The sequence below is a fragment of the Pristis pectinata genome, chromosome 18, assembly GCF_009764475.1.
Source record: "Pristis pectinata isolate sPriPec2 chromosome 18, sPriPec2.1.pri, whole genome shotgun sequence".
NCBI classification, from domain to species: domain Eukaryota; kingdom Metazoa; phylum Chordata; class Chondrichthyes; order Rhinopristiformes; family Pristidae; genus Pristis; species Pristis pectinata.
The window spans coordinates 43,334,103-43,405,849 of NC_067422.1; the positions used below are offsets into that span (position 1 = coordinate 43,334,103).

The 71,747-nt window shown below is 47.0% G+C and overlaps 7 non-coding genes across 7 annotated transcripts; 1 reads left to right on the top strand and 6 right to left on the bottom strand.

Moving 5' to 3' along the window:
* Nucleotides 1-1,866: 1,866 nt before the first annotated feature.
* On the bottom strand, nt 1,867-1,939 carry trnav-aac (transfer RNA valine (anticodon AAC)). The gene has a single exon. It is a non-coding gene; the product is annotated as a tRNA-Val (tRNA).
* A 31,330-nt stretch (nt 1,940-33,269) lies between these two features.
* Nucleotides 33,270-33,384, bottom strand: trnal-caa (transfer RNA leucine (anticodon CAA)). Its single transcript has 2 exons — nt 33,347-33,384; nt 33,270-33,315 (listed from the first exon to the last, which is right to left on the bottom strand). It is a non-coding gene; the product is annotated as a tRNA-Leu (tRNA).
* Nucleotides 33,385-34,888: 1,504 nt separating this feature from the next.
* trnas-uga (transfer RNA serine (anticodon UGA)) lies at nt 34,889-34,970 on the bottom strand. The gene has a single exon. It is a non-coding gene; the product is annotated as a tRNA-Ser (tRNA).
* Nucleotides 34,971-36,763: 1,793 nt separating this feature from the next.
* Nucleotides 36,764-36,846, bottom strand: trnal-cag (transfer RNA leucine (anticodon CAG)). The gene has a single exon. It is a non-coding gene; the product is annotated as a tRNA-Leu (tRNA).
* A 2,212-nt stretch (nt 36,847-39,058) lies between these two features.
* On the top strand, nt 39,059-39,132 carry trnat-ugu (transfer RNA threonine (anticodon UGU)). The gene has a single exon. It is a non-coding gene; the product is annotated as a tRNA-Thr (tRNA).
* An 8,730-nt stretch (nt 39,133-47,862) lies between these two features.
* On the bottom strand, nt 47,863-47,935 carry trnav-cac (transfer RNA valine (anticodon CAC)). Its single transcript has one exon. It is a non-coding gene; the product is annotated as a tRNA-Val (tRNA).
* A 4,481-nt stretch (nt 47,936-52,416) lies between these two features.
* Nucleotides 52,417-52,507, bottom strand: trnar-ccg (transfer RNA arginine (anticodon CCG)). The gene is given in 2 exon segments: nt 52,417-52,452; nt 52,471-52,507. It is a non-coding gene; the product is annotated as a tRNA-Arg (tRNA).
* Nucleotides 52,508-71,747: the final 19,240 nt, after the last annotated feature.

The following is a 71,747-nucleotide window of genomic DNA, read 5'->3' on the forward strand; positions in this document are numbered from 1 at the left end:
ACGTCACGTTTCTCATTATATCTATGGACAGAAGATTGGCTGTCACGCAGAACTGAGAGAGTGGAGGAAAAGGGTCATATTCAGGATGGATGTTGGTGACAATTCAAGTTGCGCAGGGGCCAATGTTGCGACAAATAAAATTCACTTTAAAGAATATAATCTGGATGAAGCAACTGCTGGCATTTTGGCCAAGCTTGCCGGCGATACCAAGATAGGTAGAGATACCGGTATGTCGCAGAGGCACCAAGTCTGCAGAAGGACGTGTACAGATTAGCATAGTAGGCAAATAAGTGCAGATGGAATACAGCGCAGGGAGGTGTGGGGTTATGCACTTTGGTAGGAGGAATAAAGGTGGAGAATACTTTCCAAATGGCGAAAGAATTCAGACATCAGAGGTGCAAAGGGACTTCCGTTTCGAATCCCCTCAAAGTTAACTTGCAGGTTGAGTCGGAAGTAAGGAAGGCAAATGCAATGTTTTCATTCATTTCGATAGGACGAGAATAAAAAGCAAGGATGTGCTGCTGAGGTTATCAAAGGTGGTATTCCGATGGCATTTGGAATATTGTGACCAATTTTGGGCCCGGTATGGAAGGAAGATTGTGCTGGCCCTGGAGGGTTCCCGGAGGAGGTTCACAAGAATGATCCCAGCAATCCAGGGCTTAACACATGAGGAGTGTTTGATGTCTCTAGGCCTTACTCAATGGAGTTCAGCAGGATGAGGAACATCGCCCCCTGAAATCTACCGGATACTGAAAGGCGTTGATAGAGTTGATGAGAAGAGGACGTTTTCATCAGTGGGACAGTGCAGGATCCGAGGGCACGGGATCAGAATGAAGGTACGTCCCTTTCGAACTGAAGTCGGAATATCTTCAGCAGAGGGTGGCGCATCCATGGAATTCGTTGCCACATAAGGTGCTGGAGGCCAAGTCACTGTGTTCAATTCAGTCAGAAATCTTCTGCATCTCATTGAACTATAACATCTGCTGCCCGGGCAGTGAAAACTGGCCGATCATCCGGCCCTCTTTCAGCAGAGTAATCCACACAGTGCTGGGCAAATAAAAAAGGAAAATACAATGATCCACGTCATTCTGTGTCCCACTTATCTCTTCAGGATGACTCTCCACAACTCTTGGAAAGTCCGGCGCTGACTCCGAGATCAATGCCGACAGATCACCCTGTCGACTGTCTCCCACACAATTCTCACGACTATTCATTCCGGCCGCGGCGTCAGTGGAAGGGCTCATCAAGAACAAATGAAGATCGAGTTCAGAAACCACCTGATTCCAGTGGATGAAGGAACGGCCGCAGCACAAGAAGCATTTTACTCTTCGAAGATCCGTCTTTATGAAATCAGAGCGAGTGAGAGGGTGAGCGGGAAGAAGGAAGTTGTGCTCTCGTGGCTGCCCTGAGGCCGTTACATTCAGGAAACCGCTGTGGAGAAAGGGGAACGTTCTGATCCGGAACATGTTGCAATCTCAGCACAACAGCTGCATCTCCGGAGAGACCCTTCCTCTGAAAAATATCGCACTAAAAGCGAGTCAGAAAGGCGAAGGACACGGAGCACATGAAAACTAATATACCCTGACCTATTTGGGCGTGAAACAGTTCCCGGTACAGGGCCCAACGTCCAATGTGAACTGTTGCCTTTCAACTGCGTACACCGGGAAAATAGAATCGAAGGCAACGGCTTTCCCATGTCCAATGTAATGTGGATACGGTAATGGCTCAGGATGCGTGCAGTGAAACGGCGGCTAAGAGCTGAGAGACTGCTCTGGGTTGTGGAAGGAGCAACAGCTGCATTTACTTGAATAAACGTCCGGTTGTGCCCCTTTCCCGTTACTTGCTTTCAACAAATATATTTCAGAATGTTTCTGCCTGGTTTCTAACCAGGGACCTTACGCGTGTTAGGCGAACGTGATAACCACTACACTACAGAAACCGTCTTGCTGTTTCTCACGGCCCGCAGCAACAGATCCGAACAGCCCAGTGTTCAACGCACTCTACCAGATCTGCTTGGTTTTGTTGCTGGAGACTGATGGCTGAAATACAGAAAAGAAAATCACTCCTGCTGTCAATAAAATATTGAATCCGTTCAGCAGACGCCAACTTTTATGGAAATCCCGCCGCCGCAATTCAAAGTGCCTCCGATGAACCAAGGCCAGAGGTTTGAACTGCTACACACATTTGACAGTCTGCATGTTGTCTCCAGAGTTCCTTCCTGTGTTAGAGAGACGTTTTAAATCCCAAAGACAAAGAAGAAACAGAAGTGCAGATGAATGAACAATAACGGTGTCCACTCAAAATAGAGAGAGAGAAAGAAACGGAGAGGGAGACAGACCGACGAGGAACAGAACAGCTAGAAGGAGAAGTGGCGAAAGATTCAGACACAGCGAGAACACGATGGAGGCCATTGTGTTTCATGTCAGATTCTCGGTACAAACCTGGTCTTGTCCTTCATCCGGCCACCGGTGGGCACATAAGTCTGAGCTGGTCTCTGCAAACTGCAAGAGTATTCCATGCTTTTACAGCAAGATCTTAAGACAGCAATTGTCAAGGTGAATGGGAAAGGACGGACAACGCACTCCCCTGAAATAAAAACTGGAGTAGGAGCCAAGATAATATTCCTGCCCAGGGTCGAACTGGACACCTTTAGCGTGTGAAGTGAACGTGATAACCGCTGCACTACTCAAACTGATGAACAGAGGAACACCAGTTAACGTGGAACATAGAATCCAACACGACGTTGACCAAGAAACGACTGGACGTAAATGGAGGAAATTGATCTGTTGGGTGAGGAATCAGAATGTGGGGCAAGGTGTCAACGTCGTTTCCACGGGTTTCAGAAGTCAATCTCTGGTGAACTTATTCACCACCGCACCACCGACTCCGGCGCTGGTTCTAACGGTGACATGAAAGAGCGGATCAGAGCAGCGCCACAATCAAGGTACTTTCTCAGCACGAGAGGGGAGTCAGCTTAAACATAGGAGGCCGGCGGCTGAAGTTCTTGGGCCGGGCCCGGGTAATAAAAACATCCGCTACCCTGTAAACCAAAGCCCCGTGTATCAGGGTAAATAAAGCGCTGAGGGCGGAGCGGAGGCGAAGGAGGGTGGAATTAAATTCCGCTCAAAGAACCTAACGAAGACGAAAATGAGAAGGGCTGTCGGGAGACTGTATCCGCCGTAAGGGGTTAGACGGGATCAATGAAGAGGAGGAGTCTCCCAGGCACGTCTCACGCAGAGATTGGCAGCGTTCCGCCAGCAGCGCCCGGGTGACAGAGCAGGAATGTTGCACAATTATCAGTTCTCTCTGGCGGGTGCATCACTTCCACTGCGGCGAATCATCGACGTTTCTTCCATGACATAAGAACTTCCGTCGGAACTCGTGGCGCAACAGTAGCGCGTCTGACTCCAGATCAGAAGGATGCATGTTCGAATCACGTCGGGGTCACAAAGGCCCGTGTCGGATTTTGTTATCACAGTGTTTGCCGCGAAACTGCTGAATGGAATTCAGAGTACCTTCATCTTTGCTGCAAACGCCTTCGGCGGACAACTGTGGGATGCGCAGTAATTCCTCATCTTTGGCCAAGTTCAGCAACAAAATGTTGATGTGTGTTAGATATAAAACACATATCAACATATATCTTCTTATTGAAAACCCTGCGGATGCTGGAAGTATGAAATAAAAGCAAAAAAAAAAATCTGGAAACACTCAGGAGGTGCGGCAGCGTCGGTGGAAGGAAGGAGCTAAAGTTCCAGTACATTCTATGTTCGCTCCATTTTTACATTTTTGTTTATCTGCCTTCGGAAAGCAGATGAAAGCCGCCGCCTGGCCCGCGGAACAAGTGGCAGCATTTTTTCTGTTCACATTTTCACCGGAAGGGTGGAGTGTTTATAAAGCGACAGGGAGAAAACGTTCGGCAAAGGAGAGAGTTCCGGGTAAATTGAAAGTTACCAGTAAATGAATGAAATGGGAAATGTGCCAGCTCATTGGTTCAAATTTAGCAAATCACGGAAGTTTGTGAAGCGTTTCTCTTCCGTATTTTCAGTAGATTTAGTTGGAGGTGTTGGGTACAAGATACACAGACAGAGATTTGGCTGTTTCTTTGTATTTTCCTGACTGCCCCTGAGGGTCCCAGCCTCTGTAAGTGGCAGTGTTTTTATCTGTGGGTTAGAGCTCATACCGGTTGGATGAGAGACGGACAGAGAGACGGACAGAGAGACGGACAGAGATAAAAAGATGCGGGAGAGTCCTGAGAATTGTGGGAAACCCGAAACACCGAGAGAGAGGGAAGCACGCAGTGAAGTAAAGAGGAAACAAATAAATATACATTCTGAAAATCTGTATAAGCAGAAAATGGTGGAAATGCTGAGAGTCGATGCCGTAGAGAGAAATACATTGTCGCAGACAGAGGCTGCAGCACACATAGGAAAAGGAAGAGGCAGAGATAGAAAGCCACAGAAAAGTGAATGTATGGACATGCAGCTAGGACAACAAAAGGTTGTGGACATGCTCAGAGACAGTAACGAAATAGAAGAACACAGACACACACAGATACACAAACAAACAGAGGCAGAAGAATATGTGGACAGATGAGTGCACGTTCGAAAATGGACTCAGGTACTTGTACAGAAAGACAACACCGCTCTTGTACATCGGCTATAACACACATTCATGCAAACAGCTGCAGACAACACGGTCACAGGAAATGGGAGGTTCAGTTTCTGGGGGAGGCAAGCACTTGCGCAAACAGACAGTAAACACAAATGTACAGACTGGTACAGATGGGCAGAAAAAAAAAAGGGGGAAAGCGTGCAGAATGTGTCAGTGTCCAAACAGGTGAACACTGATTCAGAGGCGGGAACAGTGACAGATGTGGAAAACTCACAAATAGAGGCAGGGGCACTGACGGAAAGAGGTCGGAAACTCACTGCAGAAGCAGTGACACCCAGAGACAGGGCAGGGACACAAAAAGAGGTGTAGGGATATTCACAGACAGAAACAGGGACACTCAGACAGAGGCAGCTACATTCACAGAATGAGGCAGCACATACACAGCAAAAGGTTGGCAAATATTAAATCCAGCGGCTGATGCAGTCAGATGCAGAAAATGCACACTAATTGCTCAACAAAGCAATACAAACAAAGGAAGGTGCTCCCCATGTGGAGGCAGGAGAGGCAAATACAGAGGAAGACACAGAGAGAGGAAGTTAGAGTCACATACAGAGGCAGCTGCGCTCAAACAGGTGTGGACAAACAAGGTGAAAGACGTTGATACTGAGAATTGGAGGCCATCTCACACATACAAAGACTGAGGCATCAAATATTGATTTAGGCAGACACATTCATGTACTGATTCAAACAAAAAGAAAAGACTCTCAGAAACCGCAGGAATCTGAGCTTGAAATGTGGAGAGAAACAAGAAAACAAACAAGCAGAAAGATCAAGTTACACTTCTGGAGAGAGCAAGACTGATGTGCTGAGCTTGATCACCGAAAGATATTTCACAGATTGAGGAATGCAGTCACATAAAAAAGGGCTGAAATCAGATGCACAGGCAGGGTCACAGAGAGAGACAGGCAAAGACACTCACAGGCAGAGGCCGCTGCATTCAAGAAACGGGCCGGGACATTCAATAACAGAGGCCAGGACACTATCAGAAGCGGGTAGGAATATTCACAGATAGAGGCCGGGACACTGTCAGCAGCGGGTTGGAATATTCACAGATAGAGGAAAGGACACTGTCAGAGGGATGGAATATTCACAGATAGAGGCTGGAACACTGTCCGACGGTTGGGATATTCACAGATAGAGGCCGGGACACAGCCAGATAGAGGCCGGGACACTGTCAGAAGCGGGTTGGAATATTCACATGTAGAGTGCGGGGCACTGTCAGATAGAGGCCGGGCGACGCTGTCAGAAGCAGGTTGGAATATTGTCAGATAGAGGACGAGACACTGTCAGAAGCGGGTTGGAATATTCACAGGTAGAGTGCGGGGCACTGTCAGATAGAGGCCGGCAGACGCTGTCAGAAGCAGGTTGGAATATTGTCAGATAGAGGACGAGACACTGTCAGAAGCGGGTTGGAATATTCAAAGATAGAGGCCGGGACACTGTCAGATAGAGACCGGGACACTCTCTCAGAAGCGGGTTGGAATATTCACAGATAGATGCCGGGACACTCTGTCAGAAGCGGGTTGGAATATTCACAGAAAGAGGCTGGGACACTGTCAGATAGAGGCTGGGACACTCTGTCAGAACAGGATTAGAATATTCACAGGTAGAGGCCGGGACACTCAGTCAGAAGCGGTTTGGAATATTCACAGATAGAGGCAGGGACACTGTCAGATAGAGGCCGGGACACTCTGTGAGAAGCGGGTTGTAATATTCACAGATAGAGGCCGGGGCACTGTCAGAGACAGGTCGGGACACTCTGTCAGAAGCGGGTTGGAATATTCACAGATAGAGACCGGGACACTCTGTCAGAAGCGGGTTGGAACATTCACAGATAGATGCCGGGACGTTCTGTTAGAAGCGGGCTGGAATATTCAATGATAGAGGCCGGGACACTGTCAGATAGAGGCCGGGACACTCTGTAAGAAGCTTTATGGAATATTAACAGATAGAGGCCGGGACGCTCTGTCAGAAGCGGATTGGAATATTCACAGATAGAGTCCGGGACACAGTCAGATAGTGGCCGGGACAATCTGTCAGAAGCGGGTTGGAATATTCACAGATAGAGGCCGGGACACTGTCAGATAGAGGTCGGGACACGCTGTCAGAAGCGGGTTGCAATATTGTCAGAAAGAGGCCGCGACACTGTGTCAGAAGCGGGTTGGAATATTGACAGATAGAGGCCGGGACGCTCTGTCAGAAGCGGGTTGGAATACTGTCAGATAGAGGCCGCGACTCTTTATCAGAAGCGCGTTGGAATATTCACAGATAGAGGCCGGGACACTGTCAGATTGAGGCCGCTACTCTCTGTCAGAAGCAGGTTGGAATATTCACAGATAGAGGCCGGAACACTCTGTCAGAAGCTGGTTGGAATATTGTCAGATAGTGGCCGCGACTCTGTGTCAGAAGCGCGTTGGAATATTCACCGATCGAGGCCGGGACACTGTCAGATTGAGGCCGCTACTCTCTGTCAGAAGCGGGTTGGAATATTGTCAGATGGAGGCATGGACACTCTGTCAGAAGCGGGTTGGAATATTGTCAGACAGAGGCCGGGAAACTGTCAGATAGAGGCCGGAGCACTGTGTCAGTAGCGGGTTGGAATATTCACAGATAAAGCCCGCGACACTCTGTCAGAAGGGTGTTGGAATATTCACAGTCAGAGGCCGCGACAATCAGTCAGAAGCGGGTTGGAATATTCACAGATACACGCCGGGACACTCTGTCAGATAGAGGCCGGGACACTGTCAGAAGCGGGTTGGAATATGTACAGGTAGTGTGCGGGGCACTGTCAGATAGAGGCCGGGACACGCTGTCATAAGCGGGTTGGAATATTCACAAATAGAGGCCGGGGCACTCTGTCAGAAGCAGGTTGGAATATTGTCAGATTTAGGACGAGACACTGTCAGAAGCGGGTTGGAATATTCACAGATAAAGGCGGCGACACTCTGTCAGAAGCGGGTTGGAATATTCACAGATAGAGGCCGGGACACTGTCAGACGGTTGGAATATTGACAGATAGAGGCCGGGACACTGTCAGACGGTTGGAATATTGACAGATAGAGGCCGGGACACTGTCAGAAGCGGGTTGGAATATTCACAGGTAGAGTGCGGGGCACTGTCAGATAGAGGCCGGGAGAAGCTGTCAGAAGCAGGTTGGAATATTGACAGATAGAGGACGAGACACAGTCAGAAGCGGGTTGGAATATTCAAAGATAGAGGCCGGGACACTGTCAGATAGAGACCGGGACACTCTCTCAGAAGCGGGTTGGGATATTCAGAGATAGATGCCGGGACACTCTGTCAGAAGCGGGTTGGAATATTCACTGTAGAGGCCGGGAAACTGTCCGATAGAGGCCGGGACACTCTGTCAGAAGCGGGTTGGAATATGCACAGATAGAGGCCGGGACACTCTGTCAGAAGCGGGTTGGAATATTCACAGATAGATGCCGGGACACTCTGTCAGAAGCGGGTTGGAATATTCATTGATTTCGGCCGGGACACAATGTCCGATAGAGGCCGGGAGACTCTGTCAGAAGCGGGTTGGAATATTCACAGATCGAGGCCGGGACACTCTGTCAGATAGAGGCCGGGACATTCCGTCAGACGCGGGTTGGAATATCCACAGATAGAGGCCGAAACACTCTGTCAGAAGCGGGTTGGAATAATCACAGATAGAGCACGGGACACTCTGTGAGATAGAGGCCGGGACACTCTGTCAGATAGAGGACGGGACTCTCTGTCAGAAGCGGGTTAGAATATTCACAGATAGAGGCCGGGGCACTCTGTCAGATAGTGGCCGGGACACTCTGTCAGATAGAGGCCGTGACACTCTCTGAGACGCGGGTTGGAATTTTCACAGATAGAGATAGGGACAATCTGTCAGATCGAGTCCGTGAAACTCTGTCAGATAGAAGTCGTTACACTCTGTCAGATAGATGCCGGCACACTCTGTCAGAGGCGGGTTGACATATTCACAGATAGAAGCCGCGACACTCTGTCAGATAGAGGCCGGGACACTCTGTCAGAAGCGGGTTGGAATATTCACAGCTAGAGGACGGGACACCCTGTCAGAAGCGGGTTGGAATATTCACAGATAGAGGAGGGACACTCTGTCAGAAGCGCGTTGTAATATTTACAGATAGATGCCGGGACACTCTGTCAGAAGCGGGTTGGAATATTCACAGATAGACGCCGGGACAGTATTTAATATAGGGGCCGGGACACTCTGTCAGATAGAGGCCGGGACACTCTCTCAGTGGCGGGTTGGAATATCCGCAGATAGAGGCCGGGACACTCTGTAAGATAGAGGCCGTGACAGTCTGTCGGAAGAGGGTTAGAATATTAACAGATAGAGGCCGGGACACTCGGTCAGATAGAGGCAGGGACACTCTGTCAGATCAGGGACGGTACACTCCGTCAGAATCGGATTGAAACATTCACAGATATTTCCGCGACACTCTGTCAGAAGCGGGTTCAAATATTCATAGATTTCGGCCGGGACAATCTTTCAAACAGGGGCCGGAACACACTGTCAGATAGAGGACGGGACACTCGGTCAGTGGCTGGATGGAAAATTCTCAGATAGAGGCCGGGACATTCCGTCAGCAGCGGGTTGGAATATTCACAGATGGAGGCCGGGACACTCTGTCAGATAGAGGCCCGGACAGTCTGTCAGATAGAGGCGGGGTGACTCAGTCAGAAGCGGGTTGGAATACTGACAGATAGAGGCCGCGATACTCTATCAGATAAATGCAGGGACACCTTGTCGGATAGAGGCGGGAACACTCTCTCGGAAGCGGGTTGGAATATTGGCAGATAGAGGCTGACACACTCTGTCAGATAGAGGCCGGGACACTCAGTCAGAAGCGGGTTGCAATGTTCACAAATAGAGGCCGCGACACGTTGTCAGATAGATGCCGGGACACTCTGTCAGATATAGGCCGGGACACTCTGTCAGAAGCGGGTTGCAATGTTCACAAATAGAGGCCGCGACACTTTGTCAGATAGATGCCGGGACACTCTGTCAGATATAGGCCGGGACACTCTGTCAGAAGCGGGTTTGAATATTCACACACAGCGGCCGGTACACTCTGTCAGATAGCGGCCGTGACAATCTGTCAGAAGCGGTTTGGAATATTCACAGATAGAGGCCGGCACACTCTGTCAGATAGAGGCTGGGACACTCTGTCAGATGCGGGTTTGAATATTCACACACAGCGGCCGGGACACTCTGTCAGCTAGAGGCCGGGACACTCTGTCAGAAGCGGCTTTGAATATTCACAGATAGAGGCCGGCACACTCTGTCAGATAGAGGCCGGGACATTCAGTCAGAAGCGGGTTGGAATATTCACAGATAGAGGCCGTCACACTCTGTCAGAAGCGGGTTGGGATAATCACAGATCGAGCACGTTTACACTCTGTCAGATAAAGTCCGGGACTCTCTGTCAGAAGCGGGTTAGAATATTCACAGATAGAGGCCGGGGCACTCTGTCAGATAGAGGCCGGGACAGGTTGTCAGATGAGGGTTGAAATATTCACAGATAGAGGCCGTGACACTCTGTCAGATAGAGGCTGGGACATTCCGTCAGAAGCGGGTTGGAATATGCACAGATAGAGGCCGAAACACTCTGTCAGAAGCGGGTTGGAATAATCACAGATAGAGAACGGGACACTCTGTGAGATAGAGGCCGGGACACTCTGTCAGATAGAGGACGGGACTCTCTGTCAGAAGCGGGTTAGAATATTCGCAGATAGAGGCCGGGGCACTCTGTCAGATAGTGGCCGGGACACTCTGTCAGATACAGGCCGTGACACTCTCTGAGACGCGGGTTGGAATTTTCACAGATAGAGATAGGGACAATCTTTCAGATAGAGTCCGGGACACTCTGTCAGATAGAAGTCGTTACACTCTGTCAGATAGATGCCGGCACACTCTGTCAGAAGCGGGTTGACATATTCACAGATAGAGGCCGCGAAACTCTGTCAGATAGAGGCCGGGACACACTGTCAGAAGCGTGTTGGTATATACACAGACGGAGGACGGGACACTATCAGAATCGGGTTGGAATATTCACAGATAGAGGCCGGGACAGTCAGTCAGAAGCTGGTTGGAATATTCACAGCTAGAGGACGGGACACTCTGTCAGAAGCGGGTTGGAATTTTCACAGATAGAGGAGGGACACTCTGTCAGAAGCGCGTTGTAATATTTACAGATAGATGCCGGGACACTCTGTCAGAAGCGGGTTGGAATATTCACAGATAGACGCCGGGACAGCCTTTAATATAAGGGCCGGGACACTCTCTCAGATAGAGGCCGGGTAACACACTCTCAGTGGCGGGTTGGAATATCCGCAGATAGAGGCCGGGACACTCTGTAAGATAGAGGCCGTGACAGTCTGTCGGAAGAGGGTTAGAATATTAACAGATAGAGGCCGGGACACTCGTCAGATAGAGGCAGGGACACTCTGTCAGATAGAGGACGGTACACTCTGTCAGAAGCGGGTTCAAATATTCATAGATTTCGGCCGGGACACAATGTCCGATAGAGGCCGGGAGACTCTGTCAGAAGCGGGTTGGAATATTCACAGATCGAGGCCGGTACACTCTTTCAGGTAGAGGCCGGGACACTCTGTCAGATAGAGGACGGTACACTCTGTCAGAAGCGAGTTGGAACATTCACAGATAGAGGACGGGACACTCTGTCAGAAGCGGGTTGGAATATTCACAGATATGGGCCGGGACAATCTTTCAAAAGGGGCCGGAACACTCTGTCAGATAGAGGACCGGACAGTCTGTCAGATAGAGGCCGGGTGACTCAGTCAGAAGCGGGTTGGAATACTGACAGATAGAGGCCGCGATACTCTGTCAGATAAAGGCCGGGACACTCTGTCAGTTAGAGGACGGGACACTCGTTCAGAAGCGTGTTGTATTATTCACAGATAGTGGCCCGGACAATCTGTCAGATAGAGGCCGGGACACTCTGTCGGATAGAGGCGGGAACACTCTCTCGGAAGCGGGTTGGAATATTCGCAGATAGAGGCTGACACACTCTGTCAGATACAGGCCGGGAGACTCAGTCAGAAGCGGGTTGGAATAATCACAGATATAGGCCGGGACGCTCTGTCAGAAGCGGGTTGCAATGTTCACAAATAGAGGCCGCGACACTTTGTCAGATAGATGCCGGGACACTCTGTCAGATATAGGAAGGGACACTCTGTCAGAAGCGGGTTGCAATGTTCACAAATAGAGGCCGCGACACTTTGTCAGATAGATGCCGGGACACTCTGTCAGATATAGGCCGGGACACTCTGTCAGAAGCGGGTTGGAATATTCACACACAGCCGCCGGGACACTCTGTCAGATAGCGGCCGTGACAATCTGTCAGAAGCGGGTTGGAATATTCACAGATAGAGCCCGCGACACTCTGTCAGAAGCGGGTTCAAATATTCATAGATTTCGGCCGGGACACAATGTCCGATAGAGGCCCGGAGACTCTGTCAGATGAGGGTTGGAATATTCACAGATCGAGGCCGGGACACTCTGTCAGGTAGAGGCCGGGACACTCTGTCAGATAAAGGACGGTACACTCTGTAAGAAGCGGGTTGGAATATTCACAGATATGGGCCGGGAAAATCTTTCAAACAGGGGCCGGAACACTCAGTCAGATAGAGGCCGGGACACTCCGTCAGCAGCGGGTTGGACTATTCACAGATGGAGGCCGGGACACTCTGTCAGATAGAGGACCGGACAGTCTGTCAGATAGAGGCCGGGTGACTCAGTCAGAAGCGGGTTGGAATACTGACAGATGGAGGCCGCGATACTCTGTCAGATAAAGGCTTGGACACACTGTCGGATAGAGGCGGGAACACTCTCTCGGAAGCGGGTTGGAATATTCACAGATAGAGGCCGGCACACTCTGTCAGATAGAAGCTGGGACACTCTGTCAGATGCGGGTTTGAATATTCAGACACAGCGGCCGGGACACTCTGTCAGCTAGAGGTCGGGACACTCTGTCAGAAGCGGCTTTGAATATTCACAGATAGAGGCCGGCACACTCTGTCAGATAGAGGACGGGACATTCAGTCAGAAGCGGGTTGGAATATTCACAGATAGAGGCCGTCACACTCTGTCAGAATCGGGTTGGGATAATCACAGATAAAGCACGTGACACTCTGTCTGATAAAGTCCGGGACTCTCTGTCAGAAGCGGGTTAGAATATTCACAGATAGAGGCCGTGGCACTCTGTCAGATAGAGGCCGGGACAGTTTGTCAGATGAGGGTTGGAATATTCACAGATAGAGGCCGGGAACACTCTGTCAGATAGAGGCCGGGACATTCCGAAGAAGGGGGTTGGAATATTCACAGATAGAGGCCGACACACTCTGTCAGAAGTGGGTTGGAATAATGACAGATAGAGCACGGGACACTCTGTGAGATAAAGGCCGGGACACTCTGTCAGATAGAGGACGGGACTCTCTGTCAGAAGCGGGTTAGAATATTCACAGATAGAGGCCGGGGCACTCTGTCAGATAGTGGCTGTGACACTCTGTCAGATAGAGGCCGTGACACTCTCTGAGACGCGGGTTGGAATTTTCACAGATAGAGATAGGGACAATCTGTCGGATAGAGTCCGGAACACTCTGTCAGATAGATGCCGGCACACTCTGTCAGAAGCGGGTTGACATATTCACAGATAGAGGCCGCGACTCTCTGTCAGATAGAGACCGGGATACTCTGTCAGAAGCGGGTTGGAATATTCACAGATAGAGACCGGACATTTTGTCAGATAGAGGCCGTGACACTCTGTCAGAAGCGGGTTGGAATATTCACAGATAGAGGCTGACACACTCTGTCAGATAGAGGCCGGGACACTCAGTCAGAAGAGGGTTGGAATATTCACAGATAGATGCCGCGACACTCTTTCAGATAGAGGCCGGAACACTCTGTCAGTTAGAGGCCGGGTCACACTGTCAGAAGCGTGTTGGTATATACACAGACGGAGGACGGGACACTATCAACATCGTGTTGGAATATTCACAGATAGAGGCCGGGACAGTCAGTCAGAAGCTGGTTGGAATATTCACAGCTAGAGGACGGGATACTCTGTCAGAAGCGGGTTGGAATATTCACAGATAGAGGAGGGACACTCTGTCAGAAGCGCGTTGTAATATTTACAGATAGATGCCGGGACACTCTGTCAGAAGCGGGTTGGAATATTCACAGATAGACGCCGGGACAGTATTTAATATAGGGGCCGGGACACTCTGTCAGATAGAGGCCGGGACACCCTCTCAGTGGCGGGTTGGAATATCCGCAGACAGAGGCCGGGACACTCTGTAAGATAGAGGCCGTGACAGTCTGTCGGAAGAGGGTTAGAATATTAACAGATAGAGGCCGGGACACTCGGTCAGATAGAGGCAGGGACACTCTGTCAGATAGAGGACGGTACACTCTGTCAGAAGCGGGTTGAAACATTCACAGATAGAGCCCGCGACACTCTGTCAGAAGCGGGTTCAAATATTCATAGATTTCGGCCGGGACACAATGTGCGATAGAGGCCGGGAGACTCTGTCAGAAGCGGGTTGGAATATTCACAGATCGAGGCCGGTACACTCTTTCAGGTAGAGGCCGGGACACTCTGTCAGATAGAGGACGGTACACTCTGTCAGAAGCAAGTTGGAACATTCACAGATAGAGGCCGGGACACTCTGTCAGAAGCGGGTTGAAATATTCACAGATATGGGTCGGGACAATCTTTCAAAAGGGGCCGGAACACTCTGTCAGATAGAGGCCCGGACAGTCTGTCAGATAGAGGCCGGGTGACTCAGTCAGAAGCGGGTTGGAATACTGACAGATAGAGGCCGCGATACTCTGTCAGATAAAGGCCGGGACACTCTGTCAGTTAGAGGACGGGACACTCGTTCAGAAGCGTGTTGTATTATTCACAGATAGTGGCCCGGACAATCTGTCAGATAGAGGCCGGGACACTCTGTCGGATAGAGGCGGGAACACTCTCTCGGAAGCGGGTTGGAATATTCGCAGATAGAGGCTGACACACTCTGTCAGATACAGGCCGGGAGACTCAGTCAGAAGCGGGTTGGAATAATCACAGATATAGGCCGGGACGCTCTGTCAGAAGCGGGTTGCAATGTTCACAAATAGAGGCCGCGACACTTTGTCAGATAGATGCCGGGACACTCTGTCAGATATAGGAAGGGATGCTCTGTCAGAAGCGGGTTGCAATGTTCACAAATAGAGGCCGCGACACTTTGTCAGATAGATGCCGGGACACTCTGTCAGAAATAGGCCGGGACACTCTGTCAGAAGCGGGTTGGAATATTCACACACAGCCGCCGGGACACTCCGTCAGATAGCGGCCGTGACAATCTGTCAGAAGCGGGTTGGAATATTCACAGATAGAGCCCGCGACACTCTGTCAGAAGCGGGTTCAAATATTCATAGATTTCGGCCGGGACACAATGTCCGATAGAGGCCCGGAGACTCTGTCAGATGAGGGTTGGAATATTAACAGATCGAGGCCGGGACACTCTGTCAGGTATACGCCGGGACACTCTGTCAGATAGAGGACGGTACACTCTGTAAGAAACGAGTTGGGACATTCACAGATAGAGGCCGGGACACTCTGTCAGAAGCGGGTTGGAATATTCACAGATATGGGCCGGGAAAATCTTTCAAACAGGGGCCGGAACACTCTGTCAGATAGAGGCCGGGACACTCCGTCAGCAGCGGGTTGGACTATTCACAGATGGAGGCCGGGACACTCTGTCAGATAGAGGACCGGACAGTCTGTCAGAAAGAGGCCGGGTGACTCAGTCAGAAGCGGGTTGGAATACTGACAGATGGAGGCCGCGATACTCTGTCAGATAAAGGCTTGGACACACTGTCGGATAGAGGCGGGAACACTCTCTCGGAAGCGGGTTGGAATATTCACAGATAGAGGCCGGCACACTCTGTCAGATAGAAGCTGGGACACTCTGTCAGATGCGGGTTTGAATATTCACACACAGCGGCCGGGACACTCTGTCAGCTAGAGGCCGGGACACTCTGTCAGAAGCGGCTTTGAATATTCACAGATCGAGGCCGGCACACTCTGTCAGATAGAGGACGGGACATTCAGTCAGAAGCGGGTTGGAATATTCAAAGATAGAGGCCGTCACACTCTGTCAGAATCGGGTTGGGATAATCACAGATAAAGCACGTGACACTCTGTCTGATAAAGTCCGGGACTCTCTGTCAGAAGCGGGTTAGAATATTCGCAGATAGAGGCCGGGGCACTCTGTCAGATAGAGGCCGGGACAGTTTGTCAGATGAGGGTTGGAATATTCACAGATAGAGGCCGGGAACACTCTGTCAGATAGAGGCCGGGACATTCCGAAGAAGGGGGTTGGAATATTCACAGATAGAGGCCGACACACTCTGTCAGAAGTGGGTTGGAATAATGACAGATAGAGCACGGGACACTCTGTGAGATAGAGGCCGGGACACTCTGTCAGATAGAGGACGGGACTCTCTGTCAGAAGCGGGTTAGAATATTCACAGATAGAGGCCGGGGCACTCTGTCAGATAGTGGCCGGGACACTCTTTCAGATAGAGGCCGTGACACTCTCTGAGACGCCGGTTGGAATTTTCACAGATAGAGATAGGGACAATCTGTCGGATAGAGTCCGGGACACTCTGTCAGATAGATGCCGGCACACTCTGTCAGAAGCGGGTTGACATATTCACAGATAGAGGCCGCGACTCTCTGTCAGATAGAGACCGGGATACTCTGTCAGAAGCGGGTTGGAATATTCACAGATAGAGACCGGACATTTTGTCAGATAGAGGCCGTGACACTCTGTCAGAAGCGGGTTGGAATATTCACAGATAGAGGCTGACACACTCTGTCAGATAGAGGCCGGGACACTCAGTCAGAAGCGGGTTGGAATATTCACAGATAGATGCCGCGACACTCTTTCAGATAGAGGCCGGAACACTCTGTCAGATAGAGGCCGGGTCACACTGTCAGAAGCGTGTTGGTATATACACAGACGGAGGACGGGACACTATCAAAATCGGGTTGGAATATTCACAGATAGAGGCCGGGACAGTCAGTCAGAAGCTGGTTGGAATATTCACAGATAGAGGAGGGACACTCTGTCAGAAGCGGGTTGGAATATTCGCAGATAGACGCCGGGACAGTATTTAATATAGGGGCCGGGACACTCTGTCAGATAGAGGCCGGGACACCCTCTCAGTGGCGGGTTGGAATATCCGCAGATAGAGGCCGGGACACTCTGTAAGATAGAGGCCGTGACAGTCTGTCGGAAGAGGGTTAGAATATTAACAGATAGAGGCCGGGACACTCGGTCAGATAGAGGCAGGGACACTCTGTCAGATAGAGGACGGTACACTCTGTCAGATAGATGCCGGCACACTCTGTCAGAAGCGGGTTGACATATTCAGAGATAGAGGCCGCGAAACTCTGTAAGATAGAGACCGGGACACTCTGTCAGAAGCGGGTTGGAATATTCACAGATAGAGACCGGACATTTTGTGAGATAGAGGCCGGGACACTCAGTCAGAAGCGGGTTGGAATATTCACAGATAGATGCCGCGACACTCTTTCAGATAGAGGCCGGAACAGTCTGTCAGATAGAGGCCGGGACACACTGTCAGAAGCGTGTTGGTATATACACAGACGGAGGACGGGACACTATCAGAATCGGGTTGGAATATTCACAGATAGAGGCCGGGACAGTCAGTCAGAAGCTGGTTGGAATATTCACAGCTAGAGGACGGGACACTCTGTCAGAAGCGGGTTGGAATATTCACAGATAGAGGAGGGACACTCTGTCAGAAGCGCGTCGTAATATTTACAGATAGATGCCGGGACACTCTGTCAGAAGCGGGTTGGAATATTCACAGATAGACGCTGGGACAGCCTTTAATATAAGGGCCGGAACACTATCTCAGATAGAGGCCGGGACACACTCTCAGTGGCGGGTTGGAATATCCGCAGATAGAGGCCGGGACACTCTGTAAGATAGAGGCCGTGACAGTCTGTCGGAAGAGGGTTAGAATATTAACAGATAGAGGCCGGGACACTCGGTCAGATAGAGGCAGGGACACTCTGTCAGATAGAGGACGGTACACTCTGTCAGATAGATGCCGGCACACTCTGTCAGAAGCGGGTTGACATATTCACAGATAGAGGCCGCGAAACTCTGTCAGATAGAGACCGGGACACTCTGTCAGAAGCGGGTTGGAATATTCACAGATAGAGACCGGACATTTTGTGAGATAGAGGCCGGGACACTCAGTCAGAAGCGGGTTGGAATATTCACAGATAGATGCCGCGACACTCTTTCAGATAGAGGCCGGAACAGTCTGTCAGATAGAGGCCGGGACACACTGTCAGAAGCGTGTTGGTATATACACAGACGGAGGACGGGACACTATCAGAATCGGGTTGGAATATTCACAGATAGAGGCCGGGACAGTCAGTCAGAAGCTGGTTGGAATATTCACAGCTAGAGGACGGGACACTCTGTCAGAAGCGGGTTGGTATATTCACAGATAGAGGAGGGACGCTCTGTCAGAAGCGCGTCGTAATATTTACAGATAGATGCCGGGACACTCTGTCAGAAGCGGGTTGGAATATTCACAGATAGACGCTGGGACAGCCTTTAATATAAGGGCCGGAACACTATCTCAGATAGAGGCCGGGACACACTCTCAGTGGCGGGTTGGAATATCCGCAGATAGAGGCCGGGACACTCTGTAAGATAGAGGCCGTGACAGTCTGTCGGAAGAGGGTTAGAATATTAACAGATAGAGGCCGGGACACTCGTCAGATAGAGGCAGGGACACTCTGTCAGAAGCGGGTTGGAATATTCACAGATAGAGGCCGCGAAACTCTTTCAGATAGAGACCGGGACACTCTGTCAGAAGCGGGTTGGAATATTCACAGATAGAGACCGGACATTTTGTGAGATAGAGGCCGGGACACTCAGTCAGAAGCGGGTTGGAATATTCACAGATAGATGCCGCGACACTCTTTCAGATAGAGGCCGGAACAGTCTGTCAGATAGAGGCCGGGACACTCTGTCAGAAGCGTGTTGGTATATACACAGACGGAGGACGGGACACTATCAGAATCGGGTTGGAATATTCACAGATAGAGGCCGGGACAGTCAGTCAGAAGCTGGTTGGAATATTCACAGCTAGAGGACGGGACACTCTGTCAGAAGCGGGTTGGAATATTCACAGATAGAGGAGGGACACTCTGTCAGAAGCGCGTCGTAATATTTACAGATAGATGCCGGGACACTCTGTCAGAAGCGGGTTGGAATATTCACAGATAGACGCTGGGACAGCCTTTAATATAAGGGCCGGGACACTATCTCAGATAGAGGCCGGGACACACTCTCAGTGGCGGGTTGGAATATCCGCAGATAGAGGCCGGGACACTCTGTAAGATAGAGGCCGTGACAGTCTGTCGGAAGAGGGTTAGAATATTAACAGATAGAGGCCGGGACACTCGGTCAGATAGAGACAGGGACACTCTGTCAGATAGAGGACGGTACACTCTGTCAGAAGCGGGTTCAAATATTCATAGATTTCGGCCGGGACACAATGTGCGATAGAGGCCGGGAGACTCTGTCAGAAGCGGGTTGGAATATTCACAGATCGAGGCCGGTACACTCTTTCAGGTAGAGGCCGGGACACTCTGTCAGATAGAGGACGGTACACTCTGTCAGAAGCAAGTTGGAACATTCACAGATAGAGGCCGGGACACTCTGTCAGAAGCGGGTTGAAATATTCACAGATATGGGTCGGGACAATCTTTCAAAAGGGGCCGGAACACTCTGTCAGATAGAGGCCCGGACAGTCTGTCAGATAGAGGCCGGGTGACTCAGTCAGAAGCGGGTTGGAATACTGACAGATAGAGGCCGCGATACTCTGTCAGATAAAGGCCGGGACACTCTGTCAGTTAGAGGACGGGACACTCGTTCAGAAGCGTGTTGTATTATTCACAGATAGTGGCCCGGACAATCTGTCAGATAGAGGCCGGGACACTCTGTCGGATAGAGGCGGGAACACTCTCTCGGAAGCGGGTTGGAATATTCGCAGATAGAGGCTGACACACTCTGTCAGATACAGGCCGGGAGACTCAGTCAGAAGCGGGTTGGAATAATCACAGATATAGGCCGGGACGCTCTGTCAGAAGCGGGTTGCAATGTTCACAAATTGAGGCCGCGACACTTTGTCAGATAGATGCCGGGACACTCTGTCAGATATAGGAAGGGACGCTCTGTCAGAAGCGGGTTGCAATGTTCACAAATAGAGGCCGCGACACTTTGTCAGATAGATGCCGGGACACTCTGTCAGAAATAGGCCCGGACACTCTGTCAGAAGCGGGTTGGAATATTCACACACAGCCGCCGGGACACTCAGTCAGATAGCGGCCGTGACAATCTGTCAGAAGCGGGTTGGAATATTCACAGATAGAGCCCGCGACACTCTGTCAGAAGCGGGTTCAAATATTCATAGATTTCGGCCGGGACACAATGTCCGATAGAGGCCCGGAGACTCTGTCAGATGAGGGTTGGAATATTCACAGATCGAGGCCGGGACACTCTGTCAGGTAGAGGCCGGGACACTCTGTCAGATAGAGGACGGTACACTCTGTAAGAAGCGAGTTGGGACATTCACAGATAGAGGCCGGGACACTCTGTCAGAAGCGGGTTGGAATATTCAAAGATATGGGCCGGGAAAATCTTTCAAACAGGGGCCGGAACACTCAGTCAGATAGAGGCCGGGACACTCCGTCAGCAGCGGGTTGGACTATTCACAGATGGAGGCCGGGACACTCTGTCAGATAGAGGACCGGACAGTCTGTCAGATAGAGGCCGGGTGACTCAGTCAGAAGCGGGTTGGAATACTGACAGATGGAGGCCGCGATACTCTGTCAGATAAAGGCTTGGACACACTGTCGGATAGAGGCGGGAACACTCTCTCGGAAGCGGGTTGGAATATTCACAGATAGAGGCCGGCACACTCTGTCAGATAGAAGCTGGGACACTCTGTCAGATGCGGGTTTGAATATTCACACACAGCGGCCGGGACACTATGTCAGATAGAGGACGGGACATTCAGTCAGAAGCGGGTTGGAATATTCACAGATAGAGGCCGTCACACTCTGTCAGAATCGGGTTGGGATAATCACAGATAAAGCACGTGACACTCTGTCTGATAAAGTCCGGGACTCTCTGTCAGAAGCGGGTTAGAATATTCACAGATAGAGGCCGGGGCACTCTGTCAGATAGAGGCCGGGACAGTTTGTCAGATGAGGGTTGGAATATTCACAGATAGAGGCCGGGAACACTCTGTCAGATAGAGGCCGGGACATTCCGAAGAAGGGGGTTGGAATATTCACAGATAGAGGCCGACACACTCTGTCAGAAGTGGGTTGGAATAATGACAGATAGAGCACGGGACACTCTGTGAGATAGAGGCCGGTACACTCTGTCGTATAGAGGACGGGACTCTCTGTCAGAAGCGGGTTAGAATATTCACAGATAGAGGCCGGGGCACTCTGTCAGATAGTGGCCGGGACACTCTGTCAGATAGAGGCCGTGACACTCTCTGAGACGCGGGTTGGAATTTTCACAGATAGAGATAGGGACAATCTGTCGGATAGAGTCCGGGACACTCTGTCAGATAGATGTCGGCACACTCTGTCAGAAGCGGGTTGACATATTCACAGATAGAGGCCGCGACTCTCTGTCAGATAGAGACCGGGATACTCTGTCAGAAGCGGGTTGGAATATTCACAGATAGAGACCGGACATTTTGTCAGATAGAGGCCGTGACACTCTGTCAGAAGCGGGTTGGAATATTCACAGATAGAGGCTGACACACTCTGTCAGATAGAGGCCGGGACACTCAGTCAGAAGCGGGTTGGAATATTCACAGATAGATGCCGCGACACTCTTTCAGATAGAGGCCGGAACACTCTGTCAGTTAGAGGCCGGGTCACACTGTCAGAAGCGTGTTGGTATATACACAGACGGAGGACGGGACACTATCAAAATCGGGTTGGAATATTCACAGATAGAGGCCGGGACAGTCAGTCAGAAGCTGGTTGGAATATTCACAGATAGATGCCGCGACACTCTTTCAGATAGAGGCCGGAACACTCTGTCAGATAGAGGCCGGGTCACACTGTCAGAAGCGTGTTGGTATATACACAGACGGAGGACGGGACACTATCAAAATCGGGTTGGAATATTCACAGATAGAGGCCGGGACAGTCAGTCAGAAGCTGGTTGGAATATTCACAGCTAGAGGACGGGATACTCTGTCAGAAGCGGGTTGGAATATTCACAGATAGAGGAGGGACACTCTGTCAGAAGCGCGTTGTAATATTTACAGATAGATGCCGGGACACTCTGTCAGAAGCGGGTTGGAATATTCACAGATATACGCCGGGACAGTATTTAATATAGGGGCCGGGACACTCTGTCAGATAGAGGCCGGGACACCCTCTCAGTGGCGGGTTGGAATATCCGCAGATAGAGGCCGGGACACTCTGTAAGATAGAGGCCGTGACAGTCTGTCGGAAGAGGGTTAGAATATTAACAGATAGAGGCCGGGACACTCGGTCAGATAGAGGCAGGGACACTCTGTCAGATAGAGGACGGTACACTCTGTCAGAAGCGGGTTGAAACATTCACAGATAGAGCCCGCGACACTCTGTCAGAAGCGGGTTCAAATATTCATAGATTTCGGCCGGGACACAATGTCCGATAGAGGCCGGGAGACTCTGTCAGAAGCGGGTTGGAATATTCACAGATCGAGTCCGGGACACTCTGTCAGGTAGAGGCCGGGACACTCTGTCAGATAGAGGCCGGGACAGTCAGTCAGAAGCGAGTTGGAACATTCACAGTTAGGGGCCGGGACACTTTGGCAGAAGCGGGTTGGAATATTCACAGATATGGGCCGGGACAATCTTTCAAACAGGGGCCGGAACACTCTGTCAGATAGAGGCCCGGACAGTCTGTCAGATAGAGGCCGGGTGACTCAGTCAGAAGCGGTTTGGAATACTGACAGATAGACGCCGCGGTACTCTGTCAGATAAAGGCCGGGACACTCTGTCAGTTAGAGGACGGGACACTAGTTCAGAATCGTGTTGTATTATTCACAGATAGTGGCCCGGACAATCTGTCAGATAGAGGCCGGGACACTCTGTCGGATAGAGGCGGGAACACTCTCTCGGAAGCGGGTTGGAATATTCGCAGATAGAGGCTGACACACTCTGTCAGATACAGGCCGGGAGACTCAGTCAGAAGCGGGTTGGAATAATCACAGATGTCGGTCGGGACACTCTGTCAGAAGCGGGTTGCAATGTTCACAAATAGAGGCCGCGACACTTTGTCAGATAGATGCCGGGACACTCTGTCAGATATAGGCCGGGACACTCCGTCAGAAGCGGGTGGGAATATTCACACAAAGCGGCCGGGACACTCTGTCAGAAGCGGGTTGGAATATTCACACACAGCGGCCGGGACACTCTGTCAGATAGCGGCCGTGGCAACCTGTCAGTAGCGGGTTGGAATATTCACAGATAGAGGCCGGAACACTCTGTCAGATAGAGGCTGGGACACTCTGTCAGATGCGGGTTTGAATTTACACACACAGCGGCCGGGACACTCTGTCAGCTAGAGGCCGGGAACACTCTGTCAGAAGCGGCTTTGAATATTCACAGATAGAGGCCGGAACACTCTGTCAGATAGAGGCCGGGACATTCCGTCAGAAGCGGGTTGGAATATTCACAGATAGAGGCCGACACACTCTGTCAGAAACGGGGTGTAATAATCACAGATAGAGCACGGGACACTCTGTGAGATAGAGGCCGGGACACCCTGTCAGATAGAGGACGGGACTCTCTGTCAGAAGCGGGTTAGAATATTCGCAGATAGAGGCCGGGGCACTCTGTCAGATAGTGGCCGGGACACTCTGTCAGATAGAGGCCGTGACACTCTCTGAGACGCGGGTTGGAATTCTCACAGATAGAGATAGGGACAATCTGTCAGATAGAGTCCGGGACATTCTGTCAGATAGAAGTCGTTACACTCTGTCAGATAGATGCCGGCACATCTGTCAGAAGCGGGTTGGAATATTCGCAGATAGAGACCGGACATTTTGTCAGATAGAGGCCGTGACACTCTGTCAGAAGCGGGTTGGAATATTCACAGATAGAGGCTGACACACTCTGTCAGATAGAGTCCGGGACACTCTGTCAGAAGCGGCTTGGAATATTCACAGATAGAGGCCGGACATTTTGTCAGATAGAGGCCGTGACACTCTGTCAGAAGCGGGTTGGAATATTCACAGATAGATGCTGACACACTCTGTCAGATTGAGGCCGGGACACTCTGTCAGATAGAGGCCCGGACACTCTGTCAGAAAGAGGCCGTGACACTCAGTCAGAAGCGGGTTGGTATATTCACAGATAGAGGCCCGGTCTCTCTGTCAGAAGCGTGTTGGAATATTCATAGATAGCGTCCGGGACACTCTGTCAGACAGAGGCCGGGACACTCTGTCAGAAGCGTGTTGCAATATTCACAGATAGAGGCCACGATACTCTCTCAGGTAGAGGCCGGGACACTCTGTCAGAAGCGTTTGGAATATTCACAGATAGAGGCCGGGACACTCTGTCAGATTGAGGCCGGGACACTCTGTCAGATAGAGGCCCGGACACTCTGTCAGAAAGAGGCCGTGACACTCAGTCAGAAGCGGGTTGGAATATTCACAGATAGAGCCACGGACTCTCTGTCAGAAGCGTGTTGGAATATTCATAGATAGCGTCCGGGACACTCTGTCAGATAGAGGCCGGGACACTCTGTCAGATAGAGGACGGGACTCTCTGTCAGAAGCGGGTTAGAATATTCACAGATAGAGGCCGGGGCACTCTGTCAGATAGTGGCCGGGACACCCTGTCAGATAGAGGCCCGGACACTCTGTCAGAAAGAGGCCGTGACACTCAGTCAGAAGCGGGTTGGAATATTCACAGATAGAGGCCCGGACTCTCTGTCAGAAGCATGTTGGAATATTCATAGATAGCGTCCGGGACACTCTGTCAGATAGAGGCCGGGCCACTCTGTCAGAAGCGTGTTGCAATATTCACAGATAGAGGCCGCGATACTCTCTCAGATAGAGGCCGGGACACTCTGTCAGAAGCGTTTGGAATATTCACAGATAGAGGCCGGGACACTCTGTCAGAGAGATGCCGGGACACTCTGTCAGAAGCGTATTAGTATGTTCACAGATAGAGGCCCTGACACTATGTCAGATAGACGTCGGGACGCTCTGTCAGATAGAGGCCGGGACACTCTGTCAGAAGCGGGTTGGAATATTCACAGATAGTCGCCGGGACACTGTCAGAAGCGGGTTGGAATATTCACAGATGGAGGCTGCGACACTCTGTCAGATAGAGGCCGGGACACTCTGTCATATTGAGGCCGGGACACTCTGTCAGAAGCGGGTTGGAATATTCACTGATATTTGCCTGGTCATTCTCTCAGAAGCGTGCTAAAATATTCACATATGGAGGCCGGGACACTCTGTCAGAAGCGGCTTGGTATATTCGCAGATCGAGGCCGGGACAATATTTCAGTAGCTGGTTGGAATATTCACAGATAGAGGCCGGGACACTCTGTCAGCAGTGGGTTGGAATATTCGCAGATAGAGGCCGGGTCACTCGGTCAGATAGAGGCCGGGACATTCTTTTAATTAAATTTGCAGTTGGATTACACGGATAGGTCACCACACTCCTCAGCTGCTCCCTGACATTTTTTTCTATATCTCAGCATAAATGCAGGATTTAATGCAGCAACTCGGAAACGGGAGCATGAAGCATATTTCCACTACAAAACTGGGGAAATAAAGTAAACTAAACTAAACTAAACTAAACTAAACTAAACTAAACTAAACTAAACTAAACTAAACTAAACTAAACTAAACTAAACTAAACTAAACTAAACTAAACTCCACAGCCGATTCCATTTTGAATCAACTGTAAATACTGACCACAACAGGACGAAGTTTCCCCACATGACAAACAACAATATTATGGATTTCCTTCTACTCTCCATCTCTCGGGTCTCTGGGAGTCTCCCCGCTATTCTGACACCAAAGTCTCCTTCAGGCTCCGCTGGTCAGTAAAATGTGTCTGATTGTTAAAGTATTGAACAGCAGAATAAATATAAACGGCACACACTGGGTGAGAAGATAATGAAGAAACTCAACTATTATCCAGGTCATTGATGTTATAACACAGACATCCGAGTAACAAAACCAAGGTGAATTTGACATCCGGTACCAAAATGTTTCACAAAATACCAGAATGTGTTCTTTTACTGCTCAGACCAGGCACTGATCACAGAACCGTAGCTGCTGTTTTCTCGGAGGAATACCTAGATTTCAACTTTTGGCAACAAATGGCTACAAATCTGTGAAAGCTGAACGTGACGGTGAACCAGACAGAACTGTCGGTGACTGCGTGAAGCAGGACGGTGTGGATATTACACACGGGGATAAACCCCAAAGAATGCTTGTCGTAAGCAATCGGAATATGCCTCAATATCAGATCAAAAATAACGACTAGTAGGTCGGTCGATGCCATTCCTACCAGGTAGTGGGTGATACACCTGTAGAGACCGCGCTTTCACCGTTACAGGACCACAATCGTCACCAGGATAATTGTGTGGAAAAGGAACAGGATAAATTGACAGGACAGAATGAGAACTGTGTCAATTCTTCTGTCTTGTCCAGGAATAAAGATCTTGAAGAAACAGAGTTCCCGATGATAACATTAAATAACCGTGCCGATATTTATTACCTGATCCACGGATGAGCAACATCGTGAAGAGGATGTCAGGCTCGTCGATGTCCAATAACAGATATGCTGTCAACATTCAATGTGAATGCAAAAAGTAATTGTTTATCAGCCCCTGGCTGTGCAAATGTAAGTTCTGCTGTGGAGGTTAAAAGGCTTCAACTGAAAGGATCAAAATTAGATTTGGGGGATATTGTGAGTTACCCACGCCCCGAAAATGACTCCGAACTCTGCAATCCTGTTGTGCGATATGATATGCTGTCTGTACCCAGACAGATCGACACAAACATACAGTCTAGTTACTGTTGATGAGTCGTGATAAAAAGATGTTCTCAGCCCGTAGGCTACAGACAAATAGTGCAATGCCTGTTTGGGGTTTTATTGTGTTATTGTACATACAGCCAGATTATGTATACCTTGGATGATGCAAATCTTGCGTATACCAGACACGATTCACCTTAACATGGAGTACTGAAGATGTTGAAATTAAATCAGACATCCATCAGATGAAAACATTTGTATCAATGAAGTGATCCAAGATTCAATGTGTTCAAGTAATAGTGAAGGAGACCAATGCACGGCGATGGAGCAGGAGGTGGAATAAAGCCAGCTGCGGTTTCGCCTTGAAGTGTCTACCAGTTGTGCCGAGTCGGGGCGGCAGCCTGTTCTCTCTAATAATACAATTGGAAAACAATACAAAAAATAATGAAGGGAAAAGCAAAAAGATAAATCTGGAATGAAAACGGCAATTCTGTGTTAACTGCACAGGATGTCAGCTGATGCAGAGCAGGAGATTTCCCGGTCCACTGGTACATCGTGTCACTGGCACTGGATCAGAGTGATCATTGTCATTCATTAACTTTCCTTCTGAACTGGACAACGCAGTCCACGTCCCTGTTCCTGACCACGTTCGGTGATCCAGTTCACACAAATGCATACCTGTCAAGTCAGATACAAGGGTTCTGAGTAAACATTCAATGCAACTCAGCAATGGATGATGTCTATCAAATCATATGACACTCATTGCTTGATGAAAGTGTGGTTAGTATGTGAAGTTCCACACAGACAATGAGCGGGTGGATATAACAATCAGAAAAAGGAGCGGCAGCGCGTTGACAGAGCCAAAACCCAGAGCAGGTACTGGATGAATCGAATCTCCGTGGTTTGAGACTTCAGTTGCAGAGAACCTACAGCACAATAATACGATTTAACAACTTACAAGGGACACCAAAAACAGCCAGGATAGGATAGTATATCTTCTCGATATCATAAAATATTTCATGCATCTTGAAATCAAAGTTCATTGTTTTGCAGTCGTGGAGATACATGCCGTCAATGTAGGGGTAATTCTGTCTCTGTCTCTGAAGCGGGAAATGCAGGATTCCCATATTAATAGAACAGTAAACCTCTCCAGCGTTATATTTGGAACTCATTGGCCCGATGTTGTTTACGGTCACTGAAAAGACAAGTTTCAAATCGGCCCTTTGACCCTGGGATATTTATTACACAATCTGTAGTGACATCAGTGAACCGCACACCGCCTTCAGTAACATTGAGGTCACTGCATGGTCGAAACATAATGTTCACCTAAATGTCTGCCCTCACTGTCCGTCATTCAGATTATCTCAAGCAAATCAACTCCTCTGGCCACTCGATTCGAATCTCGCTGTAAATTCCACTCAGTCGGGCGAGACTCCAACGCAAATGTCCGCTCAAAACACGTCTTTCTCAGTCCATCGTCCTCCGGACCACTCTCCACTCCAACCAAATGTCAGCGACCTTGCTGTCAGTCAGCATTTCCTGACACAGGGTCAATGTGGAAGTCGCCAGGACCACTCCACTCCACACCTCACCATGAACCATAGAGCTGAATTCCGGATGTGAGATGTGAGGGGCGCCGGGTAGAAAGATGAACCACCCATGGTTAACAAGAGAGGTTAAGGAGAATGTTCAATCAAACAGCAGAGCAGACAAAGTGGTACAAGCTGGTAATACATCTGAACATTGGGAGTTTATGTTAATGAACAGCAACAAATTACGATAAAGCTGATCAGGAGTGAGAATCGACAACGAGGGATAACTGACACGGATATACAAATAAAGAGCTCGAGGTTCCATGGAGACAGCAGAATGAGGGGGTGGGGGAATTGAGCTGATATGTGACTCACAAGATCACAAGATCACAAGATAAGGGAGCAGAAGCAGGCCATTCGGCCCATCGAGTCTGCTCCAAGGAAAAGGGAAAAAGAAATGGGGTGGGAAAAAAAGAGAGAAAAGAAAAAAAAAACTATTCTAATCCCATTTGCCAGCCTTATCCCCATATCCCTTGATACCCTGACTATTTAGATATCTGTCTATCTCCTCCTTGAATACCCCCACTGATCTGGCCTCCACTGCTGTGCGTGGCAAGGAGTTCCACAATTTCACCACCCTCTGGGTAAAGAAACTTCTCCTCATCTCTGTCTTGAAACTGTACCCTCTAATTCTAAAATTGTGCCCTCTGGTCCTGGACACGCCCACCAAGGGAAACAGCCTAGCCACATCTACTCTATCCTTACCTGTCAACATTTTAAATGTCGCTACGAGGTCCCCTCTCATCCTTCTGTACTCCAGCGAGTACAGTCCAAGAGCCGACAAACGCTCATCATACTTAAGCCCTTTCATTCCTGGAATCATTCTCGTAAATCTCCTCTGAACCCTCTCCAACGTCAGCACATCCTTCCTAAGATGCGGGGCCCAAAACTGCGCACAGTATTCCAAATGAGGCCTCACTAGCGCCCCGTAGAGCCTCATCAACACTTCCTTACTTTTATACACTATACCTCTCGAGATGAATGCCAACATAGCATTCGCTTTCTTAACCACCTATCCAACCTGGTGGTTAACTTTTAAGGTATCTTGTATGAGTACCCCCAAGTCCCTTTGTACTACCGCACTATCAATCTTCTCTCCTTCTAGATAATAATCTACCCGCTTATTTCTACTTCCAAAGTGTACAACTGCACATTTCTCAACATTGAATCTCATCTGCCATTTCCTTGCCCATTCTCCTAAACTGTCTATGTCCCTCTGCATTCTTTCTATTTCCTCTATGCTCCCTACTCCTCCACTTATCTTGGTGTCATCCGCAAATTTAGCCACACAACCATTTATTCCATCATCCAAATCATTGATGTACAAGGTAAAAAGGAGAGGCCCCAACACCGACCCTTGCGGCACACCACTAGTAACCGATAACCAACCAGAACGAGATCCTTTTATTTCCACCCTTTGCTTCCTGCCAACCAGCCAATTCTCCACCCATTTTGCTACCCTGCCCATAATTCCATGACCTCTCATCTTATTAATCAGTCTCTTGTGAGGCACCTTATCGAAGGCCTTTTGAAAGTCTAAATACACAACATCTACCGCTTCTCCCTTATCCACCCTACCTGTGATTTCTTCAAAAAACTCCAATAGGTTGGTCAGACAGGACCTCCCCTTCACAAAACCATGTTGACTAGGTCCTATCTTGCCTTGCGCCTCTAGGTATTCGGTAATCTCCTCCTTGAGGATAGACTCCAATAATTTTTCCCACCACTGACGTCAGACTAATAGGTCTCTAATTGCCTTTGTGCTGCCTCCCACCTTTCTTATACAACGGAACTACATTCGCTATCCTCCAGTCCTCCGGAACCATGCCAGAATCTATCGATTCCTGAAAAATAATCGCCAACGCCTCCGCTATCTCCACAGCCACCTCCTTCAGAACCCGGGGATGCACCTCATCCGGTCCGGGAGACTTATCAGCCTTAAGCCCCTTTAGTTTTTCAAGCACCTTCTCCCTATTAATCTCAATTGAACTCAGCTCCAATTCGTGAGACTCCTGACTAATGGGCACATTGCTTATGTCCTCTACGGTGAAGACCGATGCAAAATATTCATTCAATTCCCTTGCCATCTCACTATCATCCATTATAATACCTCCTGCACCGTTATCAATTGGTCCTATGTCAACCCGTGTCTCTCTTTTATTCCTTATGTATTTAAAAAAAACTCTTAGAATCCTTCCGAATGTTGTCCGCCAGCTTCCTTTCGTAACTCATCTTTGCTTTCCTAATGACCTTCTTAGTTTCTCTCTGCAGATTTTTAAAATCGTTCCAATCTTCTGTTTTCCCACTAATTTTTGCTACTTTGTACGCCGCCCCTTTTGCTTTTATTTTATCCTTCACCTCCTTCGTTATCCACATCTGTGCCTTTTTTCCATTCAAAACCTTCTTTTTTCTTGGAATATATCTGTCCTGCATTGTCCTTATTTCCTGTAGAAATTTCTTCCATTTTTCCTCTGCCGTCCCTCCAGCTAACTTACTCCTCCAATCAATTTGGGCCAACTCATCTCTCATACCTTTGTAATTTCCCTTATTCCACTGAAATATCGATACACCAGTTATCAGCTTCTCCTTCTCAAACTTGAAACTAAACTCAATCATATTGTGATCACTTGTTCCCAGTGGTTCCTTTACCTTTAGTTCCCTAATCACCTCGGGTTCACTACACAGCACCCAATCCAAAACAGCCGATCCCCTGGTGGGCTCCTCAATAAGTTGCTCCAGAAAAACATCCCTTAGACATTCCACAAACTCACTCTCCTGAGTACTACCGCCTTGCTGCATTTCCCAGTCCACCTTCATGTTAAAATCCCCCATAATTATCTTCACATTGTCACTCTGACATGCTTTTTCTATCTCAATCTGCAACTTATGGTCCACTTCCTGACTGCTGTTCGGGGGCCTATATATGACTGCTATTATTGTTCTTTTACCCTTGCTATTTCTCAGCTCCACCCATAAGGATTCCACCTCCTCTGACCCAATGTCCTTCCTTTCTATTGATTTTATATCGCTACTAACCATCATGGCCACACCTCCCCCTCTGCCTACCCTCCTATCCTTCCTATATACTGTATACCCCTTGACATTCAGTTCCCAATCACATCCATCATGAAGCCACGACTCAGTGATTGCAACGATGTCATATTTATTAACCTGTAGTGTGCCACTAGGTCATCTACTTTATTCCTGATGCTACGTGCATTTAAATATAGTATGTTTAGACTGGTATCTGCTATTGATTTTATTGTACCTCTATTGATCAGCAGATTATCCTGACTTTCTACCTGTCCATCCTTCTTACTATCTTCGCTACCTACTATCTTAGACATGTTCGTGTAGACCTCATCCCCTATCCTAACATTCGGTATCCGAACATCCTCATCCCCGATCCTAACATTCTGTATCCTAACATCCGGATTTGTTGTACTTCTATTATTCCTGGTCAGTGAGACTCAGAAATTATTAACTGAAAATAAAACAGTTCTTGCCCCTCAATAGTTAACTTTCAATATCGTTGTCTTGGCAGAGGGAGCAGCGTGCACGGTCTGCAGGTTGAATAATGACAAGAAAATAGTTGGGGAGATGCTGCAATGAAGATATTAGATGGCAACTGGATGGTTCAGTGAGTGGGGAAACCGGGACAAAAGTTGTTTGAGGGTGATGTGATGTTCTTCCGTGAAGTTAGATATAATCGAGACAAACATAGGTCAAATATGGAGAGCAGAGGGAGCCACTGGTGCCCTTGTGAATGAAACCACAGACGATTAGCAGGCAGGTGGATTAAGTATGTAGGAAACCAACTGGTAGATTGTCGTTTATTGAAATGAGATTGGAGATCAGAAACAGATAAATTCATTTATTACAATTGTTCAGGTTTGTAAGGCCGCCCCTGGAGTAATGTGCACATTTTTCCTCCGCTGAATCTGCGACGGATATGGTAGCATTGGTGGCGGCTGGGAAAGCATGGACCAACCTAACTCCCGGGGTGAACGTGCGTGCTGAAAACAACAGGTGATGAAATTAAAACTGGACTGTTTAGAATATATCAACGGGGTGGCCATTACGAACGGTGTAAGTTTCCAATGGACCGTGACTGAGGAGATGTTGGGATGTGTCCATTGTCGGAGAGGAACTGTTGAGGAAAAATAATTGCAGGGATGATCGTTTCAAACTGAGGTTAGTTTGAAGATCTTGACGCACCACCGTCACTCTCTGAAATTCTCCACCACGCAGAGTAGTGGAGGTTGTCAAGGGAATATTTGCAGAGGAGAGGGACATATTTCTGAAAGAACAAGGAAAATCGAGGGTCTTTGGAACTGGCAAAGAGCAGACGATGGGGCCTGGATCAAAGACGCCAGGATCATATTGAGTGCCCCAGCTGTTGGTCCCTCCCGCTGACGTGCCAACCGCAAGGCGCGTCTCCGAATTCTCTGATCCAGCAAGTCTTAAAACCCATGGGACCGAACTCCCCGTAAAATGTTTCATTTAGAACGTGAGTTAAAATGTCGTGAAATCTCTGTTAACACACTTCACTTAAACAAAAATGTGAACAAAACTGTCACCGACAACCTGTGAAAATGGCACCAACTTCACTCTGTCCAACCAATGACCATTAGTTATAAGATGTCACGGACTCTCCGCTCCAAATTCCCTTCATTCATCAGCGCCCGCACTCTGAATGTGCTGCATTCCGAGGAGCTGTGAGAAAACCACACTGTGATTTTTCCACTTTTTTATCCTCTCAAGCACCTCCGGTCCTATTAACTGGAATCAATTGACGTCGATTGAGTAAGTCAAAATTACAAATGTAAAAGTCAGCACATGTCAGGAGTGGGATTCGAACCCACGCCCCCAGTTGGAGACCAGAACACCCCCGTTTCAACGGAAGGAATTTCATTCCTTGAGTCTGGCGCCTTAGACCACTCGGCCACCCTGACAGCTCTGCATAACCCTCTTCACATCCGAAACAAACGGTTTTGTTTGCGAACAGACCAAAAGCAGGTGTTGATAAAATGTTAGGCAGGATAGTTTGAAATTGCAAACTGTCCTGCCTAACTTTTATGCGGTGATATTTTATATTCCGCCATCAACTCGCCGAAACATTTCACGTCAGATACCACGAGAATGGGAAATGTGAAATCATTACCCGGTCAGGCCACGTATAGGGATGTTATTCAGTGGTCAGTAGTGACCGGAAGGGCCAGATTGCTAATTATATGGTGTCGGGTGGAGGAATGAGATCCACTTCCACGTCAAAACCCGGGCAGTGAGACCGGGTGGTCAGTGACGTTGTTCGCCTTTAGCCCTCGGCAATATCCCGCTCACTTCTGCCGCCTGCTGCCAGTGATCTGCAACAACTCCAGGTTCGGAAACAGACCGGAAAGTGTCTTGAGGGGAAGGACAGGGTCACAACGTGCAAAGCAGTGGAAGCAGGATAGGAGGGCTGCTCATGATCTGGGGTGGACTCGGTCAGAGCTGTTGGCAAACATGATTGGATGCAGTACAGCGACAGGTAAAGGATCGGAAATCATCGCCACGTGCACGGCAGCGACAAAGTCAAGTGTCCAATTCAGTCCTCAGATGGCGAAGTGTCCAGTGTGTCTTTCACCGTTTCAATTCCTTCGGTTTGGCAATGAGACGGTTGACCTGAAAATCTTGATCAAGTTCGAAAAGTAATGAAGTCAACACGGAAAAAAAAGATGACTTGTTTTGTCGTAATATAAATAGTACATCTCCCCTCTTCAAAGCAAGCCGCAGCTGTATGATGGGCCAACCTGCCCTCGCGTATCTGGTCACCTCAACACGAAGGATGCACCGTTCTTTCAATAGATAGAGCCAACATGTGGACCTATTGCTTGGCGTGAAAATGTCTACCTGAATGTGTGGGACATGGGGAGTCCTGGCTGTACGTTGGAATTACCGTAAGAAGCTGCAGAGTGTTCTGGACACAGCCTAGCGCATCACAGACATCAGCCTCCCTTCCTTAGACTCTGTCTTGACCTCTCGTTGTCTCGGCATAATCAAAGACCCCACCCATCCGGGACATTATCTCTTCTCTCCGGTAGAAGATACAGGTGTCTGAGGGCACGTACCACCAGACTTAAGGACAGCTTCTACCCCACTGTGCTAAGACTATTGAACGGTTCCCTTATACAACGAGATGGACTATGACCTTACTATCTACCTTGTTGTGACCTTGCACCTTATTGCACTGCACTTTCTCTGTAGCTGTGACACTTTACTCTGTACTGTTACTGTTTTTACCTGTACTACATCAACGAACTGTGTACTAACTCAATGGAACTGCACTGTTTAATGAATTGACCTGTACGATCGGTTTGTAAGACAAGCTTTTCACTGTACCTCAGTATAAGTGAAAATAACAAACCAGTACTTATCAGCGGCAGTTACCCGTCTGGTACCTGTGTCTGTAATTGTTAGTGCTGCGAGCAGGGTTCGAACCTGCGTGGGGAATCCCCATTGGATTTCAAGTCCAACGCCTTAACCACTCGGCCATCGCAGCTCTGCCTGAGTTTACTGTTACACTGTATCGGAGCTACGGTTGTTGAGCCTGAGGTGTGGGTTTAAAATGTTTTGTTTACAGCTCGAGAGAGAGCAGTGAAGAGGGTGAGTCATCGGTCCGATACCAACAGAAGCCTTGTGCCGTTTGGAGATATATTTTCTGCACCGTTAGTTCAGAAAGTGAGGGTGGAAAGAAGTCATTGGCTTCTGTGCCAGAATGAACGAGTTTTCCACTGCATGGATTAAAGTGGAGCTCCCGGCGCCGTGAGACACGGACTTTCATTCACAGTGAACAGTGTGTCCCTTCAACTTCTGAATGCAGTGTGATGGGCCGCGGAAGTTGCGGCCAACTCGGTGTTTCAACCGTCCCGGCGAAGTTCAACACTGCAGTTCAGCCCATTCGTTGTTCCACTGGATTCCACCATGTGAGTGATTGTCAACGATTCGTTCTCGGTCATTTCCGAAATATCTTAATGTCTGCAGAATGGGTAACGACGTGGTGTCATGACGAACGACATACCGGCTGAACTGTTTGGAACATTCTTCACCCGGTCAGAAGAGAATCGACGATTGCGCGATTTGAAGCTGTTTCCCAGAAGGGCTGATACCCATATGGTTAATTTACTGGACGTTCATGGCGTTGTCAAGTTTTTGCTGATTTGAGTGATATGATGCTCTCTTCACACACTGGGTGAAAACCCCTCGCCATGGAGATCGCCTGTATTCTTTGAAATCGGTAATTCTTTGAAACAGTTAGACACAATTTAACCAAAGTGTAATAAAGCAAAACAGTTTTCTTTGAGAAACAGCCGACTAGTGTCTGATATCACACATGAGACTGCTGCAAAAGTGGACCTCTGTTCTGTTAACTGAACTGATTGAAAATATTCACCAACAATGAAAGCTGTGCTGGAATTGTCACTTCCACCTGAATATCATGGGACTGTGTTAGTTCATTCAGTTATGAATTCTTCATGTCGAACTACGACGGACCCATGGAGTTTAGTGGAATGAGCGTCGACCTTCTGGAGCCTGACAGGGCAGATGTTGGGATGTTTTGACCAGTGAGAGAGTCACAAAAGGGGACGGAACTTTAAGATAAAGAGCAGGTAATTTGAAACTGAGGTACCGAAATTTTCTTCACTCACAGGGTGGTGAAGCCGACGAATATTCTGCCCCTGCGGGTGGTGGAAGCTGGATCACTGGAATTGTATGAAGTGGGGTGAATGAATATTTGTTGGATCAGCAGTAGAGGGGTTTGATTAAATAGCCCAGAAGAAGAGTTGGGACCAGGAACAACTGGCTCAGCTCCGTCTCACATTCCGCTCAGTTACCTCCATCGTCCTTTCACTGAACCTGCAAGTCTTCCGTCACCTCACCGTCTAACTCATCCACTCCTGCACTGTATGTATTTGTCTGGTTTTCAGTCTCTCCCTACCTCGCAGCTCCCACAAGCATTCTCATTCCTCAACTGTCCAACCTACCATTCCCCCCTCTGGGCTGTGACTGTATTCACCGCTGCTATCAGTAGATTACCGTAGGTGTGAGAAACAACGGAGGTGAAGATGGGACAGGAGAGTGAGGGACGGCTGGACCATAATCTCGCTTGCAATCGAGAGGACCAGAATAAGATCGCGAAGGGCGATAGTACGAAAAAAAACAATAAATTGGAGAAGATATGTGATCTGTGGGAGGACAGGGTTGTTCAATTGCAGAAGCGAGGATGGGACGAGGCAAAACTGGTGACCAGTGGGAGAAAACAGGGAGGGAGAATCAAGATTTAAAATGAGTAACTGTCAGGAGTGGGATTCGAACCCACGCCTCCAGTGGACACTACGACCTGAACGCAGCGCCTTCGACCGCTCGGCCATCCTGACGACGACAGGCAGCGACACGACTAATTTCATTACTGCAGCGAATGAAAAGATTAAGCTGCATTCATGTTTCCGGGGATGGGTTCGGAGAAAATATTCTTCGTTTTCAGCCGGTGCAACATTTGAGAAGCACGTGATTAATGTCATGATCGACGGACGGGCAGAGAATAGAATGAAATTGGGTTAGTTTAATTTGGCGTTGTGGTCTGTGAAGATGTGATGTGGTAAAGGTTCTCTCCATGGTGCTGTCCTGTTCTGCATTGTACAGAGCGAGTCCCCACATCTGATATCATCATCAGATAGATTATCGCTGTTTGACATTAACTCACCGACCTGATCCTTCGCACGGGTTCACAGAGGGACTGGCAACCAACCGGTGACCAACACTCTGTCCTCACAGCTTGTACTGAACGCCGCCGTCTCCCTTTCCATCCGTCCGTCGCCGTATGCCATCTAATGTAGCCTTGCTTCCGGAATCGGAGTAACTGCGCCTTGCAACACCGAACGTGTCCATCAGGCTCCGACCCCAAGACAGTTTCTGAAGGAAGGAAAATGTGTGTTTAAGGTCCTAACCCGATGGTTATGCAGGTTCACTGTGGTGTGTCCTCCGCTGCGATCTGACCTGCTGAATGTGCAGCACATTCCGCCTTCCCAGCAGCAGCTGCTCCCGACAGTTTGAGGAGCTCCACTCCGATGTTTATGAGAAAGTTTGCAGAAACATATCATAGACAAGACACATGAAATAAAAGTTACAGGAACCGAAAAGGCCGAGTGCCCGAGGTAAACACCGTGCAGGACACTGCTCGAAGCCGATGCGCTTGAAACTCGTGTTTAGAACCAGATGAGACAGTGTGGTGGTGGGAGTGAACGACAGAACAGAAGCAAAACCACATGGGTAAAAACGACCGTGACAGGACTCGAAACTTCAATCTTCTGATGACCTCACCTCAAACACCGAAGTCAGACGCCTTAACCATTAGGCCACACGGTCGCACCCTGTTAGAAACGCCACGCGAAAGAGCTATGAAAGCTGTCTGGGGCCGATGTTCAGCGAGAGAGCGAGAAGGAGGGACGCACTCTCAAGCACTGAGAGAATTAACCGCTGTCAAGTGTTTTCACATGTGGAATGATTCCGCGATGGAGCTGAATGTACTTACACACTGAACAGCGTCTTCATCCCGGTTGGAAAGTTGGAAAGTTCACTTTTCCTGCCCCACCCCTTCTATCTGACAGAGACAATGCAGTCAAGCTGGCTCTGTGAGATGTATGGAGTGAGTTGTATCAGGGTCGTAATTAATTGTGAATGGTGCGGAGCACTTGAGCAGACGCAGACATCACGTTCCCTTCTCCGTGGTCATCTGTAGCAACACGCGGTTCTTCTTATCAACACCACCAGGTGCTGTGTATCATCCGACGTAGCTGCCCAAGGAACGAGTGAACAGAAGCAGATTTAAAGCTGTGCAGCACCAAGAACAGTCACGAATTTAGAATCTTCTGTTCCAGAAATAAGTGAGGTAAAAACGACCAAAATTTGAAACAGAATATGTGGAAGGATGAAATTTGGTTACAAATCCTAAGAACGTTGAGAAGTGTAAATTGTATCATCGTTAAGCATCTGCACATTTCCGTCTCTCGCTTCTCACACAGAAGGGATATAACGGACGGAATTATATCCAGATCTGGTTGAGAACCAGAACTCAGCCTGCAGAGGGTTTGCCTGCGTCAGTCCCAGGGAAATGTGTTCCCGAAGATGAACACATTCAAACCATCAGCCACCTCCCTCGCTGGAAGCGATTTCATGGCGGTTGCATCCTGTTACCTTCTGCTCCCACGTCGTTAAATAGACAAAAACAGTTGGTATCCATTTCCACACCACGTGAGGAAGTTGTAAAACACTGACTATTGATTAGTTTGTCCATTTTATTTGACTTCTGATGACTTCTCCTGAAGCTGTGATGAGATCAAACATAAAGTGCAGACGTAACGTTGGAGTTTTGAGGTGGTGCGAATGGAGGCGAGGAAGCGTTCAGTAAATAAGGCGGAATTGTCACTGCGGATAATCCGTTTCTGGATACGGTGATACAATGTTTAGAAGTAGACGAAGCAGTGAATCTGAAGGATTGAGCAGAATCTGAAGCAATTCCCTCGGCAGCAGACGAACAATAGAAGTTAATGCAAGTAGCATCTCATTATTACAGTTGTTGGACGGCGCGGAGGCTCCGTGGCTTAACTGGTCAAACCGCCTGTCTTGTAAACAGGAGATCCTGGGTTCAACTCCCAGCGGAGCCTTTCATTTATGGGGTGAGTTGCCGTGTGATAAGGCGGGTTCCATGCACGCACCTGCAAACATAAAACAAAAAGCAACAGAACAAATAAAATGCCTCCAAAACGCAACAGGTCCGTTGGTGTCTGCGGAGCAAGAAACAGGGCGATCAGTTCAACCAGGTGACGTTTCCGATTACTTTGTGGCCCGCTTCCTTGAGTTTTTGCGGTGTGGTGTTAGTTTAGGGTGACAATCGTTTGCAAACGCGGCCGCGTCCTGCTTTGTGACCTTCTGCTTGTCCTGTTGACAAACGATCCCACTTCACGTTGCACAGGTCTTTTCGACTCGAACTCCGACCACTTTACTGTGTATTTCAAGACACGGCAGAAGCAGCGCTGCTGATATGTTGGAATACAGCTTGATATTGAATACTTTCAAACCCATTTGTTTCGTATAAATATGGGCCACGATCACACCTATGCACAATCTCCACAGCAACTCATGACTGTTCTTCGGCAATTCAGTGTGATCATTGATCCTGGCACCAATGCAGAATCATCGTCATGGTGATTTGTGATTTTCCTTTCTGCAAAACATTTATCAATGCATTTTTAATACTGCAACGGGTAATATTGGGTGCCGTAGGTTTGCACCCAATGGCAATGGTGGGATTGTAACCCACGCCTCCGTGGAGACTGGAGCCTTAATCCAGCGCCTGAGACCGCTCGGCCACACTATCACACAACGAAGTTGTTTTTCGTTCATTAAAGAACAACGCTCACTGATAGAACATGTTCATCTTGAAAGTTCTTATACCCTCCGTGTTTGATTTGAAACTATTTGTCCCAGATACAGTGTTCGAGGCTTGATGCGGCTTCCCGTTTTCCAATCCATTCAATATCTCTTCAGAGTAGACCGGAGACGGAAGTGGTAAAATATTGTCACGTCAGCCGCCACGGTGGCAGACCATGAGGTTCTACCAGACGTCAGTGCAGGGACGCTAATTTTCATGAGTACTCTCAGTGTTGACATGGGTCAGAAGAGTGCATCTCACACATTTCCAGCGGATGCAAAGAATGATGTCACTACTCTATCGTCCTGTGTTTTTACGTTCAGCAAGACTTGTGCATGTACATCAAGATGTCCATAAAGTATGCTCTCAATGTTCTACATCTGAATGAAGCAATCCCAGCTTCCGCAGCTTAAAATTGCAAATGAAATCACTCACATTGGCTGCGATACCAGAAAATCTCTTCTGGACCCCCTCTGGGATATTCACAACCGTTCTAATGTGTGCGGAGAAGTCTGTACAGAAACGTCCAATCTTGGCCGAAATTTTCGTGATGTCTTTCTGAATTAATGACGGTAACTCGCCGTTGTCTTTACTGCAATCAGGAAAACATGCACCACACCAGAAACTGTTCCGTCTGCACTGTTCTACGTATTGCCCTCTCAGTCTGGGTTTTTAATTCAAAGAATTAATGAAGATTACCATTTCGAAATGGAGTTTCTGCGAGGATTGGGAACCTCATAAATTGGTCACTTGCATATTGTGAGGGGAAAAGGTTCCGGGTCAATAAGTGACGTTATTTCTTGAATTATAGATGACAAATTTGTCGATTTTTCTTCAGAGATATTTGAATTACCATGAACAGAATGCAAGGGGCTTATCAAACCTGCAACATTAATGGAATGGAAGAAGTTGAGAGAACTGAAGACAACCAAAAATATAAATCATTTACCTACACACAAACATCCGTTCACATCAGAAAGACAGAAGCGCACCCAGACCCTCAGTCATTTAACTCTGCATTCTATCCAACCTCGTTATCATATCAGCCACCTTTTTGTCAAGTATTTATCTACCCCGTCTTCGAAATAATCAAAGACTCAGTACCCGCTGCAATTTTACCGGAAGATTCCAGACTCGGACGCTCTGAGAGAAAATAATCACCTCCTTTCTGTGTTTAAGTGAACGATTCGATTATTTCAAACCATGACCTGGATATCTAGATTATCCAACATCAGGTGATGTCATCAGCCACTCGAATTCTGACCTTGTTTACCGTTGTCGCGAATTCGGACAAAATACTGACTCTGGTGGCCTCGAACCCACAACCTTTTGAGTCGCTTGGTCACAGATTTCTCGAAGACCAACACGCTATACATTGCACTACAGACCCCACAATCTCCCCCTTTGGTGCATATAGTTAAAGCTACTGAAGAGAGCATCACATTTCGTCCAACGCAGACTTGCGTCCGCTTCCTTTCGTTCTTTCACTGAAGAAGCGACAAAACCAGTCCCACAGTTTCCATCCTATTGCAGCACCGGATTCCTCGATAGGATTTTGCAAACAATTAGAGGGCACGAATTTCTGATGACGCAGCAGCATTTTTGAGTCTGCGCAGAAGAGACTAGTGTGCGTTTCTCCTCTTGCAGAGGGCGCCGCACGGTAAACCTTCTCCTGCACCAGTGAGAAAATAACTGATAACTACTGGATTGAGAGCAAAGTCAAGAACATGCTTAGCAAGCCCACGGTAGAATCAATATCCTCAAAGCCGTGCTTTAAATCACTGAGCCATTCAGTTGCAAAGCACAGTTTCATTACAAGTAAAGTGGTTCATTTTGAATAAAATTGCACGATAGAAGTCCAACGCGTTGTTTATTGCGCCACCGAGCCCAGACGCATTAGATGCATGTTCAGTTCTCACCTCGTCCTGTATGGGTGCGGTGTGCATTTCCGCATATGACTGTATGGGTTTTCTGCATGCTCTCCGGATTCCACCCATGTCGCAAGGATACATGGGTTTGCAGCCTAATTGTTCACCGTAACATGTCCACAGTGTGTCTTCGATGGATAGAATCTGGGGATAATTGATAGGAATATGGGAAGAATAAAAAAGATCGGCGTATGTCGGTGGTGAATGTTTCTTGGGGACTCGTTCGACCGAAAAACCTGCTTTCCTGCTGTAACCCTTGATGTCTCCTTGACTGCACCGCTGTACAGCGCATTTTGATTTCTCAGCATCACAGTCGGTGGGAGAATATTTCACAAAAACAAAGTGGAGCCATTAAATGATGAACGAGCATCATCAGTTGAGTAATGACTGAAACCACAATTCTTGTCCAATTTCCATTGCAATGCTTATTGTTCATGTTGAAACATTTGAACATAAATTGGTCAGAAGATATACTCTCTATCGAATGTGAAATTAAGACAATATAAGATGAGATATATTTATTTTATTAGTCAGATATACATAGAAACACAATGAAATGCTTCTCTTTGCATTACTGAGAATGTGCTGTGGACAGCCCGTAAGTGTCGCCACTCTTCCGGCGCCAACATAGCATGCCCATGGCTCCTAACCTGTACGTATTTAGAATTATGCTGAAATAAAAGTAAAACGGAACTATGATGTGTGGAGGGAGAGGAAGTTAACGGTTCAGAACTCCCAGACTTCATCAACACATGGAACCTCGCTGTCTTTGACCAGCAGAGCAATCAGGCATTCCCTGGCGGCCTTTCAGCGTCAGGAACCAGAAATGTTTCGTATTGTTTGTTTGGTTCATTTCATTCTTTGGATTCCACAAGATCCATGGGATTCCAATTACAAATATAAGTTGCATATAATGCAAATCCCATAGAAGGTACAAGTAATGTTTCAACATCCACCAAGGTCACCACTATTTCAAGCTCTCACCTCTGAGGAAATGGTTATTTGCTCTTTCATCGTCTCCAGAAGTGGGTGGGCTCGAACCACCAACTTTTCGGTTAACAGCCGAACGCGCTGGCCGATGGCGCCACAGAAACAGCTGATGCCAATGCTCATCGACAGACACTGTAACCCTGCAGCGACACAAATCTCTTTCTATTCTGGTCTTTCCCTGCTAATTGATTGCACGAGGTTTCTGGACCTTAACGACGCTTTCCAATTGAAGTTAATAGAATTAATTAGAATTAACTATTTAATTTCTTGTGTGGCGGGTTCTCAACGAACAGTGGATATTTCAAGGCATCGCCGTCGGTTCTCTGTAGTTTTCATAAATTCACGATTTGGTAACATTTGTTTTCAGAGGCTCATTTTCTCGAGTTGCCAGCAGAGCTGTAAAGCAACTCAGTGAAAGTTAAAAGAAAAAAAAGAGCAATAAAGGGAAGGGAAGTGTTAGAGGCGGTCCATGTGAAGATGGAACCAAGTGGAAATTGGCAGAAATCAGAATGAAAGGTTTGAGCTCTGTGTCAGGAAGCAGCACCAATACAGTCTTCGATGTACTGAAAGAGATTTGAGAGATGGGGGTCGAGTGGCTCCGAAACAGGTCTTCATTCTCCTCAGAGGTCACAGGCCTTTCGGCCCAATACGTCCATGCCAATGAAGGAACCGACCTGATCCAGTCAAATTTGCCTGAGTTGGGCCCATATTCCTCGAAACCTTTCCTATCCATGTAACTGTCAGAGTGTCTTTTTAATTTGCACATGAACCCGTCTCTCCACTCCCTCTGGCAGCCCATTCTATAAAGAAAACCACCAATTGTGTGAACAATTTGTCCATCAGATCCCCTTCAATCTTTCCTCCCACCCGAATCGTACAGTGGCATGCAAAAGTTCGGGCACCTCTGCTTAAAATTCCTGTTTCTGTGAATAGCCAAGCGAGTAAAAGATGACCTGATTTCCAAAAGACATAAAGTTAAAGATGAAACTTTACTTTAATATTTTAAGCAAGATTCCTTCTTTTTTATTTGCATCGTGTACAGTTCCAAAGTAACAAAAAATGGAAAGAGCTGGAACCAAAGGTTTGGGCACCCTGCATGGTCAGAACTTAGTAACACCCCCTTTGACAAGTAACACAGCTTGTAAACGCTTTCTGCAGCCAGGTAAGAGTCTTTCAATTCTTGTTTGGGGTATTTTCGCCCATTCTTTCTTGCAAGAGGCTTCTAGTTCTGTTAGATTCTTGGGCCGTCTTGCATCCACTGCTTTTTTGAGCACTATCCACAGATTTTCGATGATGTTTAGGTCGGGGCAGTGTGAGGGCCATGGCCAAACCTTCCGTTTGTGCCTCTTGCTGTAGTCCATTGTGGATTTCGGGGTGTGTTTCGGATCGTTATCCTGTTGTAGAAGCCATCCTCTTTTCATCTTCAGCTGTTTTACAGACGGTGTGATGTTTCCTTCCAGAATTTGCTGGTACTTAATTGAATTCATTCTTCCCTCTGCCAGTGAAATGTTACCAGTGCCACTGGCTGAAACACAAGCCCAAAGCATGATCGATCCATCCCCGTGCTCAAAAGTTGGAGAGCTGTTCTTTTCATGAAATTCTGCACACTTTTTTCTCCAAACGTGCCTTTGGTCATTGCGGCCAAAATGTTCTATTTTAATTTCATCAGTCTACATGACTTATGTCCAAAATGCATCAGGCTTGCTTAGATGTTCCTTTGCAAACTTCTGATGCTGAATTTTGTGGTGAGGATGCAGGAAAGGTTTTCTACTGATGACTCTTCCATGAAGGTCATATTTGTGCAGGTGTCGCTGCATAGTTGAACAGTTCACCACCACTCCAGAGTCTGATAAATCTTCCTGAATTTCTTTTGCAGTCAAACGGAGTATTGATTTGCGTTTCCAACAATCCTACGAGCAGTTCTCTCGGAAAGTTTTCTTGGCCTTGCAGACCTCAACTTGACCTCCACCGTTCCTGATGACTTCTATTTCTTAATTACATTAAGAACTGAGGAAACGGCTACCAGAAAACGCTTTGCTATCTTCTTATAGTCTTCCCCTGCTCTGTGGGCATCATTTATTTTAAATTTCAGAGTGCTAGGCAGCAGGTTAGAGGAGCCCATGGCTGCTGATTGTTGGGACAAGGTTTGAGGAGTCATGGCATTTATAAAGCTTTGACATTTGCATCACCTGGCCTTTTCTAACGATGACTGTGAGCAAGCTATAGCCCCAACAAGCTAACGAAGGTCTGAGACCTTGGTAAAAGTTATCTGAGAGCTCAAATCTCTTGAGGTGCCCAAACCTTTTCATGGTGCTCCTTTCCTTTTTTCAATCCAAAATTGAACAAAACAAAAATAATACACTGATCCTGTTTAAAATGTTGAAAATAATGTTTCATCTTTAACTTTATGACTTTTGAAAATCAGTTCATCTTCTACTCACTTAACTATTCACAGTAACAGAAGTTTTGACCAGGGTGCCCACACTTTTGCATGCCACTGTATGCCCTTCATTTTCAGTCTTTCCTCTCCAAGAAAAAAAAGACAGTAATAATGCAACTAATCTATGCCCTTCAGGATTTTATAAACCTCCATGAAGTCACTCCTCAGCCGCCGTTGACCAGCGGAAAAATTCCCAGCTCATCCAGTCTCTCTTGAAAAGTGAAGATGTTAAGTGACTGCAACATCCTTGTGAATAATCTCTGCACCTCCACAGGGCAACGACATCTTCCCTGCAGCGATTCTACCAGACTGGCACACTGTTCTCCACGTGCGGTCCACCAATGTCACTCACAGCTCGAACATGAAGTCCCAACTTTGCATTTAGTGCCCTGACTGATGAGAGCAACAGTGAAAAACATCGTTACCACCAACCTGTCTTTCTGGGTTGTCAAATTCCTGAAACTATGTACTTATACTCTGAGGTCTCTCGCTTCTGCAACACTCCACAGGGCCCTCCCATTTACTGTGCAAGTCCTACCCTGGTTTAACATCCCGAAATTCGACACTTGGCACTTGTCCCAGTTAAATTCCATCTGCCATTCCTTTGCCCAGATGTCAGTTGATCGAGGTCCTGTTGTGGTCTCAGATAACCTTCTTCATTACCCCACCATTATTGGTTTATCCCGCACGGGTAATAAAAATGACACCTTAATTTTCATCTCTATCGCCAATATAGATGTGACAAACAAGGAACAAGGCACAAATCCATGCGGAATTCCACTAATAACAGGCTTCCAATGCAAAAGGAACACTTCACTACCGGACACCGACACTCAGCACCACACAAAATTAGAATCCAATTGATTCGTTTTCAGTGAGTCCCATGTGATCCAACCTTCCTGAACAGCCTACAACGCGGGACATTTTCAAATGCTTTGGTAAAATCCATAGTCCTATAAATGTCCACGGGCCTGGCCTTGTTGTTCTTCGTGGTCATCTCTTAAAACATCAATCAAATTCGTCAGGCAGCGACCTCGGCACAAAGCCGTGCTGACAATCCCTGTTGAGTCTTGTCTTCACAAAAGCATGTAGATTCTATCTCTCGGACTGCCTTCAAGTCACTTTCCCATCATAAGTCCTTTCAGCGGCCTGTAGTTCCCTGGCTTGTCCTTGCAGCCCTTCTGAAGTAAAGGTGCAACATCAGACACCCTCCCATCTTCCGGTAGCGTTCACTTGGTTAACGATGTTACAAAAATCTCTGCCTGCGCCCGAGCAATTACTTTCCTGCATTTCCACCATGTCACAGGCTACACGTAGTCAGGCCCGTGGAAGTAACCACCGTGATGCACTTTAAGGCTCCCAGTGCCTCCACTTTTGACATGTGGATATGATTTAAGATATCACTATTCGTTTTGTGAACGCCCCAGCTTTCATGATCTTCTCCATGAAAAATACAGGTGAGAGATATCCATTTGAGACCTCGCCCATCTCCCTGTGACTCGACACATCAATAAACTCACTGATCCTTAAATAGAAATTCTCGCCCATGCTACACTTTGCTCTCAATGTTCACAGAATATCTCAGGACCTTTTCCACCAAACCTGTGGCGTGTCCTCTTTTTGCCCTCCTGATTTCTTTCTCAGCTGTTCTCCAACATACCTTCTACCCCTCAAGGGATTTGCTTCATCATATCTGTCGACGTTTCATTTCTTTTTCACTTTTTTTCTCTCTCTCTCGCCCCACAAATAGATACGTTGATGAATACTTGCTGTGTGTGATAAATAGAAAGACAGAGTGGGAGCTATCTCAGAGACAGGAATGAATCACTGCAGAAGAGAAATGAACAACGACGATAGAAGGTGAGGAAGAAGGAGAGAAAGAAGGAGGGATGGAGGAATGCAGTGAAAGACGGAATAGGAAAACACATCTGAGAGCAAGAGACTGAAAGTGAAGCGGAGCAGAAAAGTGTGTGATGGACACAGATGGAAAGAGAACAACAGGAAGCGATCGACAGAGCGAGAGAGGCAGAGGCGGAGGGTAGATGGAGAGATGGGAATTTGCTTGTGAGAGAAAGACTGGAAGATGACAAAACAGAATCAATTGGATCACGAGCAGGTCGTTCGGCCCGTCGTGCTCTGTCCTACATTCAACAATGTTTGGTCGATATCAAGACAAATTTCTGCCTTTTCTTTGCTCACTTATTCCTTCGGTTTCCGGAATTCTAACTTTGTCTGTGCCTAATGAAGTCACAGCGGCCCCATGGGGTAATTCACCTGAATCGAAACATTTCTCCTTCCTACAGTCCGAAATAACCGTCTCCTTCAAAAAGTGAGAGAATAAAACAGAGAGACAAGGAGGGAATATGGCGAGAGAGAGAGAGAGAGCGAGAGAGAGAGTGAGAGAGAGTTGGAGAAGGAGAGAGAGACAGAGAGAGAGAGAGCGCAAACATGACGGAGGTAATTTGGAATCACAGCAGGTATGAGGAATTTAACCGAATCAAGGCTTCTGACTTCAGAGCAAAATCTCCTGGCCGCTTTTTCAAATGTGAATTGGAACGACTAAAAGACGCACTCGCCTTAACATCTGAAGCAGGATACAAAATCATGTTCCTGTCCAGGATCGAACTGGGGACCTTTCGCGTGTGAGGCGAACGTGATAACTGCTACACTACAGAAACCAACTCCCATTAGCTGCACTTTACACAGACGAAGAAGCATCATCTGCAACTTAACTTCCACAATGAGTCTCTTCCGATCAGCGATATCCCCTTATTCAGCCCAACACTTCCCTTCTTCTTTCACTCAAAAATGTGGATGGAAAAACTGCCACTTGAGCGACTGCCCATCAACCAGCCGAAACATCCACTCGCTCCAGCCCCGGCGCACCGTGGCTGCAGTGCGAGGCATTCAGTCACTTGTATCATCGCGATGACAGCTTCGGGGATTTCGGAACATCCCATGGATTTGCAGTTCTTCAAATACTCGCTGCTTCGGTGTTCCAATAAGACTCAATATCCAGACATACTAAAGGTGTCAACATTGGTGACGTCAAATCCAATATTTGCCCTTTTGGTCACAGCTCGTTTATTTTATCACCGTCACATGACTGGATAGAAATATGCGAACATCTCTCGCAAGTCTGTTACCTGAGGCCGAAAACGTTCTTCGCGGTTTTACCACTGAATGAGTAGGGTCCAAATAAAGAGGGTTTCCGCAGAGGAAAAGATTATCTGGCTTCAAGGCGGTGAATGGTGTCATTGTTGTAAACGCCTCAGCGAAAGTTCGTCGGACTTTAAATGGAAATGCAAAGTGAACTTCATTGAAATGCACCATGCTTTAATTTGACATCGCCTCATAAGTCCGTTCAGGACCCGTTTATCAACCAACATATCTGCCCTGCTGTGCTGCAGTCGGTGCTTCACACTGTTCGCTTTGCGCTCCTTTCGTCGAATTACGGACCCATTTCTGGAAAGGCAAATATTTAATTACATTTACAGTCTTTCTGATAGTTTACGTACATTCTTGTTCTTTTATCTCCTGCTTTCTTCCAAATTTTCAAGCTTCACTTTGAAAATATTTGCCCGGTTAAACTTCCCTGAATCCAAAGTAAAATTCTTCATATTTTCCTCTGCCTGTGTTGTGTATTTCGCTTCCACCTGGATATGTGATATCAATTGGAGTTCTCTGCAGAAGCTGCGCTGGCGAAGTGGTTTAGACGTTGGATTTAAAGTCCAGAGGTGTTTATTCGCGCTGATTAGAACCCAGATCGCAGCCGGCTTCCAGTTAAAGTGAATTTTCGCACCGAAGAGGGCAGCTGAAGATCATCAGCTTTCGTTGTTAAACAGAGTGCCTTCCGCTGCTCGACTGACGTGTTATAGATTTCATGACAAGGAACATGGCGTTCGGGACGACATTGATATCTGCAGATGTTCAGCAGGTCAAGCAAAATCCATGGAGACGATTCCTCGTGTACTTTTCTGGTCCATGACTTTCCCGCGAACAATGAATTGCTGTTGAGAAAGAAAACAGATCAACATTATTTTACCGACGGTCCCAGACTTTATTTGATGCAAAACATGCAGTTCGTTTCTTTAAATGGTTCCGACGGGGTAAGGAACAACCGGGTTCAGTGGACGAGCATATGATTGATTTGGTCAGTCCCGGGTGAAGTCTGCACTGCTTCAGCTGTCCGCAGATGGAGTAAAAGCATTGTCATGGCCCATTTATATGTTCTAACATTTCCTTGTTGTCTTTCACGGGCACATTACTTTGCATTTGGGATACCACTTCAAAGAAACAATTGTATGTTTTGCGTCAAAGAATGTCTGGGACTCTTGTATTTATACAGTGTCTCAGTTTTCTCATCATAACCTTTGATGCCCTGGCTACTCAGATACCTAAAAATCTCTGCCTTAAATACACCCAATGACTTTGCCTCCACAGCTGCCCGTAGTAAGAAATTCCACAGATTCACCACTCTCTGGCTAAAGAAATTTCTCCGCATGTCTGTTCTGAATGAGCGCTGTTCAATCCTGAAGTCGTGCCCTCTTGTACTAGACTCCCTTACTATGAGAAACAGCTTTGCCACTTATACTCTGTCCAGGCCTTTCGACATTCTACATGTTTCTCTGAGGCCCCGTCATTCTTCTGAACTCCAAGGAGTACAGCCCAAGAGCCGTCAAACGTTCCTCATATGATGGGAGTAATGTACTGACAGTGTTTGAATAACAAAGTTTGAGGGAGAGGAAATGGTGTGCAGGTATAAGTAGGTATAAGTACAGAGGCTGGAGAAATAGATAGTCGAAAACAGAATTCAATAGCTGAATGTTTTGCAGACACCGCAACACTGGGTGGGACTGTGAAATGTGAGGTGGATTCAAGGGGGATTTCAGCCGATCTGGACAAGTTGACTGAGTTGGGAAATAGGGTGTTTTGTCTGAGTTCACGGTGAGGAGTGACGAAAATAAGCAGAAGTGAATACGAGCAAACGATTTTTCAGAGAAAGAAGAAAAACGGAAGAATTCATTGTGCCTCCATAACCAGGCCCAACAACAGCAAGCTACCAGAAACAATGTACAAATCAAGAAGCCAGAGGAACCGCCATCCAAACCTGACGAGTCAAAGGCCGAATCAATCTTTGCAGAGTTCGTTCTTGAATTCTAGCTGATTAAAGATGGGGGACGGGGGGAATACATCAATATTTTAAAATTGCCGCCCTGAAATAGTATGACTGTCATCTCAATATCTTCGAACCGCCGTATATATTTTAACACAAACCTGGGATGCATTGCCAATGCCCTTCCGTATCGATTAGGTTATTGCATGCAGAGTAGAAGCATTTGCTTAAAATTTTACACGAAAATACAGGCGCACAAAATTCATGGAAGGTCGTTTCTCAGTGCTCTGAAATAAACGAAGACGTTTTAGTCAGCAAATAATTGCGTTCGAAATGAGTCAGCCAGCAATGAGGGAGAATCAAACCGAGCGTTCAGATTGGATCTGTTTCAGTCTCTGGGAAGAAATATAAAATGCATGTACATTCCGGGGAGATGTGCTCCAGGCAATGGATTGGTTCTCCCTGGGTTAGTCTCACACTGAACCAGTACATACAGGACAAAAAGGATTCTTCCTTGCTGGAGCCATTTTGTGATTCTGTGCTGTTAAGTCGAGGGAATTTCCTGACAGAAGAAAGAACGTTTCAGCGTCAATAGTTGGATCGATCAACATAACTCAAGTGAAATAGAAGCCTGTATATTTACAAAGAGCAACCCCGGTCACTGTGGGTAGTCCCTGAGGAAAAAAGGGTCGAGAGTTTCCGTCAGAACAGAAGATCATAGCTGGTTCAAAAGAGAAAAACTACACCTGTTGGCGAAAGAATGATGGAACGTCAGAGATCCCAAAGTATCCTGAAGTGGGAGGAGTTCATGGCATTAATATTTAAAAAAAGAATAAGCAATCATCATCTTGACTCAGTGTAACGTAATCCTGACTTGGATCTGCCTCAATGTGAAATCAGGTCCTGCCACAGGAAACTGAAGTCACGTAAATCTCCTTTGAATTAAAAGTAATGTTGTGCATCCAATGTCCCTGAGCCACAATTTGACGATGTCCCCAAGGTTCTGCTTTGCCCTACCATAGTTCTTATTGTCCGCCCTCTGTCCCACACATTTCCAAAATGTTCTTGCATCTAATGGCGGCCATGACATTTGTGAATCCGACCTGCTATCCATCAACGGCACCATTTCCTTCCATCGGGATTTTACAGACGAAGCCATACACGATCACGAAGAAGTCAACTCCATTTCAGAACGTGTAACTTCCAACGGTGTTGTGTGATCGGGATGAGCAGAATCTCTGTGTGATATGCATTAGTGTGGGCTAGAACATGCAGAGTTTTCATTCAGAAACACAAAATTGGTGAGGTGCAAGCTCATCGCAAAGGGAAACACACATTGACAGTTTTTAAACAATCTAAGCTCTTGCGGGAACAGTTGATCTAACAATGTGATGATGTCACGGGGAAGGTGTTAACGTCCTGAGCTGTCGCGAAAGGCTGCCGGCACAAATAGTTCGCAGAAAATCAGAATTGTAGTCATTTGTGTTACTTGTGAGAATGACTTTTTCTGTGTGGTTGTATTTTTTGATGCAGTCCATTACAGAGAAACACACACGGCAAACTGAGAGCCTTAGAAAATAAAATGGACAACACAATGGATATTTGTGTCAGAAATGTATCGACAACCAGAAAAAAAGTTCTTTCACCTCCCTCAGCGTTGACATCGCCGGGTTCTGAACATCTACCACGCACAAGTTGAGACCACGATAGCTTCTCTCCACCAATCAGAGGGCAAAGGACAGCAGGCACATGGAAAAACCACCACATGGAAATCCCCTCCAAGTTGTAAGCTGATATTTTGGGAAATATTCTCTACATATATGTTTCCATTAGACGTAAATGGAGGACATTGGATCTGTCTAATCAGTGCCGGACCACAGAGCATCCTTCCGACAGTTAATATTCGCTGAGATGTCTCTCCCGATATTCCACGCAGACAGAACTGGATGACAGGATTGAACCCGCGTCCATGGGACTGTGAGCTAACAGCCCCACTCATTAAAAATGAAGCACACAGCAAAGATATATCCGTTGAACGGCAAACGACCGTGGCAGGACTCGAACCTGCACTCTTCTGATTGTTCCGATGTTTCTTTTCCGGAATCAGACGCCTTCTCCATTAGGCCACACGGCCGGCAGCACTGGAAGCCAGTGAACGCAATTGTCACCACGACCACACACACATCACTGTTATATCCTCCGTCGGTTCCTTCAGATATATATCCTGGAACTCACTCTCTAACATCACGTGGGGGAACCACCACCAGAATTATTGCAGCGGTTCGTGAAGACGGCTCGCCAGCAGCTTCCCATTCGCAGTCACTTGTGGACAATGAATGCAGGCCTTGCAGAGTGAATACAGCAGAGTCTTGGAAAGTGATTCACACAGCTAATCAGCTAAGGAAACCTTGGATGTCGCAAGAGTTGGTGAATGTAATCAAGAAGAAATGAAAAGAAACCAATGTCAGGTTTGGGAAGCCAACATTAAACGGAGCAGTTGAAGGTTATAGAGAAGCTGGAAAAGAACTCAAGAGGGGAATTAGGAGAGCCAGGAGGGGCCATGGAAAGTTCTTGGCAAGTTGTATTAAGGAGAATCCAAAAGGATGCCATACATAGATCAAGAGCAAGAGGATAACTTAAATAAAAAGAAGGGATGATGTGCTTGGCGGCCGAGGATGGGGCGAGGTCCAAAATGAGAACATTACGTCGGTATTTACAAAGGATAGTGAGATTAATATTGAGCGTGCAATATGATGGCGCATTTTGAGATGAAGAAAGAGGTATTGTTGTGTCTCTTAAAGAACATTCAGGTGGATAAGTCCCCAGGGCCTGATGGGTTATACCCCAGGGTATTGAGAAAGTACCGCTGCCGACGGCGGTATCAATTGCACGGAGGGTGCGATAGAATATGGCAGAGCCTCGCCCTGAAATTGCCCTGAGATTGTCTCACAGATCAATGTCACCTCCACGCCCCGCCCCTTCCCCCGTGACATCCTTCCACCATGTTCTCCTCCCGACGACGGGCAAATGCCGGGTTTTGTCGAGTGACTTCAGGCAAACACTTTCATTTCATGATCAGAACCTTGAAGTCTGATACTGGAACTATTGCCCTCAAGGAGTTCATCCTCCCTGGACAAAGAGTGCTGCATGTAAATGTATTTAAGATATCCGTTATTTTTACAGATCTGTAAGCTCCCCCAATTACCTTCACCCGTTTTCCCAATGAATCTTCCACTCCTCTCCCCAACTGCACCTTCCCGAACTGATTAAATGTTTGCAGACTTTCTGCTACAACCTCGAACAGAATCTGCCGGACACCCACTCTCCCTGTGAAGACATTTCAATCCTCCCACGTCCGCTGCCTTTCGTTTACTCTTGCAATCTCTGCATTTTCTAATTTGGTAACAAGTCGAGCTCTGGAAATGCAGTTATTTCTCTCACAACTTTTTGAAATGTTATTATTACCCTGACATCGTTGAGTCAGCGATTCGTTCGTGACACAGGTGGTGTCTGTCCAGAGTGAATCCTTGTCGAGCGGAGAACAACGTGCAATTAGTGCAGGATTGGTGTGGGTGGGGTGGCGAGGGCACTGTGGGGCAAAGTGTCTGTGTTATCTCAGTCAACGCAACCTGCGGCACAGTGTATGTATGAATTAGAATCTCCTTATTTGGGCCATACACTGATCAGAAAAGTTTCTCTCTCTCAATCCCTGTGCGACTGTTTAGAAATCCATGAATCACTTATGCTTTGCTAACCCTGCTTTGATGATGTCCATGCACTGTCACCAAATTGTGAACGTCTGCCCCCAGCTGCCTCAGTTCCTACCCCATGAAGTATGATCATTTGGTCTCTGTTTTCGCTGCTCGATTCCTCTTCCTCCATTTCCCGCCTCTGCTCTGCCATTTTTGCCGGTCTCACACTGCGTCCGATTGTCAGCGCCCACGGGGTTGACCAGAAATTCCATTCTCCGCCACCCACCAAGTGTATTTGTTTCAATTTTACCCGCCCTCTTCAGAAAAATAACAGAACATATTGGAAAAAGGAGCGGCAGCTGGGCTGAGTCTCCCTCCACTCAGGGGAGAAAATGTCCTCCAGCTCTCCGTGTCCTCTCCTTGGGCCACCTTCCGATCGATGTGACCGCTGCCGCATTCGGTTCACTGGCCTCGCTATTGCGAAGCAACTGTGTAAATGCAACTTCGACAAATATTTTGGTTGAAATGGATGAGGTGAGGTACCTGCGGTTCCTTTATCCCGCATTACGGTAAAACTAATAATCAGGTTAATCAGACGCGATTTGTCAACAACCAATCCGTTTGTTCTTTTTGGTATTAACTTGTGCTAAACTTCTGAACACAGAATGTCACCCATCCGTTTACAGACACCTTTGTGCGGTTTCGCACATCAGCGAGTTGGGCGCTGCTTTGCCCGTTACATTTTACCCTCAAAGCCCTCATTATTCGCCATTCAGAATTTCAGTCCAGGCCCATACAGTTTTGATTCCGTTCTCGTTTTGACCACTACTTTCCCTCTTCGTCTACCTCACGAGCCCCGCACTGAAAACATGATTTGATACCCTGAACACTTCAACCCCTCGACTCCCGTCCCCCTGCACTGCTGCTCACGAATTCAAATCTGCTTGCACCGTTAGGACGACTCCAGCGGCTTCACCTTTCCCACTGAACTTATGCTGATTTTAATTGTCCCCCATATGAATTGACGTTATATTGTTCCGGATTAATGACCCATATTTCCCAATAACTTTCCTGTTCCTTCCCCAAGTGTGTGTTTTCCATAAGGTTCTTATTCGTGCAGACACAGACATCTCTGTGTGGCTGACGCTCTCGTTCACATTTGATCGACATGTGATGATTTGTTGCCACAATTTGAGGAGTAAATATTGCACCGACAAAAGTGTAACCAGACTTATGACAGGAATCACGCTGTTTTGTTGTAAAAACATCCCCTGGTACGTTGCTTAACCCTTCATTTATTGAATATAAGGTACCATGGGGCTGCGACACAAAGTCAGTTACCCCAACTAACCCCGCATGGGTGGCATTCGGCTGGATTCACCGCTGTTTCCTCAGCTCCCAATGTTCTTGATATCACTGCTCAACGCTCTGACAGTAGGTCACATGTTAGCGACCAGTAGAGTCCACAAGAGGGTGAGAAGCAGCAAGAATCATGTGAATTACAATGACGCCGGGATGGAAAACCAATGCAAGTCCATCATCTTCCTCTTTGCAATATCCGGCAACTTCATGCTGCATTGGATGACGTGTTTCGTATTTTTCATGTCAATCCCAATTAAAAGGCGTTATTATTCAACTGGTTTCTACGGCCCGTTGTTGATCGCGGACTGAAGCCGCGACATGCTGCTGATTCTGAGCGGTTGCACAAACAGTTATATTTATGCGGTGACTCAGTCCAAGTTCAGACAGGAGCTGAAGCATGTGATCAAACATCCGCTTAGAACAATGAGGACGTCAAGGAAAGAAATAATGTCTGAATTCCGAGCATTAGGCCCCAACAGCATTTCATTTCCCCCTTCACCTGAGTCCAGCGATTTTTTGGTCTGCTTCAGAAACATCTTTCTGCAGCATCCGGAAATCTTGCGCAGTTCTGTGTTTTAAGTGAGTGAAAAAGATCAAAGAATTCGTCTCAGATGACTACAAGCTGACCAGGTTATGGAGGTAAAAGGTTACCTTGTACACAGGTACATTCAAAACCTTTGGATGAATGGAACATCCAACGTTTGGTTCTAATCTACCGTCAGTCAATTGAGGAATTGGTGTTACAGTGTGAAAAGAAACACTTATAAATTTTGGACAGGAGGAGAATACAAACCATCTGCGGATCAATTCCGAGCAATGAAGCACCGATTCTGATCAAGGTCACATGTTCAATTCCCTTTCTTTTTATTGCCGGCGACCTCGCCTCCAGCAGCAGCGCTGGGATCATTTATTTTCGAACTTTGGGAATAACGTTTCTCGTCGTGAATTCACTATTTGTCTGTGGACAGTGGTTTCCAGCCGCGCGTCCAACGGACGGATGGCAGATGGATGTTGTTTCCAACGGCAAATATCTTTGTCTTGTCTATTATAACCGCAGATCAATGGGAAAGTGCCAGGGACATTTCTGTCAACACTGACGTTTCCAGCTGCGAGATTTAAATGTCGCTCTGAACGTGGTTCTTCCTGCAACGACTCCCCCGAACATACATGTGACCAGGTTTTTTTTAAGTGGCGAATCTCTTGCGCCATTTGTGCAGTAGCCAGTTCTGTTGGATACGCCCTTCAATGGTGTACTACTTGCGTTCTCTATCGCTAATTGAGGCTCTACCTGCAAACGGATGTGTCGAGAACATGGATTGCTCATTGAAACAGGCCGGATTCTGAATGGGGAGGAGCGCGGATGCTTTATGACGGAGATGCAGACAGTTTGTTATCGAATATCATGAAAGACGAATAATAAGTTCCATGTGAGTCGTCAGTCGATTTCCAACACCTCTCGCTTTTGTCGGAAACTCAGTAAGGGAGGAGAGGTTGGTTGAGATTCCCAACGATCCAGATTATTACTATTAAACTGTTGGGGATTTCTGCGTGGTCCTGGGGACAAATAGGAACGTGTTTGTTGCAGGATGGAATGAAATTTTATCCTACCGCCTGGTACAAAACAATGCTCACCTGCTTCCAGATCTCCAGCAGCTGAATCTCACGGAAGAGCGGGTCATTATAAAGTTTCCCCGGGCGATCATACAGCAGCCTCGGGGTCCAGTGACCTGGATCCTGCAGCAGAATGTATGAATGTGAACCAGCAGTCCCTGTTCCCTATAACACAGATCTCAATGACACGCTGAAGGCCACATTGGCCATTAGGTACTGTTGACCAGGTCTTGGAATTGGCAGTCGATGTGAGAGGAGACAGCTCTTCAATGGACGAGGAAGAAGTGGGACTGATTGGTTTTGAGTGGGATTTATTAGATTGGGGTGAGATTGCAATGACTGGGTGACAAAAGTTTGAAATTAATTTGGTATAGATCGGGATTTGATGGGAGGTACGGTCACGGTGGGCAGAATGGAATTCCCGTGTTATCCGGCTCCATGGAACAGAAACAGCGTTAACTCGGGTGGTCAATTGTTTTTTCCAGTCAAACTGTTCCTGCACCATCCCTTCAAAGGTCATCAGGTCCCATACATTCCGAGTTTAAAGAGGTCAATGCTGCTGGACAGTTCTGTCGCTCATATAAGGGACAGAGTCAGAGTGTTTTGACGGGTGAAGTTGGAACTGTCTATATCAAGGGGTCACTGTCTGAGGATAAGGGCTGAATCAGTCAGAGGAGACGGAAAGAATTCTCTTCAACTACAGGAAGAGTATCACTGGAATTCTGCGCCTGAAAGCTGATGAGGCTCACTCGCTGAACATAATTGCGCCAGTCATGAAATTTCATTGGAAATTAAACGAATCACAAGTGTAAAGTTAGTGCAGGAAGTGGTCCTGAAATAATGTCTTGGCCATCGTTCCGTGACTGGTGGAGCTCTTGTCTGCTGGTATATTTATTTTGTACTTATTTTAAGCAACGGGTGAAGATCTTCCTGCACAGGCTCATCAAATTCCACGTGGGAAGAGTGGAAATAAACTGCAATGCAGTATTATCACATTCTCCCGCCGACCGTCAGTATCGAACGAATTTGTTCTGCGTGTGAAATGCAGAGTTAAACTTGTGATTTTTTCATTCAACTACTCCACGACGGGAACAGCGTGGGTCTGAAAAGAGAAAACCTGCCAGGTCAATATATTCCCTGCGTTCTCTGGTGTGGTAAAGTGCGGGTTGATCAATATTTCTCCGCCGACACTGTTGCAGCAAACATTCCCAGCGCAGCACAGCCTGGATCTTCTCTGAATGGGTCAGTATCATAATCAGGTTCATTGTCACTGATATATATCGTGAAATTTGTTGTTTTGCGGTAGCGGTACAGAGAGAGACAAAAAGACATATCAATTCCGATAGGTTAGAAAAAGTAAATCAACAGTGCCACAGAGGATTAGTGAGGTGGTGTTCATGGGTTCATGGTCCGTTCAGAAATCATTCGCACTTTCTGAGATCACTGCCATGGGCTCCTCTTCCATTTACTCTGAGTCCCACAGCTTCTACCACTCACCGTCCACACGAGAGCGTCTGCTCCTCGGACACACTGATCCCATGGAGAATCGAATTTAAAATTGCAATCATTGTGGCGACGTTCATTTCCGAGAAAGGTCCATTAGTCAGGAAGCAGGGAAGCAGAATTCAATACTTAGGTGCCAGAAAAATGTCGCAGCCTTGTTCCGGTAAATGTCTATCTCGGGGTAACCTGGGAAAAGTCGAGGCGGAAGTCACCGTCACGGGATCTCCGACTGTTCCGGGCAACATCTGGAACAGTTGGGACCAGTAAATGGGGTGGACAGCACGACGTGGCAGCGGCGTGATACAATTTCATGAAGCGCATCTTCGGTATTACAATCCAGCGGCAGTTATAGGTCAGGAGGACGAGTGGTGTTCAGTGCTCGAAGGACTGATGGTGCAAGCCAACACTGCCGGCAGTAAAACAGGAAATGGATACGAAGGATGAGTCAGTGGCTAAATTACATGCCGGTGTGGGATTCGAAGCCAAATCTCTGCGACATGAACCAAGCACCTGAGATCACTTGGTCAAGCTGAAGGCCAATGTCACCGTTCTGTGCTGGTTACGACGCTAACGTAAACCCAAAAATCAATCCTCATTTTCTGTCCACGGAAAAGAGCAAATTTGACTCAAGAGGTTTTAATTGCATTTCTTACTGGAGCAGGTGATTCTGGATATTTACTGAAATGCCACAAATCCAGTGAAATGGCAGGATATTGGCTGCGTTCAACGCTGTTTATTTTGTCGCCAGAGCTGGGAGGTGAGGATGAAACACTGCGGGAATCTATGTTTAAATGTGTTTCCTTTCGATAAGAAGAGAATTCTCAGTTACCATCCTGGACACTGTGAAATCCCCAGTATCTCCGTCCACGGATCTCCGCAACATCAGCACAGACTGTATCACTTCATAAAATTAACTTTTCTGCAAACACGACCTGCGCAGATGTTACATCGTAATAAACAAATGCAAAGGCCTCGTTAAAAGTAGGGTGTGATTCCTGAGGTGGTCACGTGGATGAGCTGTGAATGACGTTGAGCAAGACTCTTTGTTTGGAAGCGACAGTCCGTGTGCGAATGTGTAGGGCGAGTCTGGGTGTGAGAGGACGCCGGCACCTTGAATTTGCTTCCTTTCCAGTCGTGCAGATATTGCTTCAGTAAAAGGACAACACCCAGAAAGGCCTGGAAATTCAGGTGACAGCTGTAGGAATATCAGCGTTTTTTCCAAGGACAGTGGAACTGCATCCAATTTTGCAACAAAATATAACAGCTCAATGCTCAAAAAATTATCTGAACTCGTCCCCTGGTCGCTTCATGGAAATTAACGTTAAATTGCGTTAGAAATGAAATTTTTAACGGACAGAGAGAGAGGGAGAGAGACAGATAGACAGACAGGCAGGCAGAGACACAAGTGAGATTACAGATGCTGGATCAACGCACATAAAATGCTGGAGGAACTCAGTGGGTCAGGCAGAGTCTGGGGAGGGAAATGATCAGTCGAGGTTGAGAGTGTGTACACAGTTTGGGGGTTGACGAACGCAGCTGATGTGGAGCGTCTGCTGTAGACCATTGGTCTCAAGAAAATTTCCTGCTTGAAACGTCTCTGAGATATCACAAGATCGCGACATGGAAAATGACAAGAGTTTGTTGTCTGAGGTTGGCCATGCATCAGTGCGCGCACTGTTGACATACTGATGATCAGGAAGGTCACTGCCTTTCAACTGGGGTCGAGCTTTTGCGGAAATCAGGTGGACTCCAGTTTTAAGTCTTACGAACCAGCAACAAAATAAACACACTGAGTCATGATTCAGCGTCAAAAACTACTTTATTAATAGCTACTTATGATAATAAGAAAAATAAAAGTAAAATGTTAGAATGTAAGAAGTAAAAATGTTAAACCTTAAACATTAACCCCAAAACTGAACTCGTCGTGTGTGTGTGGCAAATTCCCAAACTCCAAGTCCAGGAATGGTTCTTAAAGTTCCAGTCAGCAAGCCATAAGGTGAAACATGAGCAAAGGCTTCTTCAACAACCAACGTTGTCTGAAGATAAGACGTACATGTAGAGAGAAAATAGTGAGTAATTACGAAATCCAAATGTTCCACGATGGAACCCAAACAACACCTTACTCCTTCCTCACCGCAAGAAGCATCCGAATCGTGGTCGTCCACACAAATACCTGTTTCCTTCGACAGGTCAACAACAGTGAACTCCACTGCGTCGTTCCATAGTATCTGCCACCCCGAGAAGCATCCGAGACGTGGCCGTCCACACAAACACATGTTTCCCTCCAGAGGTTAACGACAAAGTGTACTCCACCGGATTACTCCAGAAATCCATATGTGGATTGCAGTGACAGACACAGTTATTGTTTCTCATCCATCGATAGAGAAACTAGCAGGCTGGTGTCTCAAGATCTTTTCTCCCTCTCTCTCTGTCTGTCTGACTCCAACTGACTTCGTCAACAACATCTTTTTCCTTCTGTTCACGTAAGCACGTCACACACAGACACACAGACACACAGACACAGACACAGACACAGACACACACACACAGACACAGACACACACACACACTATGCCCTATCTTAAAGGGACATTCACCAATAGTAACCTAATCCGTAACACCTCTCACCTAAACAGGATTTTTTTTTCTCCAAAGAAAATTCAATGGCGCATACAGCTAGTAATGTTAATACTTATCATTTTACACAATAACAGAATATCAGATTAGTAAAGATACATGTTTCCCATTTAACATCGGGAAAGGCAATCAGCAATTACGTTATCTTTGCCTCTAATGTGAGAAATCATGAGGTCAAACACTTGCAAAATTAAACTCCTGTTTAACAGCCTTCTGTTCTTGTTTTTCACTGCTCAGAAACACCAATGGGTTATGATCTGTATACACAGTCAGTGGTTTCTGAGCATTACAAACATATACAGCGAAATATTGCACAGCTAAAACAAGCGACAGTAATTCTTTATCTATAATGGAATAACTCTTTTGATGCTTATTAAATTTCTTTGAAAAGTCAGCTGCAGGATGGTTAATGTCGTCACGATCACCCTTCTGCGACAACACAGCTTCTGCAGCTTCATCACTGGCATCTACTGCTAATGAAAATGGCTTTTAAAGTCAGGTGTTTTGATCATAGGATGGTCGCATAAAATGGCTTTCAGCTTCTCAAATTCTTCTTGACAAAAATCTGTCCAAACAAACTTCACTCCCTTCTTCAGAAGATTAGGTAGGGTCCGGCGCCACCTGTTGGTAATCGTCAGTAATTACCGACCTCCTGACTACTCACAACTTTCAACAATGATGCAAAATGTAATGAAACTTCCTCAACTGCAATTCCTAATATTGTATGTTTGGAAATAAACTTTCCGACAACTGATTTAATGCTTCAGGACATTCTATTTTTCAGCGCATATGCATCTCTCCGGAACAGAAAGACAACGGTTAATACTTCAAAGGTGAGAATATTTGGCTCATAAATCGTCCCCAGAGCGAACAAGCAATGTGAGTTTTACCATATCTCTGCAACCCAGTCCTCAAATCTTTGCCCCAACATATTGTAAAGGGGGAAAGACACGGCAGGAAGAAATGTTATTCCCAAGTGCGCTCCGCTGCCGACTGTTCTATCACCAGTGACCTCCGAACTTAGTCACAGCGTCTGATGATGTATTATCAGAAACAGGGGCCTAATAAAGCGTGAATGAAGAACTCCTTCAGCCGCATTGGGCCAGGCACTTGTTTCCACAATGGATTAACGTTCAAGCATTACATTACGATTATAAATTGATGATTATCACAGTGGTTCAGTGCAGAGTTGGAGCAGCATGGTGCCCCGTCTCCTTGCCTTGAACACTGCACAAAATATTCCAATTACGAATTGGATTAGAGTAGAACGATGAGCAGGAAGGGGCTCGTTGGTCTAGGGGTATGATACTCGCTTTGGGTTTGAATTTTCGAGCATGCGGGAGGTTCCTGGTTCAAATCCCGGAGGAGCCCTCGGTTTAAAACATTACTTTACCATTTTGGACCTGGTGGTGAAGAAGTCGTTTGGCACACTTGCCTCATCAATCAGAGTATCGACAGCAGAGATGACATGTCGTGTTACAGCTGCACCAGACGTTGGTGAGACCGCACTTGCAGTTTGGTTCCTCGTTTTCCTCCACCTTCCGTCTGTGATGTTTCCTCTTTTCTAATCCAGATTAAATATAGGTATAAGCAAGGAAATGTAATGTGTTGCTTCATTGAACACGGGAGTGTACAGCAGAGGAACAAGCATTCGTCTCACAATGTTGTGCGGCACTCATTAAACTAATGACAACTAGTCATTCCTGCTGAGCATGGTCCATATCCCTCCATTATCTGCACATTCATGTGTCTATCTGAGAGACCCTTAAACGCCTCAATCGCCAGGCTCCCGCCACTCTTTGTCTAAAACACTTGCCCCGCATATCTTCTTTGTACGCCAGTCCCCCACCCCAAGTTAAATGCATGCGATCCAGCATTAAGTATTTCGTTTCTGAAACAGAAAGTATACCAGCTGTCCATTTTATCAATGTATCTCATAATTTGATAAACTTTTGTTCGTTCTCCTCTTTCCTTCCACTCCAGAGAGAGGGAACCCAGTTTGTCAAACCTCTCCTGGACAACTCATGCCCTCTACTCCAGGCAGCATCCTGGTAAACCTCTACTGAGCCCTGTCTAGAGCCTACACAGTCTTCCTTCAATGGGGTAACATAATTGAATGCAATAATCCAAATACGTTCCATCCAGAGTTTACTAAATCTGTAATGTAATTCCTGACTCTTGAACTCCATTCCACAACTCATAAATTCAAGCATGCCGTGCACCTTCTTTACCGCCCTATCGACTTGCGCAGCGATTTACAGGGAGGAATAGACTTGGACCCCAAGATACCTCTGGACAAGCTTCCTCCGAGTTCTTTCGCTTCAATTTTTATTCAATACTCCGGTATCTCCATCTATACTCACGGAATATCAATCGCAGTTCTTTGCCTCATTCGATTGCCTGTCCTTTCCGTCTTTTCACAAACAAATGTTGCGTTATTACGCCAGTATAAGGGATAAATTAGAGGAAGTTCCTCCAAACAGATCGTCCCGAAGTTTCATTTGGAAAGGGAAAACACTGTAATCTCTTCCGCACTTTACATCCATCACGCGGAATTTCCGAGAATTCCATAATTCTGACATCAGCGTGGAGGAGACGGTAGTGTGCTCACGGTGACGTCACGCTGATAACTGCTCACAGGCTATTCCCCTGAAATCTGCTGGTTCTGGAGAAGGTGTTCAGCGATGCAGGTGTAGAAACGCAAGGATATCTCACTGACCCAACAGAAAAATGCCAGGTACTTCACCAGAAATTCCTTCCGTCCAATTGCTACGAAAATATTATTGACGAACCTGGTACTGCAATAGGATAGGAAGTGCGGGACTGGTTCTGTTGCTTCTTCAGTGAAAGAACAAACGATAAAGGAGGATAATTTGTGTTTGACAAATTGCTATTTGCTCTACCGTAACTTTATCGATATGCATCAAAGGGGATAACGCTAAGTTCTGCCACGCAATGGATAGAGTGTCGGACTTGTACTATTGAGTGCTCAAATAATGCAAAGATTCTGGGTTCCAGTCCCACCAGAGTCTGTACAAACAAGGCCAGAATTTGATTGGCTGATGACATCGCCTGATGGCGAAAATACTGGAATACCAGTCCAAGGTTTTAAATAATCGAATACTAATTAGCGAGATGATATTTTTCAATCAGAGTGGCCCAGTCTGTGGGATTGTTTCGGGTAAATATGGCGGGCATTTTGTCACGAACTGTTTCCGTCAGGACTGTACACATCTGTTCGCACACTTTAGAGCGGCTGTGAATTCTGCAGATAGGGCTGAGACAACAATGTCTAGAATCATTGACAATGGGCGGGATTTCATTCGCAAGGGAAGTGTTAGCAGCCAGACATTTATGACCACGTTCGTATCGACGGGATATGTAGAGGAATGAATGAGGTCCTGAATAGTGAACATGGGGAGACTGGCAGAAGGTTGCCAGAGCGGGCGGTAATCTCTGGATTGCTCAGGGTACCACATGTTGGTGAAGATAAGAAGACAGAAACAAAGGACGGCAGATTCTGGAATCCAGACGAAAAAAAAACAAGATGCTGGAAGTACTCAGCAGTCCAGGCAGCACCGGTGGAGTAAAACAGACAGTCCAAGATTAGTGTCAGGAGCCTTCTTCAGGACACTTCTTCAGAACAGTCCTGAGGAATGGTCCTGTCCCGGATCAATGACAGTCTGTTTTTCTCCTTGGATACTGCCTGCCCTGCTGAGTTGCTCCAACATCTTGTTGAAGGTAGGACCAGGAGGATGGGGCAGATGCATTCATGCAGATGTGCTTGTGCAAGAGAGGACGATTCAGGTGAATAGAGCACTGGGATCTGACGCAGAGGTGACCTGTACAGAAGGACGGGTCGCAGCTGAGCTGGATTGAGACCAACATCCTGGAGGTGAGATTTTCTGAGGCAGAGGTGACAGGCAGAGAGAAAGTTGTGGTAGACTAAACTGCATTTATTTTAATGCAATAAACCAGGTGGATAAGACAGATGAACTCAGGGCATGGATTGGAACACTGGACTGGGATATTATTGAAATAACAGAAACATGGTTGAGGGAGGGGCAAGGCTTGGATTTATATGTTCCAGGGGAGAGATGCTCCAGGTACGATACCCTGGCAAGTAAGAGGAGAAGGGGAGTTGAGTTTCTGATGACGAAGAACATCACAGATGTACTTAGAAAGGCAATTCTTGGGGAATAGTCTAGTGAGTCCATGTGTGTGGATCTGGGATAGAAGAAGGGGAAGATCCCTGTGATGATATTGTATAATCGGGCCCCCATTAGTTATTGGGAATTGTAGGAAAAAATATTGAGGGTGATGCCAGTTTATTGTAAGAATAATAAAATTACAGTAGTAGCTCATTAAAAAGCCCTTCATATTGATTGGGATTGCCACAATACAAGCAGCTTGGGCGTGTTGAAATTGGTCTATCGTGTCCAGGAAAGTTTGATTGAACAACATGTGCGTGTGGGGGTCAACATTCGACAACCGGCGAGGAGATGAAGCTGGACAAGTAACTGAAGCGTCAGTGGGAGAGCTCTTGTGGAAGGCGAGCATGTTATTTGTTGTTTTAAAAAGGCTCTAAAAGTAAGCCAGACAATTACAGGCCTGTAAGCCTGACGTCAGTAGTATGTAAACTATTGGAAGGTGTTCGGGGAGATCGGATATACAAGTATTTGGACAGCCAAGGGCTGATTAAGGATAGTCAGCATGTCTTTGTGGGTGGTAGACGGCGTTTAACGAATCTTGTAGTTTTTTTTCTAGGAGGTTGCCAAGCAAGTAGATAAAGGAAAGGCTGTGGATGTGGTGACAAGGTCCCACATGGGAGATTAGTTCAGAAGGTTGAGTCAATGGGTATCCATGGAAAGGTTGTAAACTGGATTCGAAATTGGTTGAGAGGGAGAAGACAGAGTTGTTGTCGATGGTTGTTTCTCAGACTGGAGGCCTGTGACTCGTGGTGTGCCTCAGGGATCTGTGTTGGGGCCATTGTTGTTTGTGGTATATATCAATGATCTAGAAGATAATGTGGTAAATTGGATCAGCAAGTTCGCTGTTGTCACTAAGATTGGAGGTGTTGTGGACAGCGAGGAAGGTTTTCAAAGTCTGCAGGGGGATCTGAACCAACTGGAAAAGTGGTCGAGAAAATAGCAGATAGAATTTAATGCAGACTTGTGTGAGGTGTTGCATTTTGGAAGGACAAATCAAGATAGGACATGCACAGTAAATGGTAGAGCACTGACGAGTGCGGAGGAACAAAGGGATCTGGCATTCAGCTACATAATTCCCTGAGAGTGGCGTCACAGGTAGACAGGGTTGTAAAAAAGCTTTCAGCATCCTGGCATTCATAAATCAAAGTACTGAGTACAGGTGTTGGGATATTATGGTGAGGTTGTATAAAACATAGGTGAGGCCAAACTTGAAGTATTGTGTGCAGTCCTGGTAACTTAACTATTGGAAGGATATCAGTAAGATTGAAAGAGTGCAGAGAAGATTTACTAGAATGTTGCCGAGTCGTCAGGAATTAAATTATAGGGAAAAATTGAACAGGTTGGGACTTTAATTCCTTGGAGGCAGAAGAATGAGGGGAGATTTGATAGAGGTTTACAATATTATTAGGGGTATGACAGATTAAATGCGAGTAGGCTCTTTCCACTTAGATTATGAGAGATAAGAACGAGAGGACATGCTTTGGGGTGAAAGGGGAAAGATTTAGGGGAACATTATGGGGAACTTCTTCACAGATAGTGGTGGGAGTGTGGAACGAGTTGCCAGCTGACGTGGTAAATGCGGGCTCACTCTCAAGTTTTAAGAATAAATTGGATAGATGCATGGATGGGTGAGGTTTGGAGGGTTATGGAATGGGTGCAGGTCAATGGGACTAGCGGAATAAATCTTCGGCACAGACTAGAAGGGCAGAATAGCCTGTTTTCTGTGCTGTCCTGTTCTATGTTCCCATGGTTCTAATCAGGTCGTGTTCATGAACCGTTCAGAAATCTGATGGTCTTGGGGAAGTAACTGGTCCTGGATCATTCAGTGAAGGCCGTCATACTCCCTGGTGGTAGTAGCGAGAACGTCATTTCTCAGATGGTGAGGGTCCTCAGCGATGGAAGCCGCATTCTTGAGACACCGCCTCTTGAATATGTCCTCGATGGTGGGGAGGGTTGTGCCGGTGATGGAGCTGGCTGACTCCACAACCCTCTTCAGCCTCTTTCGATCCTGTGCACTGGAACCTTCATACAGTCAGAATGTTCTCCACCATTAATTTGCAAGACCCATTGGTGACACACCAAATCTCCTCTCTCTCCTTTCGAAGTCGAGCCACTGGCGTGCCTTCTTAGTGATTTCAATAAAAAAACACCTGACTAGCGATCCTTCGATTCCATGGGACTTTATAGTTGTTCGAATGATAGGGTTGCATTGGCGGGAGATTTTAATTTGCCCTGTGTTCCCCAGTCCGATACTAGAACAGCGCTAATTTGGGGGGATCAGACATGATCGAGAAGACTTCAAGCTGGTGAGCATGTTTGAAGCGAAACAAAGGAATGGCAAGTGGGAGACATCGAAGATCAGCATGTTCTTGTTTGTGGGAAGGGTAAACCTGATAAATTTAAGGAACACTGGCTGACGAGAGAAATTGAAATTCCCGTCATGAAAATCAAGGAAGTATACGTTGGGTTCAGGCGGTCTGGTTCGAACGATTCCCTTGACGACTACGGGAAGATAAGGAATATAACTAAGAAAGAAATCAGGAGGGCAAAGAGAGGGTATGGAATAGATAAGGCAGGAAAGTTTGTGGAAAACGCCAAGAGGTTATCTAGCTATATTAAAAAAGGCGGCTCGGGAGAGAGTTGGCACCCTGAGGTATAAGCCGGGCCGCTAATGTCTTGAGCCGCATGAGACGGGTGGGGCTTCTAACGAATATTTCTCCTTTCTCATTATTGCAGAGAAAATAGTGGTTGCTCAGGAGATGAGATAAACAGGTTACAGGACATTCATATTCCCGGGGAGGAGGTATCTTCAGCATTACAGCGCATGAAGATGGATATATCCACAGGGCCGGACAGACTGTGTCCTTGGAATTTGCGGGAAGTTGCAAAATATATTGCGGAAGCCCTTGCACAGCTATCTGCTTCATCGTTAGCCACTGGTGAAGTTCCCGAAGACTGGAAAGTGGCTAATGTTGTTCTGTTGTTTCAAGAATGTAGTAAGGACAAACCAGGGACTACAGCCGGTCAGCTGACGTCAGTGGTGGGGAAGTTACCGGAGGGAATTCTGAGGGATAGGTTCCACCGGCATTTGGACATGCAGTGTGATAAGGGGGAGTTAGCATGGCTTTGTGCGTGGAAAGTGGTGTATGATAAACCTTTTAGATTTTTTGAAGACGCAACTGAAAACGTAAATGAGGGTAGGGCAGTGGATGTTGTCTATTTCGACTTCAGCAAGACCTTAGATAAAGTCCCGTATGGTAGCCTGGTCTGGAAGGTTAGCTGCCATGGAATCCGAGGAAAGTTATTTCGGTGGATTTAAAATTGGCTCGGAGCTAGGAAGAAAAGTGTGGTGGTTGAAGTTTGTTCCTCAGAATGGAGGCCGCTGACTGGTGGTGTGCCTATGGGCTCGGTGTTCGGCCCCTTGTTATTCGTCAATATTATCAATAATTTAGATATGAATGACAAGGCTTGATAAGTAAGTTTGGGGAGGGCACGAAATTAGGGAGTATTGTTGATCGTGAAGAAGGTTATCATAGATCACAAGGGGATTTTCAACAGTGACGGAAGTGGGCCGCAGAGTGGCAAATGGATTTCAATACAGATAGGGGTGAGGTGATGCATTTTGGAAAGTCAAACCAGCGTCGGACTTACACGATGAATGGTCGAGGACTAAGGAGTGCACTGGAACAGAGGAACTTCAGAGTACTAGTGCATATTTAGTTGAAAGCGGGATCACTAGTCCACAGGGTGGCGAGAAAAAACGTTTAGTTCGATGGTGAAGCCGCACTTCAAGAATTTTGTGGAGTTTCAGTCAGACTGTTATTGGAAAGAGGTAGTTTCTGGAAAGAGAGCAGAAAAGATTTCCGAGGATGTTGCCAGGACTCTAGGGCATGAATTACAGGGAGATGTTGGCCAGGCTCCGTCTTTATTCCTTGGAACTTAGGAGAATGAGGGTTGACCTTATAGATATGGTTAAAACTATGAGAGGCATGGATAAATTGAACGCTGGTGGGCAGTGCAGACTACTGTCAAAGAATACAGCGTCATACTGATCAGTTCCAGATATAGGCGGAGAAATTAAAGTTTAATCCGGATCGTGTGAGGTGCTTCACTTTGGGAACTCAAGTGCAAGGGAGAAGTACATGGATAATCACCAGAACGTTAGCGGCACTGATGTGCAGAGGGATATTGGGGTTCAACGGCATAGTTTCCTGAAAGTGACCACACAAGCAGATAGGATGCCAAAGAAGACGTACGACATGCTTGCCTTCATCGGTCGTGGCTGTGAGTGAAAGAGTTGGAACGTCATCTTAAGACAGTTTAAGACACCAGTTGTGTCTCATTTAGAGTGTAGTGTGCAGTTCTGGAGGCACACTGGAGGAACGGCGTTGCAGGTTTAGAGATGGTGCAGAAGACGGTCGCCAAGATGTTCCCTGCATTGGGGAGTACGAGCGACAAGCAGAGCACGGACAAAGTTGGATTGTTTTCTCTGGATTGTTGGAGGCTGAAGGGCGATTTGATAGAAATATCTCGAGTTTGGAGAGGCAGAGATAATCCAGATAGTGAGCGGCTTTATCCGAGGCTAAAAATATCAACTGCCGGAGGAAATAATTCTACAGAGCCTGATGAGTTAAACCCCATGTTATTGTGAGAGGTAAGGGATAAGATTGAAGAGGATTTGATCCAGATCTTCGAGTCCTCACCAACCACTGACAATGGGCACGAGGAATGGCGAGGAGCGAATGTTGTTCCGTAGGTCAAGAACTGAAATAGTGATATTCTTCGAAACTTTCGAACTGTGAGACTCACGTCTGTGGTATGGACGTTATTTGAGAGGATTCTTTGGGATGGGATTGATGACCATTTGGAAAACCGTGGCCTAATTAAGGACAGACAGGGCGGCATTGTGCTGGATAAGACATGTCTCCGAAGTTGATTGGGATCTTGGAAGAGGTGACAAATTTCTTTAATGAAGGTAGGGATGGGGGTCTTGTCTGCATGGATTTTAGAAAAACGTTTTACAACGCCCCTCATGGTAGGCTCACCTAGAAGATTACAACTCTCGTCATCCACGGTGACCAGGCCGTCTGGATTCAGAATTGGTTTGCCCATAGAAGACAGACAGAAATTGTCGATGGGACTTATTCTGTCTGGATGTCTTTAACAAGTGGTGTCCCACAGGGATCCGTAGAGGGCCCAAGACTGTTTATGATATATCAAAATAACCTGGATAAAACTTTGGGTGGGTGAGTTCGGACGTTCGCATACGATACACTGATTGGTGGTGTTGTGGATAGTGTGGAAGATTGCCAAAGGATACAGCAGGATACAGCCTAGTTGCAAATATGGGCGGAGAAATGGCTGATTCAGTTTAATTCTGCCAAATGTGAAGTGTCGCTCTTTAGGAGATCAAATATTAAGAGACGATTCGTTGTGAATGGCAAGACCCATAACAATGTTGAAGTGCAGAGGGATGTTAGGTTGCCAGTGCACCCTCACCTGAAGTGCTGCAGAGGTTGATAGGTGATGAGGAAGGCATGCGGCATGCCAGTCTTCCTGGGTCTGGACATGGAATATATGCAGAAACGGATGGTGCAACCTGATTTAGAACAGTGTGTGTAATTCTGGTCACAACAGATTTGAAATGCTGGTTTGTTTTCCCTGGGAGGTGATCATAATGAAATCTACCAGATTGTGAGGAGGTACAGACAGGAGTGATCTCCAAAATATTTGTTCGCACGTAGGTGTGTCAAGAACAAGATGTCATCGTTTTAAGGTGAGTGGAAGTACTTTTAAACGGGCACCGATGGGTCCGATTGTTAACATAGATGTGGTCCCAAATCCATGAAATGAATTAAAGCTCATGAGGGACAGACAGCATATCTTTGTGAAGGGAAGATCATGTCTCACAATGCTGATAGGGTTCGTTGAGGAGGTTACCAGGTAGATTGATGAGGGTAGTGCAGTAGATGTGGTCTTCATGGATTTTAGTAAGGCTTGAGACAAGGTTCAACATGGAAGGCTTCCTCAGAAGGTCAGAGTGCAAGGGATCCAGGGAGGCTGGGCCATGTGGATTCCGAATTGGCTTGCCTGTAGAAAGCAGAGGGTTGTGGTGGAGGGAGTGCATTTAGATTGGAGGGTTGTGACTACTGGTGGTCCGACAAGGATCGGTTCTGGAAACTCTACTTTTTGTGATATATTTTAATGACTTGGATAAGGGGGTTGAAGGGTAGGTCAGCAGGTTTGCAGACGACACAAAGGTCGGTGGTGTTGTGGATATTCTGGAGGACTGTCGAAGTTTGCAAAGGGATATTGATAAGATGCAGAGCTGGGCTGAGAAATGGCAGGTGGGTTTAAT